This window comes from Aplidium turbinatum, chromosome 2, assembly GCF_918807975.1.
Source record: "Aplidium turbinatum chromosome 2, kaAplTurb1.1, whole genome shotgun sequence".
NCBI lineage: Eukaryota > Metazoa > Chordata > Ascidiacea > Aplousobranchia > Polyclinidae > Aplidium > Aplidium turbinatum.
This window is the reverse complement of record NC_137473.1, coordinates 39,721,676-39,793,764: the sequence shown is the minus strand read 5'-3', so window position 1 is coordinate 39,793,764 and position 72,089 is coordinate 39,721,676. Positions and strand designations below refer to the sequence as shown.

General features: G+C 37.4%; 2 protein-coding genes across 2 annotated transcripts; one reads left to right on the top strand and one right to left on the bottom strand.

Moving 5' to 3' along the window:
* The first annotated feature begins 21,902 nt into the window (after positions 1-21,902).
* Positions 21,903-53,604, top strand: LOC145764625 (phosphatidylinositol 3,4,5-trisphosphate 5-phosphatase 2A-like). Its single transcript, XM_082576264.1, has 31 exons — positions 21,903-22,039; positions 22,503-22,566; positions 23,085-23,223; positions 23,403-23,580; positions 24,217-24,375; positions 25,419-25,568; positions 28,461-28,551; positions 30,189-30,293; positions 31,810-31,902; positions 32,336-32,450; positions 33,615-33,812; positions 33,926-34,122; positions 34,839-34,938; positions 35,133-35,247; positions 36,730-36,849; positions 37,200-37,318; positions 37,781-37,951; positions 38,347-38,451; positions 39,343-39,441; positions 40,108-40,290; positions 40,695-40,815; positions 41,412-41,487; positions 42,063-42,157; positions 42,317-42,405; positions 42,625-42,757; positions 43,319-43,389; positions 43,966-44,144; positions 45,940-46,020; positions 46,350-46,458; positions 46,620-46,725; positions 49,292-53,604. The coding sequence occupies exons 1-31, from the start codon at positions 21,903-21,905 to the stop codon at positions 49,383-49,385; spliced, it is 3,792 nt and encodes a 1,263-aa protein (XP_082432390.1). The 3' UTR covers positions 49,386-53,604.
* A 5,862-nt stretch (positions 53,605-59,466) lies between these two features.
* Positions 59,467-70,885, bottom strand: LOC145765304 (uncharacterized). Its single transcript, XM_082577106.1, has 4 exons — positions 70,649-70,885; positions 69,868-69,909; positions 60,817-61,055; positions 59,467-60,166 (listed from the first exon to the last, which is right to left on the bottom strand). Exons 1-4 carry the CDS (start codon positions 70,839-70,841, stop codon positions 59,963-59,965), a joined length of 678 nt encoding a protein of 225 aa, XP_082433232.1. The 5' UTR covers positions 70,842-70,885; the 3' UTR covers positions 59,467-59,962.
* Between the last annotated feature and the right edge of the window lie 1,204 nt (positions 70,886-72,089).

Below are 72,089 nucleotides of genomic sequence, written 5' to 3'. Positions count from 1 at the left end.
GGTCCAATGCTTGTCATTAGCTCTGCTGTCCCACATGCAAAGATAACATGGAAACTTTGTGTACCGTATCCTTTTTGCTGACCAAGTAAGAAACCAACCATTTTCAGGTCAACACATAATATCCAGTTGTGCTGATGATATTTCAGCAAGTCAATGACTAGCTTAATATCATCATATGATTCTTTTAAGACAGTTGAATGACCAACTGGAACTCCTCCATGTGCATTACCATTGTGCAAAAGAACACACTTCAAAAGCTGTCACAGCTTCGTCTGGAACTGTCTATAAATAAGCGCCATTCCCTTGAATCATATGAAGAAACTTCTAGTTGGACGAGAAGGCCTGGAATATCATTGAAGTAAATTAACAGCTTTTCCTCTGAAAAAAAATACATAAACATTTCATCTCGTTTCCTGAAAAACGAAACCTTTGTGGAACGGTCCAATACGTGTTTTTCACTGAGCCTTGATGCTAAAAGCTCAGCAGCTTGCTTGGATAAGTCTCGTACCAAGTCATTTAGTTCTCACTGGTTAAGTTTCTGAATGGTTTCAGAATTAGAGCCTTCTGAGTCTGCATCTGCTTCCTTAGGATACTCGCATTCCATACTACCGTGGTAAATCTCAGAGTCTGTTTCTTCATCATCGCAGGATGCAAAACCATTAAATACTGGAGGTGGAAACGTTTCAGAGTGAAGGGCAGGTCGAATAGCGGAAGGAATATTTGGATAAGAAATATTTTGTCTGATTAACACCAAGGGCATTGGCAGGAAAAACAAACAAAAGTAACAATCAGTGCAGTGGTCCTTCGGTTCACGCCACACCATAGGGACACCAAAAGGAAGTCCGTTACGTTTTTTCTTTGTCCAATCTCTAACCAAGCATTTCTTCGCAATTATGGCAGACAATATGTGGAGCCCATTTCTTCTCTTGATCTCCCAGAGGAACTTGAAAATAAGCTTTGTAGGCCCGCTTCACGAATGGCGTTATATTTCGTCTCTGACGAGGGAATGAGTAGGCCTATATGCCACAAATATAACAAAAAGAATCAACTTTTTATTTGGCATTTGTAAAACCAATCATCGTATCGCTGTAAATCGAGTTTGACTGCCGTGGTAACCAGATCTAAATAGTTGGAATTTTGTTGTAAATTTCAGACCAAATGCTGCACGCCTCAAAATATCCACTGGTGTATTGCATAAAAACTAGAGCTTGCAGAAAAAATCTGATTGCAGATTTGGAATCAGTGGCTAAAACTCATTCAGAATCGATCAAAAAATCTCTTGTAACAAAAAAAAAAATTTTTTTTTGTTGACCGGTGTTATCGATCACATTTTCTTACATTTACTCAAAAAATATAATTTCTTTGAAACAGAGAAAAATTTCTTAATAATTTGGAAATGCGAGAACCCTGGTCACAAATATCCCATGACCATAGTACAACATTTTTAAATTGTCTAAATGTGTGGTGAAATAGTGAATCAACAAAATTGAAAACTCCATGTCTTCCCAGTGATTAAAAGCTCAGTGTTACCAGATATCGTAAAATAATTTTCACGCAAGGGATTTTTTCCCAGCAACAAATTTTTTTTATTTATTTATTTGTATCAGACAAGGTTGTCCATATTAAAGCCAAAACACAAAAACAAGACGTAAGAAGTTACTTGGATGACATGTGCAACATATCATTGTAGTGCTTAAAATATGTCGTTTTATAGAAAGCGTCTGAGGACATTAATGCTATGATAAGAGAATTGAGAGATTTGTAACAACGTTGCACAAAGGCATAAACTGTTTTCCGCAATAGAGCATCAAAAGTTGTAACATTTGCATTAACTTGACATTCACGTGCACTAGTAAAGCGAAGCATATTGTGTAGAATTCGAAATGAGTCATTATAGGCAATTCTAATCCGATTGATCGAAGAACGGCAATAATGGTGCCATAGTTCAGAAATATATGCCATAGTTCAGCGATAATTGGTCAGAAATAAAAAACATCTGAACTGAACTAGTTGACAAGCATAAAGAGATCTACAGTAAGAGCGAAACAGCACATTTTTTACTCTTCGTGATCATTTGCTATATTTATTTTTTAATTTGTTTACAGTGCAATAAAAAGATTTAACATGTAGCGGTATATGTCCTTGTCATCTGATAATGAGGACGTGATATAGGTACACACCTAAATACTTGATATTTTCAACAAACTCGATCAGTTCTTGGTCAACAATAATCCTTGGGAAAGCAGACAGATCGAAATGTTTGGGCTTAAATAACATCCCAAAGGATTTTCTACAGTTAAACGTAATGTCATGTTGCTTTGCAAAGTCTTGTTGTTGTGTTCTTGGACTAGATCGTCATGCTATTGTCTGTTTGTTTATCTATTTTTTCTAACGTAATATGTCAATTTTTTTTTCACTTCTATTATGATTTAACGTGTAAAGCATATGGTAACCCTAATTTCTCATATTACTGTGACATGCCACTACTACATCCCAGCTAGCGATGCCTGTCATTTTTACATTAATTCAACGTTTGCTAACGTTGGATCGGTGTGGAGGTGATGAGTTTAGCTGACTGGGGTATAAAATTATCGTTTTATCAACGCAACTTTGCATCAAAGCACGCTTGATATCTTCAAAACATATCTTCTCTGGGTATAATTGAATTTCCGCAAGATGATGATGTTGTTTTTGCTAGTTTGTTTTATTTGTTTTCGTCATTGATTCGTATCGCCAAGTTGTATCTATTTTGTGATTCGTGCAAGGCCTAGTGCGTTAATTGCGCTTGAAATGGCTTTGCCCGTGGTAGGATTTCTTTGTGGGGTTTTCTTTGCCTGCCTTGCTCTTCTTTGCTATGAGCTAAACGCATCAAGACGTACTGTTCCGCTCACGACCATCAGCACTCTTGATAACGCACCATGGCCGATCTTCATACCAACTGTCCATACAAATCTTAAATATATCAGCTAGCCTAAAGCTATTTAGGCTAATAAAGCTATAGCCTAAATAAACATTGTTTATTTATTTTTTATTTTTGTAAGTTTCTTTTTATTTTATTTTCCCTTTATATCTTACATTTTTCTGAAGGTGTTGCAACCGTGCCAAATTTCTCAACTCAATAACTTACTTCGGTCACAAGCACGTTTTAACGTTCGCGTTTTGTCGCTTCTACCTTTTTCTCGACCTTTGCTATGTTGACGTGTATTGTTTTTGATATGATGGTCAGAAATAAAAAACAACTGAACTGAACTGTCTTATCAGATTTCAATCAATTCAAGTAAACCAACAAGGCTGGGACAAAAGCAGCAAAGGTCATCCGCAAATATAATGTGATTTAGCAATGCAGTCCTTACATAGCAACCCGCTTTAGACATGTTAAGCTTTTTGGATAGATCATCATCATAGAGGGCAAAGAGGTATGGACTCAAAACCCCACCTTGCCTCACCCCATTTGAAACATGGAAAAGGCTGAGAGAGGTGGCCACCCCATTTTACACGAATAGTTTGATGACTGTACCAATACTGTAACAAACGGACAAATTGCATAGGCATTCTTCTTTTAATCATTTTTTTAAACAATGTGTGATGATTAATTTGATCAAAAGCATTAGAGGCATCAAAAACATGAAAAAGACAGGTGTATCACGCGACGTATATAAAACTAATAATGTATTTTTAAAATCTTAAAAGGTTATCTCTACAAAACATGAAAACCTTTAGTTCAGTTTTAAGCCTGTTTCACCGCCAATCTTTGGAATAAAATTTAATTAAATAAAAAAAACTTCTCACGGACTGTAGCCCATTTGTCCTTCTAAATGCTGATTTTAACATGTTTCTGGTGTAATATTAATTTTTTCTATGTTTTATTTTCGGAACTTCAAATTTCACAAATTCCAATTTTGTTCTCAATGACAATAAACTTTTCATCAACTGATGGGGGGTGGGATGATGAGCAGCCTCACGCGGCCCCTCCTGTTCGTAGTCCAATTCAATTACAAATAGAAAGGCGAAACGAAACTCATCAACAAGGCAGAAAAAAGGACTATGTTCCCAACAAAAACAACCATTTTCAGAGCATATGGTAGTGTAGCGGACGCTGTAGTCAACACGCACGCTCATATACAGCCGTCAGAGAGGCGGCGACATTCCTGGGCATAACTGGCGAGGAATGATCGGACACGAAGTCGTCTCCTCTCCTGCCGTGTTTATCGACTGATCTTCACTGAGTAACGCTTGATCACAAGTAGAGTTTTTCACGACTGCGAATTGTTTATTAACTTGACTTCTACCTTCCGAAGAACAGAATCCAAACACACCAAAAATGAAAACACCGAACGACCAATAAATCCACCACCAAAACTTAGTTCAGTTCAGCATACTGTCGTTCTACATTACTAACTTAATTCAAAGGAAACAACTTTAACTTCGGAATTGAAGAACTTCGTTTTCACTTCCATTTACGTTTGCATCTGAATTTCACATTAGCATTTCATCTGTTACATCAGGAATCATAGTTTCATAGTTACATCAGGAATCATAGTTTCAGTTTCTTAAAAAGAACTCTGGTTTTGATTGGAAAGGCGCAGCCACAAGCATTGCAAACTCTACACGCGACCGTATAACGCAACACAACGGTAGGGGAAGGTCTAGTTAGTTGAGCCAGAAATCGATTTTTCTGCAATAAAAATTTAACGACAAACTTTACCAAAAATCCGAATCCATCATGATAAATTGCAGTCTTACGCGGTTCTTGTGAACATGTTTGTGTTTGCGACTGACCCCGATTTATATCATTTATCGACATTTTAAAATTGAAATTTAGCCGGCTCAAATGATACCCTAAATTTCACGGTTGAGCCACCCGTTGTTCACGGTTGATCCACCATTATTTCACTTCCAAAAGATATCCCAAAACAGAGCTCAATCTGCATTAAACACAATAAACTCTTCCCTTGAACATCTTGCAAATAAACAATCAAAAAAAGTTTAAACTGTCTATTGTGTCTAGTGTCTTAAAATGAAAGAACAGTGAACACTGTACGAACAGAAATTTATATTTCTGAAAACACTGAGAATCATTGAATAGGAAACTTTGCACGAAGGTGCTGTTACCTTTCTGAAACGATTTTGCGAGGTTTGTAAAGAAAACGAACATTAGCAACCAGTGGCGTTGCTATCGAGAAAAATATAAGGGGGGGAGTGCTAAAAAAATTACCCTCAAACTGGTGCATTACAGAAAAAACTACTCTTATGGAAGTTTAAGGGGGCAGTGGACCGCCCCCGGTTAAGACACCAGTTCTACGCATCAATTACAGTACGGTACAACAAAATTAGGGCAGTACGTAAGGACCATCGGCTCATAAACTACATTCCTTATGATAAAGGCATGGCTCAACCGTGAACATTGCAAGTGACTCAACTGTTAACATCGCCGCCATTTTCAAAATTCATGAAAAATTGCCAAGAACCAACTTGCTAATCAAGCAACGAGAACTACTAAAACAAAGAGTAAGTTACCCTCACCTATCCCAGTATTTCCATTAAGACAACGATGAAACATCGTAGGAAAAAATAGCACATTTCTTATTTTTCTCAAAACTACTTTTACCTACCATTTTACATTTAACTGCTTCACAATTTTTCTGGTTGTAGAAAATCCCTAAAACTACATGTGCTGATGGACTTCAAGTTTTTCCATATTTTTGTTATGAAACGGTTGACTAATCATGCACGACGTTGCGATAAAACCGGATGGATCAACCGTTACCCGGCTCAACTAACCAAACCTTCCCCTATATCTAGGTGGCGATGAAGTAGGCTACAGTAGGAATGCGATTTAGGCATAATGCAAAAATTGATTACAACTACAAGACTGCATTCCGAGAGCACGCGGTATTTGTTAATTGGAAGAGAAGGTTCCAGAATCCGACTTGACATCAGTGAAGTGAAGCGCGTTAGGTCAGAGAAAACTCTCGATCGCCACAGTAGTCCCAACTGGGACAATGGCCGGAGAGACGAGGTTTCAGCAGCAAAGGTGAGTTTAACCGATGGGGAGCCCTGTGCAAAAAGTTTTTCGCGTCGAGGGAGGGAAAAGCTTAACAAGGTACGGTAACTTGAAAGTCACGCACACCGTTGCGAATGGTAGGCACTTTAACGTAGGACAGGTTTCCTCGTGAATCAGCTGTTTGCAGTCATGTGACTCACGCCATTATGATTGTAACCTTATAAACTCAATTGATTACAGTCTTTAAGATCCTTCTTGCACTCAGTTCAGTTGCAGAAGAAAAAAGAACATTAGCAGAGGGTGGGAATCGAACCCACGCAATCGAAATGACTATTCCCTTGCCCTAACCCTAACCCATTAGGCCACGCTGCTGTGGCGATACATTCACTTAATTTTCTTTGTATCAAAAATGTTTGGAGAAGATCGGATCGAGAAGATCGGAGAAGATCGGAATATCACGTGCTGAGTCACATGACTAAAATCAGCTGATTCGCACGGAAAACTGTCCTATGTTAAAGAGTCTACCGTTGCGAATGCTTTTACGCCAAACTCAGTTGCCACCTTGTGACTAAAAATTAATCTTGAAAGAAAAAGGAGCCATTTTGCAGAAACTTCAAAGGTGGAGAAAAAATAATAGGCACCAACACAAAATCACATTTTCCACGTCGGGGGCCTTTCAAACGGGAGACCCGGGGCAATTGCACCCTCTGTCCCCTCTAAATCCGGGCCTGTTCAGCAGGGTTCTTTCCGAATCCTCCAGCTGAACTCCAGCCTCCAGCTGAACAGAGGTTTCTTTTAAAAGTAGCCTACCAATTCATCCAAAATGTTATTGATGTAGGCCTACAAATTGTTTAAATTTGTTCCACATGTTCGCAGCTGCACATCAAACATTTGATGAAATTGTCATAGAACTTCAAACTTATTGACGATAGGCTACGTTTGACTTTGTTGATGCATTGTCAACAAACTACCAACAGCGAGCAAATCCTTGCTGGTAACATACGATTGAATAAATTTCGTTTTTATGATTGAGCTGGTGAAGCGGAGTTGTTGGAGCGTTCCATCTCAAAATAAAAAAAAAATCTTTCAATTTTATAGTTTTTACAATTCGTGCTTGCGAGTAGCCTACTCTTAACAGCTTTTTGTAACTTTAATTTCATTTTCCATTGATTCCATTAAGTTCATCAACTGAATGTCCATTGTGTGTGCGTCGTATCCAGGCTTTCGCCCGTGGTTGAAAACTTAGATTAAGTGGACGGGAAGGCAAGGAAGCCAATCTTCGTGTGGATTTTCAGGCATGCCTCTAGGTGTCCTGCCAAATATACACTTACACAGCCATATGCTCTTAAACGGTGTCGAACCGGCGCCCTTTCGGGTGTCGATCCAGGGTTCTCACCACTCGACTTTGTAGCCATTGTCCCTTGAACAGTTTTTTCACTGTATAAAAAGTTAGTGGAATGTATCTCGTTTAGAGCTGTGCAGTAGCCTACACTACACATAATGGAGAAAAGCATAGGCTACATTGTTGAGACTGCTTAACTTGGACACAAGGACAGCTTTTTTTAGAATTTCCTATTTGGTTGGACCTCAATTGAAAATGACATGAGCTTGCTGTCGATCAATTACTCCAAAAATGATATTGACATGACATCTGGATAACAATGCACACCATGAGCTCCAACTAGATTAAGGCATCTACGTATAAGCAGAAAGTAGGCAGAAAGGTTTAACCCACTTTCTATTATCTTCTTTGAATACGTTCTACATTTCCAGACATATTGCATTCATTATCACATGCCTGGCCGATGGCCAACGCAGCTTTTGAAGTCAAGGTTCAGTTGGTTAAGCAAAAATAATAGGCTAAACGCCTAGCCAAAGCAGCATCAGTTTTCATATTAAAACAACAAAAGCCGTTTAGTGATATAGAAATCAGTACGGTAGGCATAACAGCATAACGATTTTACGTTTTAAAGAAGTTTAACATAGCCTATACCTCAATAGGAAAATGATTTATCCTTGATCAGAAACATTTTAAGTAGCATCTGCAATGATCGAAAATTATTAGGAAGTAGCCTATGCATTGTATTGAAAAATTCTCTTATTTTTAAGCTGGTACACATTCCGAATTTTAGTAGTAAAAATGGGTCCCCCTCAAAAGCGAAAAAACGAAAAGCTATTCGTTTTTTCTTTACAATGTTACGCTATAGGTGAGAAAGTTGCCCGATTTTCCCACTCTTTCGGAGCCCTTGCGAATGGTCGTCTACGGCCAAAACAAAATATTTTCCCGGAGATGTCGGCGTACCCTCTTCACCTAAGCGTAGGCCTAGTGGTTGGGTATTAGCTGAAGTCTTACAACTAGTCAGATAGTTTCACCAACCGCTAGACTGTTTTTCTTTTTTCAATATAGTTATAGTTTTCGACTTTTTATTCTCAATCTGTTCCACCTGTTATGAGCTATTTCAAACACATGGTCAAAGTTTTGTGGATATTTTTATGGCATAAATTTATTCTAAATCTGAAGTGCATCATGTAGAAATAGATATTATGTCCCATATATCCGGTTATTTGCTAGCATTCAGTCAGGGTTGGAAGTCTTTAGTCAAAAAGCAATCACTATTTGCACTAATCGATAATGCCCAAAAAAGCAATGACTTTCCGCTATCGATATTTAAAAAAAGCAATAAATAACAATTACTAAAAATTGACGGGCCAAAAAACAAGCAACTCGCAAACTAAAAAAAAAACACGTAAACTCAAAAAAAACAAGCCCAAACTTGCGGGAAAACCGCAAGGTTGGAAACATTGTTAACGACTCTCACTGGCGGTAGGCACTTTAACAAGCAGATTTCTAATAAACCACGAACCAATCAGAAGCTACGTTATCCGTCCAATTGTGACCATTCCAGCATTCAGCCAGAGAATTAATTATTACTTTGAACTTTGTTTGATAATTACAGAAGAAAAAAGAGCTATAGCAGAAGTGGGAATTAAACCCACGTCAATGTAATGACTACCACCGCCCCAACCCAATGCGCCAAGTCAGCCGATGGTAAAGCGACGATTTAATTTACCTGCAATTTGCATTTTTCCTTTATTCTTCCTAAATGCAACCTTGATGACGTCATGAACAGCGTAGCTTCTGATTGGTTCGTGGTTTATTAGAAATCTGCTTGTTAAAGTGCCTACTCTCACTGGCATGGTTTTTTCTGATCTGTGTTGCCGCGAAATTTTCCTTAATCCTTTAAAGTTCGAAAACTGGAAGGGGACTAGGTCGGATAGTAAACAACTAGTCGTTACTTCCAACCCTGCATTCAGTTCATCACAAAACAAATGTGAAACAAGAAAGTGGCAAACTCGGGAACGTCCCAAGCGTTGATGGCATTTTATCAGCCTCTTTTTCATCCAAAGAGCTACCGATATATCCAGGGTTGGAAGTAACGACTAGTTGTCACTATTCGATAGCGTTATTCGTTGCTTTATGCATATCGAATGCTTATACCCATTCCTTTTAAAAATGAATATCGAACGCGCGTTATTCACTGCTTTTTTATGCAAGCAACAAAATCATTATTCGTTTTTCACTAATCGATATTTACGAGAACTGCTGAGTCATTTTTTGTTGTTCACTTACTTCTTCGTCAAAACAAATTTACGAGATTTAGTTTTCGGATTACTATCCGACCTAGTCCCCTTCCGGTTTTCGAACTTTAAAGGATGAAGGACATTTTTGCGGCAACACAGTTCAGAAAAACCATGCCAGCAAGAGCGGAAAAACCTAGAACATCACACAACTCAGGCGAAAGAAAAAATTGAAAAAAGAAAACTAATCGGGAAGAAATAATGGTTTGCGAAAATGAGAGAACTGAAAGTAGTTACTTTTAGCGCCAAAAAACTCTCTTTCGCAAACCATCATTTTTTCCCGATTAGTTTTATTTTTTCAATTTTCTCTTTCGCCTTAGTTGTGTGATGTTCTAGTCGTTACCAACAAGAGTCGTTAACAGTGTTTCCAACCTTGCGGTTTTCCCGCAAATTATATCTCTATAACAAAGTTTGCCTAATTTTAACCGTACCTGTTACTGGCGTAGACCCTATGGTCTCGCCCTCTGCTAATTCAGCAATTTCACATAGAAGCAGTGACTCTAGAAACCTGAGATTTCTTGACTTTTACTTTTTTTTCTTGCCCCAACTTTTAATCCCAATTATGTTGGTATCGGATAATTGTGAAGTTCACAATAAACCTTTTGTCACAGCCAGTTATGAAATGCAAGAAATTTGATGATATTCAATAGCTTGATTGACAGTTTACTATTAGCGTGCTGTTTCATTTTGTGTTTGTTAGTCATAACGCGCCAGTACTAAAATTCAATTTCGCACCCAAGCAGCAAAATCCGTCATTTTTACATTGATTCAACGTCGATTTTGCTGTCTGGGTAGGGAGTTGGTTTCTGACCAAGCTCTGATGCGATATGAGTCATTCTTTGCTGACAGACAATAATTAGGAAGGTAATTTGTTATTTGCGCAAATTGCTTTGTAGTGCAAAAAGTGCATGGAATACTGTTTGCAAAGAAACGGAAAAACAAAATTGATAAAATTCTGTGTTCAATGCAAAAAGACTTTCAAAATAAAATGTGAACTGAGAAATTTGACCTAGAAATGGCGAAAATAGGTCAAAAAACGAGTTATTATCGCCTTTTCTACCTAAAATACACAATCACGAAGATACTTTGCGAAATAAATTGAGTGAAGTGATAGATAAGGCTTTTGACCAACGGCATACATTTTCCCGTTGTTATTTGATATAAGCCGACGGAGTAATTAGCAATAAGAGAGACGTAGACCTGATGGTCTCGGCCAGTAACTCTTGCCGCCAAAAGGAAGCAGTAACAGATACGGTTAAACGAAACTGCATTAAAAGAGCGAGTTTTGCCAATACCAAACATGATTGATTGATTGAATCTTTATCCTCGGACTGGGAAAGCTTATTGCAGAGCTTAATCCTGGCAGTTTCGCATACTTGTAGAGGCTTTGGATCACTGACGCAGGCCCGGTCACCGAGATTGACAGAGTGAAGTTTCCGATTGTTGAAGTCTTGTTGCCGGGGAACTATTCCATCCATTAGATGCCGCTGAATGGAGAGCAGTCCTTAACGTGCGTTGCTCAAGCGCACACCCCGAGAGTCGAACCAGCGCCGCTTGATCTTGAAGTTTCTTCGTTCCAGAAGTGACGCGCTAACCAATTGAGCTATCGGGGCGGATATTCAAATATTCAAATATCAAATATTCAAATATTCAAATATCTCAGCCAGAAGTTAGCAACAAGAAAACATAGAGACTTAGCTTCAGGCTATTACCGAAAAATGCTCAAGAAAACAAGATCTTATCCTTTTGTTATGCCACCGGACAGCGCCATTTATACCCACATTTTTGTTGAAAATGCTCAGAATGCATCAAATTCAAATTAATTTTTCAAAATTTTCTGGGGGAGGCCCTCCAGACCTCCCGCCGCTGTGTGTCGTCTTTGGCGAAAACGCTGTCGGGCTTCGGCCATCAACCCCCCTTTCAAAATTCCTGGCTACGCTACTGCTCATCTGCATCCCATCCCCTACAGGATTCTTGATTGGCTCATTAGGCTATGACCGGACAAAGCCTCTTTGCCGATAGGTTAGGTAACGACTAGAACATTGTTCCAGACAATTGCTTACCAAATCAAACGTCATATAAAAACCTTTCAGGCCTACTGAATCTTAGCGTATTACGTCATGGAATTTTTCCTAACAATGAGCCAAGATTGCACCATCGTTCGTAAGACTTGTATCACACCTGTTGAGAATTACTTCACAATGTATCACTATGACGTCACAGTAACTGCGTACGTGAGTTTGAGATATTGCAATGTATTCTGGTCATTCGTAAAATGGTTGCTTGAAAGTTGGTAGCATATTTAACTGTTTGCTTAGTGCTTGTCCGAAAATTCCGTCTTTATCTAAGTAGTTTGTATCGTAGTGACAAGTTTTAGTGGTGTACGGTGTTGCACTCCAATTTCGACAGCCAGGTGTCTATAATTTTACAGAAATACAATTTTGAATAGACGTTTTCAAAGGAGTGTTTCTTTCGGTCATTACATACAGACGAACGGATACGGGAATCTTATGTTACAATTTTCCCACGAAGAGATTATGGTTTACCGCTGTGACCAAACATCACACGCCCAGGGCAAAAGAGAAAATTGAATTGAGTCCTGTCTTTGTCATAAGTTACCATGGAGGGTGGGGGGACAGGACAGGTTATACCTGGGACTGGTATATAAGTCCCCCCCACCCCCCTTGGTAACTCATGACAAAAACAGGACTCAATTCAATTTTCTCTTTCGCCCTGGGCGTGTGATGTTCTAGTCTTTTCCGATAGGTTAAGCCAGACCCAGGGGCGGGCAACTTCTCCACTCGAAGGGGTCTGATATAGGAAAATGAAGTAGCCTATTTGGTGGGCCGGATTCCTGAATCGATACATCAATCGCGTTTTTATACAAGGAATAAATCGTACGGTATTTAAATTAATGTAAACTTTAAGTTTAAAACATAGAGACCAAAAGCCGTATTTAATGAATTTATTAACGTAATTTACTCCAGTAGCTGCAGAAGTCAATGAGACATCTGTGGTCGATCAAAATCATCAGCATGTCGGAAGTAGAAATCCTCAGCAAGCACTGCACGTCAACATCACATTAGTTTGCTACACAACTATGTCTTGTTAATGTAGCCTACATGATCGAAAATGCTTGCTCGCAAATGTATGTAGACCTGAACAGTAGGCTATAAGTAGATTTATGGCCATCTTTCTCAGATCAGTAAACTTGGACTCATTCAGTGCTGATAGGCTACATAAAATTTGTCAATGCTTTCAGACTGGATTTTTTGATAGGCTACATAAATTTTGTCAATGCTTTCAGACGAATTCTGGAGTCACACTGCAGATCAATCAATTACAGCTGTAAAGCATCTGGCACCTTATCAGAGTCAGTTGTAAAGGGTGATGACAAAAAATCAAACTCAGCAGAAAGTTTCAGAAAGTCCACAAAACGACGACCAAATTCATGGTCTGGTGCAGATATCACAATGGTGTACTTCTCAGCTGTCATCATCTGGGGTACGGTTGGTTAGTTGCTTTTGAATCTTTATCCTCGGATTGACAAAGCCTTGCTAGGTTATTCCTGGTAGTTTTGCATAGCCTAGGCTACTTGTAGATGCAGGGCCGGCTACCAAGATTGGCAGAGTGAAGTTTTCCGATTGTTGAAGTATATTGTTGTCAGGGAATTATTCTATTCACTAGGTGCCGCTGAATGGAGAGCAGTCCTGAAATGCGTTGCTCAAGCGCACATCCCGAGAGTTGAACCAACGCCGCGTGATCTTGAGCCGGGCGCGTACCAAAGAGCTAACGGGGCGGACGGGTAGCATAGTTTTGAGTGTTGGAAAGTGTGCTGTGATTAGAGATGTAAAAAAACGTTTTTTTTGTTTTAAAAAAAAACGAGCTTGTTTTTTATCCTTTTTTTTGTTTTTTATTCGTTTTTTTACGTATATTGACATTGAATGTCACAATATGTAGCAATTAGGGTAAACTCATTGCAATAACACAACAGGTTATTCATCTGAGGACTCTGATCTTGCATAACTACTTCGTAGCGGACACATAGACTCTTACTACATCAGATTTTTGTTAGTTTCATCAAATTTGTTCTTGTTCCCAAATAAAATAAGTTTTTATCTTTGATGTTTGTTTTGTATCTTTCTCCTGCATTGTGGGAATATGGGTAAACTTTATACTTGTCAGGAAAAGTATTATGAAGCATTTATTGACTATGTGAACACTGAGCAGTGCTGAAAAACTCCACTTTAAAGGGAAAACTTTCAATCCCTCTTTTGGCACGCGTGTGACGTCACGATATTGAAAATGATGCTTTCAGTCTCTTTATGTCTCTAAAATAAATTTTGCATAATTTGAAACGAAACTGCATTAAAACTAAAAGAGCGAGCTTTGCCAATACCAAACATTCAAATATCTCAGCCAGGAATTAGCAAGAAGAAAACATAGAGAATTAGCTTTATTTACGAAAAATGCCGAAGAAAACATGATCTTATTCATTTGCTATGCCACTGGACAGCACTATTTTACAGGAATATTCATACCCACATTTTAAATGAAAATGCTCTCAGAATGCACCAAATTCAAAGTAATTTTTCAAAATTTTCTGGGGGAGGCCCCTCCAGACCCCCCACTTAGGCGTCGTCTTAGGCGAACACGCCGACGGGCTTCGCCTTCTCCCCTTTCAAAATTCCTGGCTACGCCACTGCAGAGCCATCTTGCTTTTGCCAAAATTTTGTCAACCCATTGAGTGTGTACAAGAAAAACCAGTAGGCCTACCGGTATACTAACAACGTAGGCTAACTTCCATAAAAGGAAAAAGAAATTAACTCATTAACTCAATGTTTGTCAGGTCTACTGCCACAACACATGCCTGCTGAGAATGAAGAAGAAAATGAAACAACGTAGGGCTATGCAAAAAACATATGCTGCCAAGCACAAATACTTAAGACTTTCAGCACACCTATAAAACTATTTTTACTTGTTTAATGTTTTTTAAGAGCACTATAATGAAACTAAGCAGCAAATTGTAAAAAATTTTCCAGAAAAATATTCCAGAAAAATATGAAAAAAAACAACAAAAACAAAATACCCGTAAACACGTTTTTAAAAAAAAATCGGGTCGTTTTTTTTGCATTTATCTCTAGTTGTGACATTCTGAATGAGCAGCTGAGAAAACAGTTTTAGCTTCATCCTAAATGCCTTCACTGTGGAGTTCATTTCGTGACAAAAAGTGCCCTTCCCTTGAAGTCTGGTAATCAATTCATTCACATGTTCAAACAGATTGTAGCAATCTAGTAACACGCCAAACATGTTTTCTTTCCTAACAAATGAACCATTAACCCATACGTCATTTTCAAAACATTTAAGATCAACTAAAAACCCCAGATCTGAAAGCCATTCGGAATTTCTGAGTTGAAGTTGTTCTGTTTCTTTTCCTTTTATTTCTAAAAACAGTAGGCTACCGGGAGTAGCCTACTAAAAATACTACAGATTAACTAACAGTCACTATTATTTGAGGATTGCGGCAGGTGTGGCCGCGGGCCACATTATCATGTAAAACCGGAAACTGCCTATGGGCTGCTCAAAATCTCAAAAGCTCTCGAAGAAGCTTTCCCAGTCCAAGGATAAAGGTTCAATCAATTTCAGCACAAATCATCTTAAAATGGCCTGACAGCACTGCTTCTTAACCAAAGTTGCCAGATGTTTTTAAAACTTTCAGCACAATTGGGTGTGTCAGTACGGGTGTGGCAGACTTGATGACCAGTTCGGTCCTTCTGCCTTTCCCATCTTCATCAGCAAACAACCTAACTCACATTTTAATCTTGTATTGTTTTTTGTTTTTTTCACATGTGCTGATGATTCAAAATAAAAGAACTTCTTCTTCAATTGCCACTGAAAAGTAGCGCAATTGTCACAAGTGATGAAACAAGCCAAAAATATGACAAATTTGCGTAAAATATAATCAAAATTAAATGTAAAAATGGAACGAAACCAACCGCAAAAAACCGCGACTGCCAAAGTTTTCTTACGATTCCACAACAAAATTAGCCCAATTCCGTTGAAAAACCGCGAAACTGGCAACTCCGTTCTTAAGTTCTCAGAGTTGCCAGATGGCCTTTTTTTAGGCCAAATTCCAGAAAACTGGCCTTTTTAAATTGCAGTTGGCCTAAAAAAATTGATGCAAATAAGGCCAGAAAATCTGGCCTTATTTGGCCCTTTTTATGGCTGCAAGTTTTGACCGGTTTAAAAAGTATTATTTTAAGGAAATTCAATTTCAATTGTAATATAAAAGTATCACTTAGAGGCTGACCTATATTTGTTTTAATTTTAATTAGTGAGTAGAGACATAGGTAGAGAGTAGAGAATGTGTTAGCGGTGGACAGGGCGGTTCTATTAAGTTGCACCTGCCGTAAACCGTAAAGTATACACTTGCCTTGTTTGTTAATATGATGTGTTTGCATTCCATTTGTGCAATCTTGTCGTATTTTGTTTGCTGCTAAATAATTTCAAAACCGAGTATTAGTTTTAGTTCTTATGACATCTTAAACGTATTGATTTCGTACTGGGTTGGTCTGTGAATAAGTTTATTATAAAAGCCTGACGACAACACATTTCACTGATTGTTGAACACTCTACGTTTACTTCTGATCCGGTTTGCAATACGCAAAATGCTACAGAACGACAGGGAATCTTTGCATTCGTTTATTTTTGATTTTTTAGATTTGTGGTTTTAAACTTCTATACATCAAATAAGTTTTGATGTGAGTGAAGGCTATATTTTATATTGTTATTGCAAAATTGAATTTTATACCATCTTTAGTTGATACAAACAGTGTTTTATTTTAATAATTCTTCTGTAGTCGTGTATAGGATAGCACTGAAGATAGTTTCCAATCCTGTAGTTGTAGACATCCCTGGTACATATACTCAATAAGACAAATTCATGCTTATTGCTTAGCTAGATGTTCCGAATAGCACTGTTCATGAATTGAAGTAATAATGGTTTCTAGTTTATCTGTTACTACAGTAATTTTTCATTAATCAAATTATGCAAACGAACCGGTCATTATGCTCTGACAGTGCTAAATTATTATCTGTCGTATTTGATCGTAAAATGGCATTTTCAAAAAATTATTTCAATTAAGTTGTTAGCGTTTATTTAGCCTCAGAAGTAAATAAAAATTTGGCCTTTTTTGGTCTTATTTTATAATGGATTTGGCCTTACTATAACTTGAGTATCTGGCAACCCTGAGCTAGACCCATCCTAGTGTCATGTCAGACAGTGCTAAAAGAACAGTTGCAAGCATGCTGATGCCGATAGAAATGCAGTTTTTGAATTAATTTGATAATAAAAAGACCAGCTAATTGTGTGAACTCTTTGACTGCCCATTGCCCAATCCATCAACCACCACATGGAACGCTTGGATTGAAGGCCCTGGATGACGACACTGTCGAGTGGCTGATGACTTCATGCCCAAACATATAGTCCGGAACAAGACAGCTCATACGACGAAAAAGAAGAAGCTATTGCAAGGATTACAGAAGTCAAAACCCAATAATTGTGTTCTAAAACTCAACTGCTATCAAACGGTTATGAGTAAGAATAAAAACATTTACACACAGACACAACTGAAGAATGTCTTGTTGAAGCAGTTCTATGTGAAAAATAAATTGAAGATAGACTTACAAATTCTTTGTAATTCTTTACTACCGACGTACGACAGTTTAAACTGACGGTAGGAGTAGGAGGGTACCAGCACAGTACAGGTTGAACACGATTTCTTTGTTGAGTATGCTTGTATTATTGCATTGTGATATCATAAAGTGGATGTAATTTTGATTATTTATGAACATTTTAGTAGTTGTAATTGAAAGCAGGTGCAAATACAAAATTAACGCATTGCCAACTACGGTACCATTTGCAATAGACAACTTAAATTGAACTGAGTTTGTTTTAATTATACGCTAGGCTTAACCTATCATTTAAACGATCTTTTGGTGAAAATATTAAGCTAGCGTTACCATACTTTTTTCGGACTCGGAGTGTCTAGGGAGCTGACTATATTTAGCCCCCATCTCTATGGAGATGCCTCAACGCGGTGTAAAGGTGAACCCAGGCTGAAAACTAGGCTCACTCCTAGAAACTCCTGGGGCTAATAGACACACATAAAAGTCCCCAACGGCAATTTTTGGCGGAAGAGGGCAGTGTCTGACGGACAGGCATCCTGTAAGACTGGCCTTGATGAACAGAGCACCCGGTAGCCCGTTGCAACCAGTTCCCCTGAGGCTGCACATTTCAATATAATTGGACCGCAGTGGACATGGAGCTGGCCAAGAGTGTGTGCGTAGCCCTCGCTCGCATAGACACGACCACCTTAAACAATCATTCAAGTGAATGGCCTCTGTCTCAATTTGGACGACGACCATACTTTTTGTTAATAATAACTTTTGTTTATTTAAATCTAAACTATTGATATTTTTGTGTGTTGGCATTGAATATGAACATTTTTGTCTGATACAAATAAGTAATAATAATTTGGAAATGGCTATTTTTCCTCACTTAATGCCATGGTTACAATCAGGTGTTGCCAGAGTTAGGATTAAACTTAGAAAGGGTTGAGGTAAGGGTTAGAGTTAGGAATAAGATCAGGGTTTTGATCTTTCCCCAAGACTAAAAAAAATTTCTAAAATACAAGTTTTTATATTCAATAGCTTTAAACTTTTCTCAAATTATGGCAGAATTCCTTATCTAGCAACACTATTGTGACTATTATTACACTATATATCATAAATATAGCCTTAGCCAATAATAATTTGTTGCAAAAGAGAGTTTGTATTCTAACATAGAACATTTAAAGTACCGTAACTCGATCTTGCATTGTTTTACCTGTACCCTTTTTCTCCTAGATAGATTTCTTCTAGAATGTTTATTGGCTGCTGTAAAAAAAAGATGTACGATAAATCAAACACAATGTAGAGTAAAACTGTTGAAAAGATCACAATTAAAAGAAAAGATAAAAATAATAGCATCACAGCAACGGGAGACTGCGAAGTGACCATTTAAGGCCTTCAAGTCAAGCAGCCTCTCTTACTCATCAATGATAATTATAATTGGCTAATTGAGACAAATAAATAACAGTGAAGCTGTCCAAGATGAAAAGAAATTAAAAATTTAAGTAGGCCAACGTAGCCTAGATATTACAATTACAAGTCTGACTAGTAATTTAGTATTTGCCTAATATGTGTCCAAAATTTTCTTTTTGTATGTATTGTATATTATATATATTACATTGTTTTAAAAATTGTGAAGGAGAATTTACGAAGTTTAACTGGTTTATCATTTCAAATTTTTGGGCCGGAGTATTTTATAGTGCGTTGTAGTTTAGTTTTGTGTATCGATAGTAATAGTATAATCTAGGTTAGTCGAGTTTTGAGTGGTTAGATTGTGAATTTTGTTGCATTTTTTAAAGTAGTTTTGGAAAATGTCGGATAATAAATTAAAACTGGACATAAATTTAGCAATTTCAAAGCTGTACAGATCTTTTAACTTTAGGATGTCAAGTTGTTTATAAAAGGGTGTGACATGGTCTGCACGACTACACATTGTATTTTAATAATAATTGATTAAAGCTCAATCCAAAACAGACAATTTTCTGATAGTTTGTTGAATTTCCTAAGTTGAATTGCATTTTAATTTTTTAGACTGAAAATTGGCAACTTTTAAAAGATTGCTCAGAATTCTTGCCTCCTGAAATTAGTGTACTTCAGCAAAAAAATGGCGCCTATATATACAAACGCAGCAGCATTTAACTGACCTGGCTATCTTTAATACGGTATTGTACACATAGAGATCACATGAAAACTCTTGACCTCACCGAGGATGTAGATAAAATTGTTTCTAAAAGTTATACTAGTCGCAACAAGTTAGGATCGAGGATGTGACTTCATTTTACAGTGGTAGGATTGTGTGAAATTAAAATTGACAACAATATTTAGACAAATAACAAACGCTGTGCACTTCTTTCATTGTTTTTGTTGTGCACTTCTTTGGGGAGGAAGACAAGCACCTTCACGTGGTCCCCCCCGTCAGTAACATACGAAATTATACAAAATACGTATGCGAAACGAAGCTTGTCAAACAAGAGCTAATGAGACTGTTCAGCGCAGAGTGGGTAGGAAAATGCCCTTTTCAGGGCACGGCAGTGCTCGCACTGTCGAAAAGTACCGACGACCCACCATACTGCAGCTGAACACCGAGGGCATCACGGCCAGCAAGCTCAACATCATCGAGCACCTGGCCACCAAGCATCAAGCCCTCATCATCCCCTTTCCTGCTGCTTGCGTCACCTGCGCATCCCAAGAATCTGGAGAAGAGCCCTAGTGGTTGCAGTCCCAAAGCCAAAGAAGCCCCCAGGGGATCCGAAGAGCTACCGCCCCATCTCTCTGCTCTGTATCCCCTTCAAGATACTCGAAAGACTTATCTACGCCCGTGTCGAACCAATAATAGACCCTCAGCTCTCTCGGGAACAAGCCGGCTTTTGCCACGGAGGATCAACCGTAGACCAGGTCACTCTGATGACCCAAGACATCGAGGACAGCTTCTCTACAAAAAAGAAGGCTGGCGCCGTGTTTGTCGATCTCACGGCTGCCTACGACACTGTATGGCACAACGGCCTTACCTGCAAACTACTCCGTCTCCTTCCTGACAGGCACATGGTCCATATGATTATGGAACTTGTGCAAAACCGCAGCTTTCCACCGGTAGCGGCCGACGAAGTAGACTACGTTGACTCAGGAACGGCGTCCCACAGGGCTCTGTCCTGGCTCACCTCCTCTTTAACACTTACATCAATGACCTGCCTGACACCATCTCCAGGAAGTATGCTTACGCAGACGATCTGGCTCTCCTGCATCCGGCCGGAGATTGGCAGTCAATGGAGAGGAACCTAAGCCAGGACATGTCAACTATATCAACATATCTCCAGAAATGGAAGCTACAGCTCAGCAAGGCAAAGACAGTGTCGGCGGCCTTCCACCTAAACAACAAGGAAGCAAAACGTGAGATCAACATTACCACCGATGACGAACACCTCCCCTACTGCGCCGAACCCACCTACCTCGGCGTAACCCTGGACAGGTCACTCACGTACCGACGACACCTGGAGTCACTGCGCAAAAAACTATCTGCGCGCGTTGCACTTTTGAGGCGGCTGGCGGGTTCCGGCTGGGGAGCTGATGCGAAAGCCCTTCGCACAGCTACCTTGGCCCTCGTCCATTCTACCGCTGAGTACTGCGCACCAGTGTGGTGCCGCAGCTCTCACACCCGCCACATTGACACCGCCATCAATGACGCACTACGCACTGTGACTGGATGCCTGCGTCCCACTCCAACGGACTGCCTTCCCAAGTTCCCATCCTTGCAGGCATCCAACCTGCTGAGCTTCGCCGTAAAGGAGGCATGATTTCCCTTGCTCGTCGCGCACTGGACCCCGACCATCTCCTCCACAGTACATTCCAGCGCCTACCTGGAGGACAGCAGCGACTGAAATCAAGACGCCCATTTGTGCCCGCCGCACGACAGCTTCTGAACAACGTTGAAGATCTTGGAATAAGTGCGGCACACTGGATGAACTACACATGGAACATGGAGTGGCAAAACAACACCTCCCGACTCCGTGATTTAGTGCCCGACGTCGATCCCCACCCTTCGGGATTGCCCCTCGCAAGACTTGCGTGAGTCCGGCTTAACCGCCTGCGAACCGGCGTCGGTCGCTTTCGTTCAGACATGTGCAAATGGGGCCTGGCTCCCTCACCGGGATGCGAGTGTGGCGCCACAGACCAGACAGTAGATGATGTCGTCCATGACTGCCCAATCCATCAACCACCACATGGAGCGCTTGGACTGAAGGCCCTGGATGACGAGACTGTCGAGTGGCTGATGACATCATGCCCAAACATATAGTCCAGAAGAACAGCTCATACGAAGAAGAAGAAGATTGTTTTTGTTTATTGTTTGGTAGCGATATTGTTGCTTCTTTAACAATCATAGTTATTTATTCTAATTCATTTGAGCCAAATTGTTCTACTCCCTTTCAATTGCTTTAGGATAGTTAATCCACATTTACTCATTTCTAGTTCTATTTCAATAATGATATTTATCGTTAAAAAATCTTTGCTTTTTAAGTGACATTAATAAGTTTATTTTTCTATGTCAGAAGTCTCAATATCTAGTGAATGTGAATTATTAGAATTGTTGGTAATGTCTGACGAGAAATGGCATCTTGGACGTGTCAGTCGACAAAAAGCTGAGGAATTACTAATGATTGCTGGCATTGATGGAAGTTTTGTAATACGATCAAGTGAAACTATCGCTGGGGCTTATGCTTTAAGTGTATTGTAAGTTCTTGATATAAAGTGGTTATAGCTAATTATGTACAATTGCATATAACCATTTGCAGAATCACTCACATACTGTATGTACTTTTATGGTTAATATTTGTTAAGCATAAATTTAATTATTAAAAATTTACCGTACTTAAAAACATTCTATTTTTAATTTCACTTTTTTCATCAAAATAGACATTTTCTATTCAATTACCGTAAGTGTATTATAGGTTACAGTTTTTTGATATATATGTATATATAAATATATGCAATAAACTGAATTATTAACCTGGCAAGGTTTGTATGTTTTTAGATTGATGAATGATGATCTTCAATATTCTTTATGCAATGCAACAAATTATGCGATTACCCATGAAATAGCCATTAGTCTATTCAAACCATTTCAAAAAATTGTGTTGAATCAAATAGCAGTTTATACTGTTATCAGATATGTAACTAGATGTTGTTTTGACAGATTCAACAAAACAGTTCACACATACAGAGTGCTTCCAACTGAAAATGGATTGCTTGCTGTTCAGGTGTGACAGTGCTGGGCTGTATAGGTTATAAAATGGATACAAAATCTTACACTGATTTACATTACCTGAGCAGTTGAGCACACATGTTAAGTTGTTTATAAATTTAGTTTTTGTCATACAGTTGAGCTAGTAAATAGTTTGTTGGACTTCGCACTGGCAATAGCAATCCAAGTCAAGTTTGCCACAGTATTGTTCTGTTTGTTAAACGTGAAAATACTGAAACAGCATTTTTTTTTATAATTGATGTGGCATCTGCATTCTAGTATTTGATACTAAAAATTACCTAAACAAAGCTTGAAGTCGTTTGGTTTAAACTAGAGTTTTTTCTGCACAATTGACTCTTTTATCTTGATTTTCTTGTCAACATAATTTCATTATGCTATGTTTTATACATTATTATCAACCCAATAAAAAGGTTTCTATTTATTTATGTATTGGCTTGTTTGCTCATTTGACTTTAACTCATTTACAGAAAAAATTACTTTAAAGATCTGACTTACCTGTGTACTGTGTTTCAGACTCAGAAAGGAGTACAGCAACGAAAGTTTGCAGCCTTGGGGGATTTGGTGAGAGAGTATCGAAACCCCCAAAATGGTCTTATCTGTGCTCTCACTAATCCTGTTGGAGCCGATATTGCCTTGGCACCAAAGCCATTTGGTATGTCATAAAATATCATCCTGTCAATTTGGGTAATTGGGTATAGACATTAAAATTCTTGTTTTTTTTCTGTTTTTTTGTTTGTAAAGAAACTTGTGTTGGGTTATTTTTTTGAATATTATACCTTACTTTCTGCTAGATATATTATGAATTAATAATTATGGAAATATTTTTTACAGAGCCACCTCCTACTCTTCGAAATGAAGCCTTGCCTCCTCCTCCTCCAGTGTCCAGAAGTCAACCATCATCTTCACGACTACCTCACACACCTACTGGTATCAAGGTAATGGAGACATTACCGAGCGTGTCAGTTGAAAAGCCAAGAGAAACCAGAGATCTTCCTCCTGTGCCAATAAGGTAAATAAACATGTTTTCAGTTCGAAGCTGAATAGTTACGTTAGAAGACGTAATGGCATGACAAATTGTGACCTTTCTAGGCAATTGAAAATTTTTTAATGATATCTTTGTGCAGTGCATATTGCTTAGCAAGTGACAAACGTTTTGCATGTTTTTTGTTCTTGGAAAAATATACCAATTGAATGCATTTATACGAAAAATATTGTAGAAGATATTTCGGAAATAGTTCTTAAACTATAAATCTGTTTGTAGGGGTATAATGTAATACTTTATGCGTACAGTTTAGACTAAAATGTAAAGATTTTGAAGGCTTTAAAACCAATGTGCAAAACTGCAGCCGAGTAACAATCACTCAATCAGTCGCTATCCTGCTCTGTTTTTGCTGATACGTTATTACAAAAACATGTTAAAGTTTTCAAAAGTTATGCAAAAGTAAAACAGCAAGTTGGTTGCCGATTTGTATCGTATCTTGATCGTGATCTATCTCGATCGTATCTTGTGGAAGTAAAAACGACTTTAAAATATTACAATAAAAAACAATTTATCTTTTTGCACTGTTTTATTAATTTTCAATGAGGAATAGATGACAAAAGTTGTTGGCGGTTTTCTAAAGCCCTTTTCTGCTGTCGTCTTTAGGGACGCCCCTGTGAGACAGACCGCAAGATCTGCAACAACAACCACTCCAAAGCCGATGTCTTCCACCACTATGCCAATCACCACCGGTGACGCTACACAGAAGGATGCCAATGTTAAGTCCAAGTTGCTGTCAAGGCTGGGAGACATCCAAGTTGCTTGGTAAGTTTTAGTTTTGAATTTATATTACTTTTGTGTATTTCTTGAAACCCAGTGGCGATTACAGTAAAGAACTCAAGGTCCGCAGCAAAACGTGTACCTACTGAATACTGATATGGGCGGCTTGATCACTATTCCGCGTTTTTTCTTTTGTTTTAGGTAAGATGTACAGAGCTTTATGTTCACTTTTCTTTGTTCCTTGAAACGTTAAAGTTTTTTCTGCTGGCGTAGACTGAACGAAATTTGGTCGAATGTGTCACTGGTGCTGGAAATTCTAGCAAACTCTGAAATGGCTTCGTTTTGCATGTTCTTTCGTCGTGATGACAAAATTCAATATGTTTCTATATTCGGCTACGTGACAGAAATGGCCGCAGTGATTACATAGTTAGGCTATTCTTTATATTACAAGTGACTTTTTTCCTTGTGAAAGCAGTAGTTTAAATGGTCTTGTATGCTGGTATCATTTAGGTAATATATATCGGCTTTTTATAGCGATATGGTGGATGATACACTGTGCACGTAACACAGATATGTATAAGGTGAAAAGATAACGTATACTATTGTACAATGTACATTGTGCCAAAACACTTCGTTTTGCTTTTGCTGTCACGAAATAAAACATTTCTGCCCTTTTTTGAAGCACTTGAACAACCCGTATGTCTTACAGAGGTGCAATGTACTTATTATATAGTTTATTTCAAGCATACTGTTCCGGCATGTGATGATATGGTCAATTCGAAGCTAAATTTGTAGTTTAATTCATTTTACTCCTAATATCTCGCATCTTCAAATGCACGAAACACATCGTTGGCTACATTTTCATCTCAACGCTATTTCTTATCCCACTATAAAGTGCTAAACGTTTTTAAAAATCTTATTAATTTGAGTTAATAAAGTTTTTTTGCTTTGAAATATCGTTACAACTCTTATATATACCTTCTTATCACTTTACGTTGAAAAGCTGTGCGATAATGGGAGCTTAGTTTTGTTCCTGTATTTCTTGATTAAAACACAATACAACGCAATTTGTGCCGGTTTTTGCTCAGGCCCAACATGGATTTGAACTTTCTGGAGATTGTCAAGCAATACACAACTGAGGGAGGACTCGACACAGATATTTCATCTCTTCGTCGTGGTGGGGGACAGTGTGCCCAGCTGCAAACCCTTCTTGCAAGAGAAGCTGTTGCATTTCAAAGGTATGTTGACAGGCTGAAACAATATTTAAATCTGTTTAATTGAAACGTACAGATGTAAAAGTCATGTGGGTTTTTAAAACTTTATCAATGGGAGACACTTTTAGGCAGTAGGCACTGTTTGTTAAAGTCATAATCGGCCTTAATCAAGGGAACGTTATTGCGTATCATATGCGTCATAAAGATGCTAATTGTTTTCTAAGTAGCCAATTATGAGCTGGAGGAGAAACGTTGTAAGTTAGGCTATTAAAGCAATACATTTCACAGCGGCCTTTATGATGTTTGTAAAGTTCTCTGTCATTTCTCTTCAAATCGTTCAACGACTCATATTTCAAGGCACTTTTGTTTAACATTTTCTGCCACGGATATCCCAACTGCCAAAATTGGTCAATTGTACATTGATTCAACGTATGCAGACGTGAAAACAATGTAGAAAGGGTTAATTTTACTATTTGACTAGTAATATTTTACGTGTATGTAGAGTAGACATACATATTAACGATATCATTTTAGCTCGTTAACTACCAGTGCGTTAGTCATTTCATGACGCATACTTGCACAGTGCACACTCGCAGTCACTTGCATTCAATCACACATTTAGTGTAATATCCTGGTTACTTGAATGCATGAGTTGCCCATGAGCGAAGCAGGATATGAAATGATCGAAATTTTATGTCGAGTCAATACAAACAGTTACGCTTCGCCTTATACAGTATATTGCATGTAACTATATCTGCGCGTAAGTTTGAAATGGCGCAGTTTCCTATCGCCTCATTGTGCAATTGCAGCTCTCCCCTTTACATGGCATTGTTTTTGTTCGCGCAAATTATTTTTGCCATATCCAGGCATCCTCGCCGAGTTTTTCAGCCATTGTTTTCATTGACTGTCCGTCAGAGAGCACTTTCCACTTTTGTCACACATTTCAATGATCGCTTGCCGCATTGTTGTACAATGTACGTGGCATTTGAAAGCCACTCACCAAATTTGAGGCTTATCGACGTTGGTTTAGCCTACCGACTTTTGGACTGAAAATTGGCACTTGCTGCCATTTTATGAGACTACAATGAAAGAACAATATTACTGTATCATCTACGCCAGTGGTTCCCAATATGGGTCGCGACCCAAAGTTAGGTCGCTTTTTTTTCAAACAAGAAAACTATTCAGTATACAGTAAAGTAACTGTTTGTATATTGTAATAAAGTAAAATCCTACAAGTAAAGCTGCGTTGATAGCTCATTTTGAAAGTAGGCAACCTCTCTTTCTTACTTCATGTTGCATTTGGCCGACCTAAAACGTTATCAAGACGTAATGTTGCCAAGCTATTTTTTTTCTTGATACTGCCAAAGTAATATATTAGGTTATGCTTAAGTCGCAAAATTTTTTAAACTTCATTTTTTTTAAAAATTGAGTCAGTTTGAAAAAATTTGAGAACCACTGATTTACGCTCTTGGCTCAATGCTAATCTGCGCGCGTTCACTGTGCTGCAACAATATCTATGACTGCTATAATATTTTTTTAGTTATCTCTTTCCGTTCCTTCGTTTCAGGTTGTTTTGTTGTGAGATAGCCTACAGTCAGTGGCTTATGCAGGGGAAGGAGGGCATAGGACTTTGCCTCCCGTTTTAAAGAAAATTATCAGTAATTTAACGAAGTTCAGTAGGCTAATGTAACGAATTTAACATTCTAAAAAATGAAGATCGAGCTTTTCTTAAAGTTGAAGAAGATTGTGAGAGGCTTCACATTGATGAAATCTTCTCATACACAGGTGATGGAAAAAACATGTAACGTGCCTTCCAAGAATATTAGGAAAGTATTTTTATTTTTTTCCAAAAACTAACTTTCACGTAACAAATTGCTATCACATGATTGGTTGGGACACTGAACTGAAAACTGGATCTCTATTTTTGACATTCCTCAGTGATGAAGAAGTATAAGACATCCTTGAACAACCTCTACGCGTTCCGAAGTAGCCAAGTGCCAAACCATATTCATTCAGTGGAAAGGGGAATGAGATCATGATTAAAGCTTGTACAGAGGTGGCAGGTTACATGGTTACAAGGCAAGGGGTGGGTACTTGAGACCGGAATGGCCCGTTTCGGCGAGTCCGATTCCTATTTGGTGATTTTTTCATTTTTTTTTAAATTATCGGGTACCGTAGCCTAATTATCATTGCCGTTTTAGGGTTAGGGGTTAGAGGTTAGGAACTCACCGAATCGGACTCACCAAATAGTAGCAGACCCACTTGAGACAGCAGCTTAGCAGCAGAAGGATTATGCTTACATGTGGAATCAAAAAGCATTTCAGCTTCAGTTAACAATAAAAATCATTGGTTCTAAGGCATCGCATTGAGTAAAATTTCTTTGAATACTGAAACGTCGGTTAGTGTTTACATAGATTAACACTTTTTGTTATACAAAGTGTAGGGCGTAGGCCCATAGCTTTTATAGGCAAAATTAGCTAAAAATTGATATGAAAAGTCTGCAGGGAAGATGGGTTCATTTTAACGCAACGTTTAGCCTGAACGTTTATTTTACCCATAGCAACAATGCGGTAAGCGATCATAGTAAAATTAAAAATTTATATCTTATCATTGCCGCATTCTGTCCTTACTGCAATTTTATTGAAGTAAAAGGGAACAGTTGACCGCAAAGATATCACAACATCTTGTATTTTCTCTATCACGATGATTTTCAGTCTGATTGTTATTATTCAAAAGTGTTTTCGTATTATTCAGTTGCAATGGGGTCACGATATTTTGATTGACTTTAGTTTACAAGTCTGCTACCAGTAGAATAACGCCTGAAGACTTTCTAAAAACCAAGTGATTGGTGTGTGAATTTTTGATGTCGGCAAGTTTCACTTTTTGCTTGCTTGCTGACGCTGACAATGCATTTAGTGAGCTGGAGCACTTTTTGATGAAGATTGACGTTCTTCGACAGCTATTTGACGTGGGTTCCAAGCCTCGCAATTCCCGTGCATACAACTGGGTAAGCAATATATTAAATATAGGGAAGTGATGTGGTTAATCAAAAATGTGGTTACAACGAAATAAAGTTCTTCATATAAAATATAGCACTTTTTTAAAGAGTACGAACATTCCAATTGGCTTAAAGCGAAAAATCATGAACACACTGATATTGTTGACATTAACATAATGGAACAAAAACGTGGTCACTCACAAAACAGCAAGCAAGAAAACTGGCAGCAGCGCAAGGGAACATGGAAAGAATGACACTAAACAACATAAATAGAAAAAAATGAATAAATAGAAAAAAAATATTGAAAAGACAAGATTAGAAATGAAGTTATCAGAAACAAAACACACAAAGATGTCATTGAAACAACAACAAATCTGAAGTGGCAATGGGCAGGACATGTAGCAAGAATGACAGACAGCAGATGGGCCAAAATAATCACAGAATGGACAGTGGACACCAAGATATACGAAAAGAACTAGAGGGTGACCTAAAAGAAGATGGCGGCATGACATTGAAGAAAACATTGGCATCAGAACAGCGAAAGACACAATGGTGTGGAAATATATATGGAGGCCTTCTGCCATCAGTGGCATGACTGGCTGATAATGATGAAACCATGTAATCGCACACTGGTCATTTTTTTAAGTTGTTTGCTAGGATAATTTTGCAAGATTCTTATTCATGCCAGTGTTGTTAAAGTACATCGATAGCAGGTACAAAATTGAGCGTTTAACCACATTCGTATATAGTTCTGATAGCTTGTCCACTCTTTAAGCAATCGCTTTATTAGAGGTGCACTACTCCTGGTCTTTCACGTACAGTCGTACACCTTCGATTTGGTAAAGCACATGGTCCCCCATTGGTGCCATTATAATTATTGATTGAGCGTTTGCTCCACCAACTACTAATTTGCTGTACAAAGCTGAACAACGCGCTCAATAAAACGTATTCTTTCCGTTGAGGTTCACTGCACATTGCAAACTGAGGTTAACTTAGTGTGGTCCACTCAAGATAAAACCTTCTGGTCAAGTTAGTCACAGTTTCTTTTCAGCCAACGGGAGCAGCTTTTTTACGTGGTTGTAAGGTTGCTAAACGACGTTGAAGCGACGTGAAAAGGACGGATAGCAGTTTTCGTTGAAGTAGTTTCCTATCCAAGCGCACCCAGTCATTGTGTTGTCCGAACTTGTGCTCCATATGTTGCTGTTTCTGTTGCAGTCGTTCGAAGCTGTTTTAGAAAGTTCTTTTGTTCGCTGATGACCAATCATAACAATATTTGAGGATTTTTGTGTTTTTTATTCAACCATCAAATCAATCCTTTTATTTTTCTTCGATAAAATATTCATTGTTAATATCATCACTATAATCATGTGGTTTTATTTTGATTCGATGAAAGTTTTAATATGACTCAGTTTTCTCTTATTTAAGTTTCCGATGATCTATATAAGATACCGGATGAAGTATTATGGTTTATATAACATACCAACAACCAACGTTATTTTGCTTAATTGTGATGTTACTATATAACGCCGCAAAAGATGACAATGCCCTCATTATCGATCCACGGTTCTTATCTGCCAAAGTGTGACGACTAGCTCAGGAAGTAATTGAGCAGTTGTTTGAACAATTTTTGTCTTTCTTACGTTTAGCTGACGCAGGATGCCGACGTTGACCTTGACACTTTCCTCGGTCGGTTGAAGGATTGCCAAACAGTCGTCAAGTCGTTGAACATGCGAGCTTGTGTGAATTTGCAGGTAAGGAGGCGGTTACTTTCGTCATATTGCACGATAAAACGTTTGCGACTTTCTGACTTTATGATAAAGCAAGACGGACGGTTATAACTTTTGGATTGTTAAAAGTGCTGAAAATTTAAAGTAAACTCAAAAGGCTGTTTTTCGGAGTGTTATTGCTCAACAAGTTAAAGTTGAAAACGTTTAACCGTTCAAAACATTAGCTCATCTAAACATAAAACACGTCGTGGTCGTACGGTATTTTTTTTGGAGCGATGTTATATCTTTCAGCAATTTTTTTTTGTCGTTTTGATGCTGGATGTTCACTGGTAGTGTCAGGCTGACAGATTTGTTGCAAAACTAGAGGAAATGAAGATTTAGGCAAGTTCTATTTTGGCGTTGGATGCTTTTAGGTTCACTTAAATTTGTTCTTCCTGGCACAAGTCAGTTTCTAAAGCTTAAATTTAAATAAACCATTGTGTAAAAAATTCCTCTAAAGTGTGCTGACGTCAAATCTATATGAGTTTTTAGCGACAAAGATGTCTTTTCCTAAATAGAGAAGTGACGCAAAGTTACGGTTTAATTGCTACCTAAACTATGAAAAAGTGTCATGCCCAAGCAATTTCGTCCTGTCCTCAAACACTGAAGTTCGGATGCGGAAGGACACAGCTTCCAAACAGGGACTCATTGTGCGAGCAGTGTGGCCAGCCTTTTTCCTTCATTCAGTTTTCATTGTAAAAAGTAAAAAAAACAGTCAGAAACAAAGAGCAGCGTCAAAAGCATTTCGAATTCCTCGATGTATCTTCACTGTACTTTCATTGAACTTCTTCATATAAAATTCTTGAATGCGTTCACTAATCACCTTTATTTTGCAATTAAAATTCAGAGATGATAAAATTTTACAAAACTTTCTGTAAAATTTATACCCTTACTTTAAAGAAGTGCTAGTGAAAGATACAAGCATGGCCAATTGGCCATGATACAAGTGATCATAAATGCTGTTAATGACTTGCCAGTTAAAGTTTGCTGGTAAGTGGATAGTTCATTGGTCAACGGTATTTACTTGTAGATCGGATCTTATGTAATTTCTTTTAACAAAAGATCCTGTCATATCACCAAATAAACGAGTCACCACTGCATTTTTCAACTTTTTCATGTTAAAGCCAGTTTGCAAGTAAATCTTTACCTTACTCAGCCAGCGCAAATCGTTTTTTCTTTATTAATTCTATGTTTACAGATAGACGTTTCATGTGATCCTTCTCTTTTATTCTTTCTTTTACTTGAGATTGATTTACTAAAAGTTGTTTGTAGTTGTAACCACTTTTTTCTTGGTCACAGACCTGGCGATGTGACGATCTCTCAGCGTTTGAACTTCATTCAACCAATGCGCAATAGGCTGTTGGCTGTTAAGACAACTTGTTTGCTCACCAAGCAGTGTCATAGGTGCCAGATGAGCACTTGAACGACATTTGAATGCACAATGCACAATTGCACATGCTTGAATGGGATTGTGGGTTATCTGACCCGTTTGGTTTTCTAGGAATTGCTTGGTCTCTCGGGTGCAGTCACGGCACGAAATGGAACAAAGAAACGATCGAGAACAATAGAACACATTACGGAAAGGACGTTCGAGGTAGGTCAACTAGTTTGTTGAACAATTGCGATTGGAAGGGCTTCTCCAGTCAACGTTTGATGCATTGCTTCTTTGTATTTAACCATGAGTCACTCGATTGCAAGTCGTATGTTTTGTTGCTTATTTGGAATGTGTTGTTGTGCATAAGTAGTCTATCCATTCATAAAACGATGCGCAATTCAACAGTTATTATTAAACAATTACAAAGCAAACATCGCAACATCATATGTGATTCTCGAAAGGTTGTTGGTTCTATCCTTATGAGGAGCATGCGTTTTTTGTTTCGGCGTAAATCTCATGGCATGTTCGAAAGCCAACACAGACATCGAGCTCATAACAATAAACTTTCCTCAAACCTTCAATCTTGGCCTAAAGAAAATATAAATCCATCTTCTAAATGGAACCACTTTGAATCAAAGCGTTTTTGCTTCAGGTCAAGCAGGATGGTGCGTTGAAGTACAGTAAGCATAAACTTAAAGTGGACATCAACAACGGCAAGTTGTCCATCGTGAAAGCGGACGGTGTTATTGAATATCACCATGGAAAAGGTACGAGTGATGTTATGGCGTTATTGCATTTCACTTTTCTGGTTGGCAGTTTTGAGATCAGTACCCAGTTAGCTTCCTTCGCATCTTTTCAACGACGTCTGACGTCTTTTTCAAATAATGAAAAACGGGCAACTTGTGCTCGCTGGATATCACCTCCAACGCGCGATATTTGGCTATCCAATGGAAGATAATGTGACAAAAACGTCGCTATTCAAATATGGGGCTGCATGTGGTGGGTTGAGAAAATGTGTGTTTTCATCTCCTTGTAACTTTGGCTATTCTTCAACTGTTTTTATAAACCACAAACTATCTTGCTGCTGAGTCTTGTTTCTACTTCATCGTCAGTTAGCACTTTCCTGTTGTTTAAAACTTCTCGTCATCATCCATATATCTTCAGTATAGGAGCTTAGTCGTAAAATAAGCATTGCTTGTTTTATGGCACTGGTCGACCTTTGTGTTAAAGTGGCCATTGTGAAAAGCTGTGTAATCATTAACTTGGGTCGTTTTTTATTTAGCTATAATTTATTTTTGACATTTGTCCACAGACGTGGTTGCCACCGCACTTTATCGGCCAGAACCACGAAAGCGAAACCGATTTTTTCTGTTTCGTTTACTTTCTTGTTAATTAAAGTGTAAATTGTTCAGCATTGTTCAAATATTTTTGTGCTCAATACTGAATTGGAATGCTGCACATCTGTTTCAGACCTCTGCTGTGCACATTTGTTTTTATTTGCTCGATTCTTTTTTTTGACATTTTGTCACCGCAATCATTGTATAAATCCAGCTTGAATCCTAGAGCTTTTTTAATCCAGAATTTGCTGAACATTCAAATGACTTGGTTATGACTGTCTTTGAAATAGATTTGATGTCAGAATATCTTGCATTATTTTTGTATTTTTATTGCGATTTTTGTTGTTGAATTTCGCATGACTTTTTCTGAAAAGTCAGCAGCGATCACCACGGTCTTCAGCCATTAGCATTTTATTCGAAAAAAATGAATAATATAATTGAATATTGGCAATCTTCCTTGTCAAGAATATCAGCAACAATGCAACATACATCAGTTTTAACATTTTAAAAGTAGCGATTGCCGCGTTACTTCTGGCCGCAATGGTGACTGAAGTTATTATAATTAACATATAATTTATTATTTTGCATTTGTAGTGTTGCAACTTATTAAAAGCAACAAGTCAAAAAGCAAACTCAGCATTGTGTTTGAGGGAGCCAAGAAGCGAGACTACACGTTTGAGCAAAGCGCGCACAGGGAAGCTTTCTGCCAACTGATGCAGTATGTCCGCAACAAGCACAGCACTTCCACGGAGCCTGATTGCGTCTCTATCTTCTGTGGCTCCTGGAACATGGGTGAGTCATCACTAGTATGGTATCTCTTACGCTTTCTCTCTCTGTCACACTTTCTCCATTTGAAATTTTGCTCCTTTTCTTGCTGACCAAACTGTATTCACATAAATTTCCAGGAGATGCAATTCCTCCACCTGACATCAGTTCGTGGTTCCTATGCATCGGTTCGGGAAAATGTCTGGACAGGGGCATCCAAACGGTACCCCACGACATATATGTTGTTGGAACGCAGGAGACCGGTCTCCCCGAGAAAGACTGGCTTCATAGAGTTGTTGACACCATCCAGGAAATCACTGGAGTCACTTTTCATGTGGTGAGCTGTCTGTCATGTATCTGAAAGTCTTTTTCATCCAATTGTATATTCTTTAGATTCTTGAGATACTGTGGTGTTTACTGCAAAGCTCCCTTCTATCATTTTTGCTTACTTTCTATCGTGAGTTACTGTTTTTGATAAAGTTAATGAAACTGTGCAGCGTGCGATCTAGGATCCGCTATTGTTGAAAGTATATAATAAATGCTTTTATTGACTTTCAACATCATGATTCCTGTTATTTTTATATCCAATTTCTATCGAGACATATTGAAAAGCATGTTCTTAGAGTCTATAGTTTCGCTGCTGCTTGTTGCTAATATTTTTTGTACAGTTACGTCATTTGTTAATAGGGCGTTAGATTATTTTTACTTTAATTTGTCTTTAACCTGTAATACTTTTATGTTGAATATCTATCCCTTCCTCATACAACTCAGAGCAAACGTATCACCCCAGTTACCATACAGAAACGTACCACTGCTGAGTAGCCAACGATTTGTCGAATCAAATATAGTGTACGCAGATCTACTTTTCTTTTGCACGGCGAAAAACAATTCGGCATGCAGTATGTTCCTCAAATCTTCTTTAAGGATGAAGTTACCATTAATGACAGTCTCTACTTTGATTCTTGCTTGGGATAACGAAAATCCAAAGCGAAATGCTTCATTTGACCAAAGTTTCGAGCTCTGTCTTAAAAATTGATGTTTGTATTTTTCCAGGTGGCTATGGATGCACTTTGGCACATCAAAATATTAATCGTTGTCAAGGAAGAACATAAGAACCGTATTAGCCATGTTGAAACTTCCAGCGTTAAAACAGGTCACTCGTCATGTTTTTTTTGATTCGATGATGAAATAGTTTTCCAGCCAAGTTTGTCGAATCGACGTTTGCTGCTCATCTGCAATTCTGCATCCTCAAACGTTGAATCGCCGTTACTTGAATTTTTTAAATCATTTTTTAACATTGTTGCTTTTAACGTGGGTTTCAACGTTGATTCTCTCATTTTGTTCCAGGAATAGCAAACACACTCGGCAACAAGGGAGCAGTGGGGGTATCCTTCCAGTTTGGCGGGACTTCTTTTTGTTTCATCAACGCTCATCTCACCTCCGGAGCTGAGAAGTGTTTGAGGTGAGTGGATTAGGAAGCTGTGCCGAGATGGCTCAATTGGCTCATGTGCACGATGGATACTCACATGAAATGTTAAAAAGTTGCCTTTTGCTGCACAAACAAATGTGAAGAATTCTAGTGGTTTTTACTTTGGGTTATCCTGTATGATATAGTTTTCAGAGCGCTGATGAATTGCAGAGAATGATGTCAGCCGCTTTGAAACTATCCGTTTAGAGCAGTGTTCCCAGACTTTTTTTTTACTAGCACCCCGCAGACAACGAACAGAGTATCAAAAGCTCCCTTCGACAAAAAATAAAACCAAAGTTATTTTCTATTTATCACAACTTAACTCTTTCGCGCCCAGCGATTTTGCACGGTTTGACTGCAAAACCCAGGCATTTTTGCTGTTTTTTCTCTAACTTTAACGAGTTGACACGCGTGACACCGATTGTGTATTTCGACGTGGAATATCTCATTGGAAAGATAATTTCAAGTTCTGACTATAAATGTTAGAACCTATTTTCCTAATACAACATATTTGAAGATCCAGTATTTTCAAAATGTGTATTTTTTTAACTTTTTTTTTTTGGTAAAAATTTTGTGAAAATGAAGCATCTTACAAAAAAAATACTCCCACCTTTTCTGTAGAAGCTAAAAAGATTTTTTTTTTCAGTGGACTTCCTAATGATATGAAGTGTCAAGGAAAAATCAAACATGCCTTGTTCCTTTAGTACATACTTTTCTTTTAACTGTTGTTGGCTAAAGTAACCACACTTTGTCAAATTTGAGCAATTTTTTTTTTTTGAAAAACACGAGAATATCAATAAAATAAGCATTTTACAAGGGACCAGTAAATTTATAAATATTCTGCTACAAAGACAAAGTCTTATATCACGCATCAAACAGCATCATTTTAAAATGATGCTGGGCGTTTCGCATTAAACCTCAAATCATTTTAAAATGATGCTGGGCGTTTCGCATTAAACCGCAAATCATTTTAAAATGATGCTGGGCGCGAAAGAGTTAAAGTCCAACTCTAATGAGACGGATGAGGTTGGTGCAATGTCATCAGCCTCTTGATATCGTGTTTCAGTTTGGATAGAAACTGCGAAGCGACGTTGCCAACATAATTGCCACAATATCTGCCACAGAAATCTTATAGTCACCGTCTTCTTTTGTGTTTCTTTGAAGTGAAACATGACGAAAATGCTTTGCAATCCTCTTCTTGTAACTGCCCCAATTTACTCTCAGTGCCCCCCAATCGCCCACTTTATAGTCAACGCCCCCTTTATGGTCGCAAACGCCCCCAGGGGCGCTAGTGCCCACTTTTGGCACCACTGGTTTAGAGCAACATGTGTTTATTTTGTTTCAAGGCTACCAAGGTCAACACTATCACAATTTTTAAATTAATTATTGCAACCTGCTATGTCATCTGCGACCATATGTTTCTAAATGTCTTGCTCTCTCTTTGATGTGTATTACATGTTGTTTTCACTTTAACAGGCGTAATCAGAACTACCATGATATAGTCCGTTCTCTCAATCTCGGTGAAGATAGATTTAGACTGTTTGATCTTACAAATAGATTTGATCATCTTTACTTCTTAGGAGATCTCAACTACAGGTAAGATTAGTTTATTTTATGGAAAATTAGTCAGTCTTTGACTTGTTTCCCTGTTTGCGCGTCATCTTATATATGATAATGTTGTAACTTACATAATGAAGTTGTATTTCAAAGTTTAAAACTTTGGTAAAGTGTTGTTGCCTTGTCAAGTTTTTTTGTATCGCCAATCCAGCCGGGTATCGAACCAGGATCGCATGGTTGGAAGTCACTCACCGTATCCACTCCGCCATTCAGTTGTTGCGGCCCTGTTGGCATGGTCATTGGTCAACTTTAGGTTGTGTGATTCTGGCAATGTTTCTGTCATTTTGGGCGCTTTCTAATGTCATTTTAGTAGCTTTTCATCTTTGAAGGTTGGAAATGGACGTACAAGAAATATTGCAACACATCAAGAAAAAAGAACTGGCCATCCTTAATAAAGTAGATCAACTAAGACGGGAAAAGGATTTCAACAAAGTTTTCTCAGGATTCAGTGGGTTCTCTCATATGCATATACTCACCTAGCAAATCAGTTTTTTGTTACATTTATTCTACATCAGCAAACGTTGAATCAATTGAAATTTGATTTGCTGATTGGGAAAATATGTTATTGATATCATAGTATAGAATCCTTCCTTCAAATTTTCTACTGCTCTTTTATAAATCACGCTTTGTTGATCCGTATGGAAATTGTTTCCATGTGATCTGTAACCGCATTAAATGTCCTTAAAGATTGAATTTATTGATTTTGATTAGCAAGTGCTCAAAATACAAATTTTTACTGAAGAGATTTCTACTTCATATCAAAACACTGCTTGGGCACAGAAACTGATTAAATGTTTTAAGAAATGCCAATACCTCTTTTTCTAACAGTTTGGCTCACAAATGTAGACGCAGACTTCGTTAAACATAAGCCTTTTGTTATCCTACCCTAATTGATGCCATCAAATCACAGACGAAGATGAGATCCAATTCCCTCCCACCTACCGTTATGAACGGGGTACAAGGGAGTCTTACTCCCATCTCAAGGTGAAGAAGACTGGGGTGAGAATCAACGTCCCCTCCTGGTGTGATCGCGTCTTGTGGAGATCTTACCCCGAAACCCACAATGTCTGCCACGCTTATGGTTAGCACCGTATAGATAGTATAGTAAGCTATATGTATTAGTGTATATTTTCATTGCGTCGTCTTATTCATGCTCGTTGTGCGTTTAGTGCGTTGCTCTTAGTATTGCACTGTGCAGACAGTTTTAGAGCAGTCGTAAGTATGCGACTGAAGTTTCCATTGCCAGCATGTTACTATGTTGCTTCATTTTAGGACTTAAATGTTATCGATGACGAAACTTACAAGTTATTGAGTTATTACATGGTGCAAGTCGTGAATATTGAATATGTCTGCATTGTAAGTTGAGTAGAGCATTATCTTATAACGCGTTGTTCAAAGAATATAATAATTCAATGTTGTTTTGTGTCGTCAAGCTATTCACAATGACAGACATTGTTGCGTTTTATTCTTGCATAGGCTGCACTGATGACATCATGACTAGCGACCACTCCCCGTTGTTCTCGAATTTTAACGTCGGCGTCAGAGGACAGTATGTCTCCAAGGAAGGTTTGTCAAAACTATGTGATTCAAACAAAATTTCAGGGCGATACTTCATTCACCAAGGACTTCCGTGGCCTGCCGCTCTGTCAATTGTGTTATTGTTATTCTCATTGTATATCATCATCATCCAAATTCGGTTTTATCTCTATTAGCGCCTGGCCAATTCTTCCTTACATTGATTATCTTGTTAAACTATGCGCTATCTTACGCGTCTCGACTGGATGGCTTAAACTTGTAAGACATTTTACTGCCTTCCAGAAAATACGTTAAGTAAAGGCTAGTTCCACCGTCTATAACGGTTGTTAGCGTCAAAACGGGTATTCGGCTGGAAAACTCACGCTGCAAAAGTTTTTTATGATGCAAATAATTTTAATGATGCTCCTTGTCACAAATATTCTTGGCAGTTTTTTCACGTTTAGATTGGTTGAATCTTTATCCTCGTACTGGGAAAGGCTCTTTGAGATCATAATCCTGACAGTTTCGCATACTTGTAGAGGCTTTGGATGACTGACGCAAGCCCGTCACCGAGATTGACAGAGTGAAGTTTCCGATTGTTGAAGTGTTGTTGGTGGGAAATTATTCCATCCATTAGATGCCGCTGAATGAGGAGCAGTCTTTAACGTGCGTTGCTCAAGCGTACACCCTGAGAGTCGAACCAGCGCCGCTTTATCTTGAAGCTTCTTCGTTCACGAAGTTACGCACTAACCAACTGAGCTATCGGGGCGGAATTCTAGTACAGTTTTTTTTATAAGGTTGTACCAGTGAACCGTATTTATTTATCCTCAGCAAATGCATGGTTTTAAACCATTGAAAACATCCACAGCATTACGATCTTTAATTCGCAATCTTTCATAGCTGCTGTTAAAGATTTAATAATTTTACCCACAGAGCTATCAAGCACAAAAAACAAAGCGTTCCAGGCGTCCATCAATTTCCACGCGGTTGAGGTCATCCTGAAAGCGCCTGGAAAAAATTCTTTCTATTTGCAAATCCACTCAGTATGCTTGACAAGTAAGTGTCCTTCTGCGGCACAAACTTCTGCATGGATTCGTGGAATAAACTCACAAGAACGAATGTCACCAGTTTACATATTAGCATGTTTGTTAATGACAACCATTACGAATTAAACTATTTTCTACGTAACTTTTCTTGAATTTGTATGCATTTGCGCTACAGCGTACAGTGCTTTTCGTAGACATGATCTGTGTTCTTCTGCCTTCAACTCTGCCTTTTGCTTAGTTTTAGAAACACGCCAACACTCAGTTGTTGTATTATTAGTTTACATCTTCACTTTATAGCTGCTGACCGAGAATTTTTCATGAGTTGATATTGAGATTTTGTAAAGTTATTAGTGTTATAATGCAGTATCTTATATATTCCAAACCATGTCTTTGCATAGTTGAATTTTAAGTGAATTAAAGCCTGGCCCTGATGTTATTCCCCAAGGGCTCATATTAATCAGTTCACTCACCAGATAAAAACATTTAACAGCATGCTTGATGATGGACACAAAATCAGACAGCAAATCAGTCGCTTTTTACACTGATTTAACGTCTGTCGACGTTGCAAAAAACGACTGATTTGCTGTCTGGGAACATTGGCCGCAGCTGCATGGCTGGATAACGTGCTGCTAAAACACCAACAACCTTAACGCGTAGCTTTGATTCAACTTCTCAGATAGCGTGAAGAGTAACAAAAACACCAAGGCAGTGACGAGTGACGTTGGCTACAATTGCGTGAGGATCATATGGAACGCAGACAACCTTCCCAAATTGCAACCGATCATATCCGACCGGGAATACCTGGTAGACCAGCACATTCTTGTGGCTGTGCGGGCAGAGGACGATAACGAAGTACAAGGCAAGTTATTTTTCCCGGTTTGAATTTTAGCTCGATTGTACTTAGATGGTTACAAATGTTATCAACGTTTGTTGTTATGAAGTGCATGAAAGTTGCAATAAGCTAGCGACATTGCGATATAATTATGATGTCAATTAACGCAAATTATTAAAAGCACTATACTTGGGAAGCGATTATAAATAAATCATGAAATGATATTTTGTGAAGTTGAGCTTTGAAACTGTAATCTAAAAGTTAAATGAATCAAGGGATTTGTTTCTATTTGAAACGGAAAGCGGAAACATTTACTGGACTGAGAAGGTGGATTGTGTTGCGGAAAACTAACGTTGTTTCTCGTAGATGTTATAACTTAATATCCATTCTCGTTTGGATCGAAACGATTTCTAATCACGTTGCTTTTTCAGGCGAATGCGTTATCGCTCTTCGGTCCATGATAGGGACTTCCCCTCAGACATTCGAGGACAGACTTACCAGACGAGGAGAGGATACTGGCCAGATGCGAGTTCAGATGCTCGTCAAAGCGAGGTACGGAATTGGTCAGTTTAAGATTTAAGAATGCAATGCATATAAAAGATTTGCAATTGAATTATTACCAATAAAAAACCTGTCCAGCCTGTTTTACTTCAGCAAGATCTTTGAAAGGTTTTTAATCCAATCGAACTACTTGAGATGGCACAAGAATCTGTTATGCGAATAGAGAAAACTGACCGTGTGGATTTATTAGCTTAATAGTGGATTGATAAGTTTTGTTTTTGTATAATTGTATATTGTTCATTGTATTGAGCACTTACACTGTTGCAGTGATGGTCAACGTTACATTAAGGAAGTAAATATTTCCAAGTTTGCCCAAGAACATTTCAAGTCTATGAAAAAAAATCCAGTTTTGTTTCTTTGTCAAGAAAAACGTTAACTTAGAATTAGGTTATGAGTAAATTTTCTTATCGTTCGAAACTAAGTATGAAGAAGTTCTACTTGGCCATCAGCACAGGGGATAATACATCGACCGTGTACAGAAGAACATGCGCAATTGTGCATTTCATATTTTCTTTTGCATTCCAATATCATTGTCTCATAATTTAGAAATCACCTTTATATCGTTCTGTCACTTTTTTATTCTCCAGAGAAACGGAAGCTCCCAAGGAGAAGACTTATGATTTCATTCGAAGAGATGATGAAGTGATGAAGCGTGCACATCGGGTAGGTAACCAATAACCATGTAGAATTAAAAGGTCTTCTGAGTTGTTTTTTTTATTGTTCATCCTTTTATTGATTTCTCTTTAAACTAATTTTAAAATTTGAAACGTAACTTCTTTCGACAAATTCAGTTGATTCTCGATTTCATCAAGACCTTTGGCGTGATTTGTCATGTTCTAGCTCAATTTCACCTCTTCTGTCTGATGACTCTAAACACGTAGTTAGTAATAGACGTTTTACCCACTCAACCCACCAAGACGTTTGTGATGACTTACCGTTATTCTTAAAAAATCTTGGCTTGCAAAAACTCGAAGACTTTATCTTGAAACAAAGTTTTCCAATGGAGTAGCATATTGGCCCTTTTCAATCTCGAAAGCAAAGAATGTTATTGTTTTGTTTTTTTATATCCGTTTGTTTTCGCTGAAAGTGATCGATGAGGAATGACGTGCTTAAAACTGCAAAATCGGCTACTTCGCACTGTAGTGGTCATGCATTTTATACTTATTACTTATTAGTTTTCAAATGATTGCTTTTTGACATCAAATTTACAAAATATATATGATATTGGATATTTCAAGATTGAGGAAGTGACCTACTCCGACATGAACGAAGTCAACCAATCAGCTGCCTCCACGTCATCAAAACCAGTGCAGCATATCCGACCTCCGGTGGTGTAAGTTTAGTATTTTGAGTAAACTGTCTGCAGACTGAATCGATCCATTTTGCTAGTTGAGAGTAATGTATCACCTTTGAAAGTCCCAAAATGATTTTGTTTCACAATGACGTCACGTTGTTACTGTGTATCTGTTATTTTTGCGACAAATTATTACAGCACTCCAAACCGCCCTGCACCCAACCCCCCGAAGAGCAAAACCTTTACCCCGGAAGTTGCAGTGTATGGTGGGGCGGATGGACAAAATGGTGAGCGACCTATTGAGCTTATATAAATGCTTTCGCTGTAAATCCAGATAATCCTTTTATTTTTATAAAACAATTGATAGTTGAATATTGATGGATCGTATGTAATGTGCACACTCTTTCGTAAAACGCATCTGCTTTTCTTTGTGTAAGTTTACTTCTATTTCTATTTTTTGCCTATGCCACGTTCATTTTTGTAATACCTTGTTTTTTTTCCTTCAGTTACTGAAGATGAGTACGCGAATCCTGATGACGTCAAATCCATCACTACAGTGCCGCCTGGTGTTCAAAACGTATTTGGGGCGTCCTCCAGTGGCCAAAAATTATCTCCTAGAAGCTCCATGTTGTTTGAAAGGTAGTCCTGCTTTATACACTCGCTTTGTGGCCTGCAATGTAATCAAAGCTGAACCAAGCACTTTGAAGTCTAATTTTGTAAAGACTATCTGTCAACAACCATACTAACATCCACAAGACTGGATGTTGATTGACAATAATAACTTTATAAATTGCCAAAAAATTTTGTTATCCAGCTAAAGTTGAAAAAAGAACATGCTGAATACTTTTTCTATAAAGCTTTATGCAATTAAGGGATGTGGTACAAGCCGATATTCACTGAAAATAATTCATTGAGGGAGTATTCAGCCAGCTTTACCCCGGCAGTTACACATATTGATGAAGGTTTTGACTGTCAGACGCAAGCCCGGCCATCGTGATAATAGAGTTTGCAGTTGTAATATCTTCAGCTTTAAAATCTCTTTAAGGTTATCATCTGATTCAAATACACATTTTTAACCTTGCCGTTGCAACTTAGCTCGAAGGTGGGTTGTTTCTTTTAATCTGAATCTTGAAAACACCCAATGCGGAATGGAAAATCGCAAGAATGCAACTTAACTTATGGCGATGATGTTTTCCACAGCTCGCATGAAATCAAGACCTTCAATAAGATGGGGGAGGGGTTAGAGAAGACCGGCAAGCCATCCTCTCATTGTAAGTATTCAATCATGTATTTTTGTGTTTCTTCTTTGTACGCATTGTCGCAATTGACTGGAATGTTGACTTGTGATCCGAAATGATGTCAGTTTAGAAGCGAGTGCTAAAATAGCTGGTTTGAGGTCTGGCTGGGGCATAAGTTTGCGAGATAGTGCTATTCCCATGAGTCCAATTATTTCTCTCTTCACAACGGAATGGCTGAGCCACGTCCAATGAACTCTTTTCCAGAATATAGCTCCTCGAAACACAATTGTACGTATTGTTTATGCAATTGTTTGCAACCTTTACTAATTCTGCAAATTTCACTATCAGGTTCAAATCGATTTGTTATAATAGAAATCACCATCACGGCGTGATATAAAATTACGTAAGAATATTTGTTAAACTTTTTTCGGTGCAATATACCCATGGTAAATATAGATGCAGAATCTCTTTTTGATCGCTCGAGAAGTTCTTTCTACTGGCTGGAATGTATTTTTCCGTTTAAATGTTGACTCACAATACTTTGACTTTTCGTTAGCATTAGTCAGCATTCTGATCAGCTGCAGTTTTGCAAGTCATTGTTTCTTTCAGCTCGTCCATTGCCCACACCTAGAACCAGCCCTGCTACGAGCCTTACAAACACCCCCCCAGCAACCATGGTGTCGGGATCTCCCCTGAAAGCATCTCATCTGCTTCCGCCATCTGCAGGCATATTGGATGCTGCTTTGAAGGAATTCGCCGAAGCCGAAACTATGTTTAACCAACGTAGGGTGAGTGATTTCTGCTTGCTCTTGTAAGATTTTCGTTGTTACTGAGAACATGACTCAGGCAACCTAATGGCTCTTAGTGATGAACCAGCTCACACCAATCAATGGACCAAATATATATTTTAGGTCGTTCATTGCATGTTTTTTTGTACTTATAGCTTCAGATTTCTTTAATTCGTTTTTGCTTTTGGAAGCAAATGTCTCGAACAGCTTCAATCCGTGATGCTTTGCCCTCGTCCTGATGTTTTATCTTATGGCACATGGATGACTGGTGCCCATTTTATTTTTAACGTTTCGTCAGTCAGCGTAACCGCTTTCATCAGGAAGTGAAAACAAGTGGTAGCATAATCATTAATCATCATCACGTTGATATGGAAAAACCACACGTAGTACAACAATCGGTGCTTTTTACGTTGATTCAATGTCTGCAGATATTATCTAAATTTGTTAGTCGTAATTTTTTTTCTGGAGCATTTATGGAGAGTCACTGTGTTGGAGTGATTGTTTTCACAGAAATAAAACACGTTTTTCTGTGACGTTACGTTGCCTGATCCAACAATTTTGTACGAGAGCAAATAGTCATTTGTGTTTTTTTTTTCTTTTATCCTAAATCAGAGATCTCTATAACTCAAAGATGGAGCACACAACTCACTGTTAGTGAAAAAGGCAGGATATTGCAAATCGGCCATTTGTACAACTGAAAGCACGTTGATAAATATGATGTAGTTGCAGAAACACAATTGATGCTAAGAAAAGAACATTGTCATTGCTTCGTCCGTAAAGACCTTTTTAGACACAGTCAAAGTTTACATTTATCAAAGTGAATTTTGATTCATTTGAAAAAGTACCATGCGGGCAAATCGAGTGAAATTTTTCAGATAGTGAGTTTAAAAGAAAATCAGGATTACGAAAATTTCCATCCAAGTCAAATTCCAAAGGAGTGACGTAGAGCCACGTACTAAAACTTTTTGTGACTTCCAGAGCGCCCGGATATTTTGCTTTATTTGACTTTGTACCCACAACAAAATTGAAATCAACAATCAAGACAAAGGACCTCTGCGTCGAAATGACATTTTGTTTACAAAGAAACTCTCCAAATACGTTTGTTTTGTACAGCTGTAGTTCGCAGGTTTTAACTCTTGCTACAATCGGCTGCCGAGAAACATGAAGTAAAATGTGGTTTCTTCATTTCAAAATTAGTTTATCATCGAAACAAATACGTTTTGTTATGCGCTGAAGACGAAAATATGACGCGCGGAAGTCTCAAAATGCTGAAAGTGCCTTAAAATTGGGAAAGGTTAACTTTTCGCTATTTTGGTCATTCATTTAGTTACTGTTGTAATTTCTACGCAACTCAGAGATGTTCTAAGGCTGCAAGCAGCTAATGCATTTCATTGCGCCGATTTTTCAAACTCAATTTTTAGGTGAGATAGTTTTGCACGATAACAAAGCTGTACTTGATTTAGTTTTTTACTCTTAGTGACAGTGTTAAAGGGTTTACGAGAGCCTTCTGTTTAATTTGCAGAACAGTTAATTATGGTGTGCGACTGTGCGTTTGTTGTTGTCAGTCACAAAACAATCAAGAGGAAACAATAGAACGTAACGAATATGACGCGAAGCTCTTTTTTGAACAGTTTTGTGCTATCAAAACTCGTCTTGGCGTTTGATGGAACTCCTTGTTATTTAACTTACCGGTAACTGTCATTGTTGCGTATTCTTGCAACATTAAAGTATTGGTAAAAATGACGGCATCGGTACATATTAGTTACATGAATGTAATTTGTTCTGTTGTGAACAGGTTTCCCCTCCAGCAAACCCAGGTTATGTTAACCAGGAGGACATGCTATACGACACACCGAGCTCTTTAAGCGCCAACCCGGTAAGTTGTTCTAGTAACCAATTCATTCATTCGCCTTTGCGATATACAGTATATGCAGATGTTTTGGTTAAGTTCATATGATAACATACAATAACTTCTTGAGAGCATACCTTGTTATAGTTATTGTACGAGAAACTCAAAGAGAAAGCCAGTGTGGATTCTTAGTGAGCTGTGGCCTTTCTAATGAGGCCTAACCAGGAGAGATTACTAAAACCAGTCCCTTGTAGATTAATTCAACGTCTTCTTGGAGGTTGAGTTAACAAAAAAAAGCTTGATTTCGTTGGCCTGGATTGCACTTGCAGACATTGATGTTAAGTTGCGATTCGTAGGTGCGACCTGCAAGTGGCACCGAAGTTGGAGCGCCACCAACTACGACAGCGGGAGCCAGTTCCAAGCTTTCATCATCGTTAGGTGGCGCCAGATTGAAGCAAACTGAAGGTATGCTGCACATTTAAAATAATCTGAAACTATTTATCTTCATCACAACTGAAACTGTCCGTTTTCATTCATAAGTACGTTAAACAGGAAACGTATATTTTATAATATTGCACATCATTTGTTCATTTCCTTGCACATCATCACATCATTTCCTTTTCCAGCCAGAGCAACTCCTTCAACGGTTGATGAGTTTCTCTCAAGCATCAACTTGGTTCAGTACAGCTCGTCTCTTCATGAGAATGGATGGGATAGCATCGAGTTTCTGAGGTGATTTACAGTCTTTGTCAGATAGTTCTGCTTTCAGTAGAACTGTTATTGCTCGGCTCGAAACCTGCTTAATTTCAACGATTGGTTATTGGTGAAAGATATTGATCAATTTAACGTAGTTTTATATATTTTTTAGTTTGTGTTTTCTGTCCTTGTTGGGTGAAGTAGAGTCAAGAATTTAGAGAGTAACGATGTGTGATTGTACATCGTAAATGATTCGATACTCGTATAGATGTGTGAATGGTAGCGAATACGTTTTTGTTGCATAAACTGTATCTAACAAAGGACCGATGCAACTGACTTTGGTTACCTTTTAATTAAACATATCTTTCCGGTCTCGATTGATTGCTTGATTCTTATCCTTGGCATTTTCGTGTACCTGCATAGGCTTTGAATGATTAATGCAGGCCCCATCACCAGAGTGGCAATTTAGAGCTTCCGCTTTTTGCTGTGTCGCCGAAATTGCGCACACCGACATTTGAACTGAGATTTTGGTCTTTCCGCGTTTGTTTACACAGCCGAGTGTTTTTTCATTAAATTTTTAAGCAAAATACGAGTTTAAAACACCTCAATAGGCTTTGCAGTATACAATGGTTTTCTTCTTACCTGACTTAACCACTTTTCAGGGCCAAGAAGTGGAATTAGTCAAAACAACTTTTTTTGACCTAATAAACTTGACATTTCTACTTTACATTTTGCAGATTTTGACCGAGCAATGAATTTTGACCTTTTTGACTCGATAACTTTGAAATCTCTCAGGCTGTAAAAGTTTCATAAGCATTAAACAAGACAGCAAAATGTCGACTTCATTGACTTTTAGCAGCTCTTATTACTATATTTGAATGACTTTGTCTCATAATGGCTTTGTAGGTCAAATTTAGTTCAACAGCTGAGCAAAAAAGTGCTAATTTTACATCGTGCCACTAGAACCTATTCCTTGGAGAGAACGTACTTCGGCTATTTTTAGCGTTTTGTTAAGGGCCACATAATTATGTTTTTTTTTCTATATTATTCTTGTGCATTGTCGGCACAACACATAGCTGTGTGGTACATTTCTTTACACAACTATAAACAAACATCCTCTGGATTGTCTGCATACTTCTCTGGCACATTTACAAACAATCATGTATCTTGCAGCTTTTTGGGTTGCCGTTTCTAGGAAGCTCCGTTATCATTATTTGTTTGATATTATTGCAATCTGGTTGCCTTGCTTGTTGTTGCCATGTTGCTTTATAATGGATCGATAAAGCTGATTAAGTCAGTTTCGTGCGCACATTGTGGCAATTTTTAAAGGAAACCCGGAAGAGTTTCGTTGCATTTACCGCAACACCACGATGTGCATCGTATGTGGGGTTTCAATGCGATTGAATCCGTGTTTTTGTTTAATTTTCTATCAAGAGCAACTCAAATTTAAGTGTGTCATTTCCACATGCATTTTTTTTTTACGAAATTTAACTTGGATTAACTGCAAGTGGTAATGCGTCGCCTTTTAGGCTTCATCAGTGCGCAACTGCGCATACTTACAGAATAGACGTTAACCACTTTGCTTAAAAGAATTTGCAAATTTTCGTCTTATTTGTTTATATTTGTTGTCAGTCTACCGATGAGTTGATATCTCGCTCTCAATGTAAGCTGCAAGATCAAAGCCACTGCAAGCGCAGTTTCCATGAACTAGCACGTTTATGTTGTGAGTGGGTTTGCAAACCATTCATCTTAAAGTGCACTCGGTATGAGTTCAAGTCATTACTTTTTAAAGGAACGATTTTCCTAGCGTCTGCACAAGGCTGACTACTTACTATAAAACAGCGAGCATTGCGTTTCGCTAACCATACCGGTGTAGTCTCTACGGTAGCCATCAAGACTTTTCCAAAAAGATATGCTTCTCTTCAGTGGTGTGTTGCAAGAATTGACAGCGATACCCACGTGTTTCACTCACAAGGCTGGGCTCATCGATATCTCATCGCTGATTTGAAGCATAACTTTGAATAATTTCTCCAATTTCTAAGATTTTTCTGTACTGATGATATTCAGCTTCTTGTCGCATTAATCAAAATTTATATATTTTTTAATAAATCAACGTATGCAGAGTTGCAGACGTTGATTTAATGAAATAATACTACGATCATGTAAAAGAACAATTAGATCATTTGTGATTGTTAAGGATCAGTGTGGAGAATAGACCCACCTACAAGTATTGAACCTTTTGTCTAACCCGGACGTGTGCAGTTTTGGTCGTCTGCGGTTAAATATACTTAACCGGGTTTGATCTTGTGCCACACCTTCATTTTACACATGAATTGTCTGCCTGTGCCTGGTATAAAGTTAATTAGACGTTACTTTGTTACGTACGTAAAGATGTATGATATTAGCCTAATCCCGGTGATCAGCTATTCTGATCAGTTACGAAAAACAATTTTATGATTTGTTTCTCTCCCTCTGCGCAATTTCAAACTTTAAAAATAAATTTAACTGAAGTTATGCGAAGTTTTGTCAACTCGGTGAATATATAATAGTCTTTCAGAATTACCTTATTACTTAATTAGACTAATTTCTTGGTCAATTGCAGCGACATGACGGAAGAAGATTTGGTGGAATCGGGCGTCACTAACCCTGACCATCGTCGCATCATACTTGAGAAGGTACAATCCATGTGCTTGTAGACCGCTCCCAGGGTTTCCCCACCGAGATTTCCTTCCTTTCATTTTATATTCAAATTTTCTTGCGTACAAGTTGATAGTGCCAGTGATGTTGACACCTGTAGCCGCAATGGTCTGCACTGTGACGCAAGCAACCGTTTGGAAAAGCTCGTTTCTATTGCTCGCAGTGACAGCCACAGAGATTAACATGGTGGCTGCTGACCAAAAACAGTGATTTGCTGGAACCTGCACGGATTGACTGTGGCAACCAGGAAGGCACTAGCCTGTATTGTTTTTGAAATCACTTTTGCCATATGTATTCCATGCGGTGTTTGAGAAGTTAGGATACTGTATGTGTTTGTGGAGTGCCCCAAATTTTCATATATATGAATTGTCCATCGAACCTTATACCACTCGGCCTAGAGTTCATCGCTTCACCAAATAGCGAACACTTGCCATTTGATGTGATACGCTGCTGTCAAATGTAGTTGTTTTATTGCAGTAAGTAATATTGAATCAACTGATACTCGTTGCTGTAAACCCATTGTACTGCTGCTTTCTTATGCATGTGTTTTCCGCTGTTGTGTGGGTCGTCTTTGTAGCAACTTTAATTTCATTGTTTGCATTTTTGCAACGTTCATACTTTTGAGTGTATTTATTTTGTCACCTGTAATTCTTGTTAACATTGTGCTCTGTAAACCTTGAGGTAATATCATGAATAAAGAACCTACTTGGCTGGATTCGAACCAAAAGACAAGTTAGACTTGAGGCAAAAAGGTTAACCACCACAATTCAAAGCAGTCTACTGCCTGATCAAAACGGCCATTTGTCTCTGCTACCACAGGCACTGTCAAGTGTCAATACCTTGCTTTGGTAAGAATGTTTAAAAATGCATTGAATTAATCAAACAATTATTTGATATTTTTGTTTTTTTATGTTACATGGATGGTTACTCATTTCGCCTGTCGCATATTAGCAAGTCATCTTGCATGAATCCAGCACTTAAAAGTGATAATTTTATATTCTTATATCGGTCCACGTATGTATTAAAGCTGTGTCTTCCTGTCTATGTTCTTGTATGCGTATGTTCTATGCTAAAATTACGGAGATTTTACACCAAAGTAACAAAAACTTCTCTTTGTACGAAATTGTAAGTTATGAAATAGTGTTCGCACGACGGTCACACACCTCGTGATGTGGATCGTTCAGCTAGCACACCACAAGGGCTTACTTGAGAACCAAAAAGTTTCTTTTCAAAATGAAGTTTTTGCTGCTAGGTGTAAACTCCTCTTCAAATTTCTGCAATGCGCTGTTTCAATCAAATGACTTTTTCTATGTATGTTCATGTAAAATCTTTTAATTGATGCTTCAATATCTGATCGTGCAACCCTAAAAGGGGATTCCAGCACCAGGGTCAACCCTGATGCGATCATGTACTAAAGTGAAAATCTTTAATTACGTTCAAGTTATTTTCTATTTCTTGAATTTGTTCACTGGACAATGGACAATTGGACATGCTTTAGTGCCTCAGTCAGGTTAGAAAGTTTCTTTATTGCCATCCACTCCACAACCTTTCCTTTCTTTTCGTAGCTGTATTATTTTGAAGTAATCACGTTGTCTCTGGTCAGATACGGAGCTGTATGTGATGAACTTTGACGAAACTGTGAGGTCTAGTGGATGCATTGATTTTGTCAAAACCAACCTTTTTGCTCCCATGAAAAACTATGTTTAAAGTTCTGTTGTTATGAACGTGCGTTGCGTCATTTTTACTGTTAACTCAAATCCAGACAACGTTTGAGGTAATTTTTGCGCCGGAGGCCATGTATTTGTTCATCAACTGATATTCTTTACATGGCCTAAACCTGTTGTGGTAAATTATATTAGTAAATTCTAAATTGGTGTAAAACCAATAAATTCTGATTAGCTGTCTAAAAGCAAATCTGTCTAAACGCTGAAAGTAGTTGAAATCTTATATAAAATAAAATTTAAACTCTAAAATTAGAATGCGAAATAAGGCTTTTACGTTGCGATGCAAAAATCCCAATTTCTAAATTATATTTCTTAGTATTAATTGTTCTTTCTTTGTATTGGTTACAAAGAAACGTCATTTTTTTCTAAAAATTCTTAAACTTTGTGATTCAGTCTGCTGGAATTTTTAGTGACCACATCGACTTATTTGTTTTAATTAATTTCACTTTTTTTTTGCTCCGCCTCCAGCACATGAGTAGGTCGTCTCATGATTATGTAATTCACAAGCGTTAAACAAAAATAATAAAAATGATTTATTTAAGTACTTGCCACCACAATAATATTGTACTGTAAACGACTCATTTTATTTGTAACGCTATCGATATCATACCAGAAAGGCTACGTTAATTTTGGTGGTACGGTTAAGCATATAATTTTCAGATTAGCCTTCTGACTAAAGCAACGATTTATGTTCTCATACAAAATATAAATTTCTGTGTTTCCTCTTTACTGCGAAAGATTTTGCCATGTTATAGATAAATTTCTTTATAGTGGCACTATGCTAATGGTCATGTCTGCACAGTGAGGTTTAGCGTTTGGTATGTTGGTTTGCAATTATGTTAGTCACGTGCTTAATTTATGATAGTGGAACAAACGAGGTGCAGGCGTGAACGCGCTGTGACGTGTTTCTTGGAGACTGACCAGTGACCAGGTCCTGGCGAAGCGAGTATGGTCGATCGATCGTCAGTGGAAATTTACTGACTGCGAAACCGGTGGTGGCACCGCCAAAAGCTATTTGCATATCTGTCACTTTTGAGAAAATCTTTCAAGGCCTGCGCAGCAGTGAATTAATCTATTTACACAAGATACTGAAAAAGTCAACTTGTGTCCGATGCAATCTTTGTTTTCAATACGTTGCGCCTGCATGCTTCCTGATTTAATGAACTGGCGGCCTTGTTAGGGCTTTTCTCACATATTTTGACCTAAATAATCATGTGGATTGTTTATAGTGACATTTGCACGGTGATAACGCATCTTTTTCACCCACCAAGTTACAGTCAAAACTTTCTTAGAACTCCATGTTTCCAGCTTCCATTTTGCTTGATAAGAAAACCGCTGTCCCACACCTTAAACACTTTGACAAGGAAAAGGTAACGCTCCTCCATGGCTTCAGCTTACTAAACCACAAGGGACTCTTTGTCCTAACTTCCAACGTAGAGTGCTGCCTATCTGCGTACAATCTGTGGTCCATATCTGATTCAGACGCTGGAGAGTTTCTCTGTCAAGAAGGAAGTTGTCTATACAAACGATGACGCCATAGTGGTAAAGTTGCGAGTTCAATTTCATCCTTCCATTTCATCCTACTTTTTTTTATTTTTCAACACCGCTATCCAATTGTTTGATGCGCAATAGATACAGGTACGTGCGATACCTAGCCTCAGCTTAGCAGATCAGCATCTCGTTCTTGGAGAAGCTGGCTCTTGTCTTCCTCCAATTGATTTTCATTGTTGTCACAGCACAAAATGAAACACAGTGTCTTCGAAATTTTGAGGTAATCGTCCATAACGTACAAACATTTTAGTATATAGCTTGTTTCAGAGTTAAATAAGTGATAAATCATATTTTTGCATATAACAGCTAAATACATAGCCTACCTCCTCCTTATTGAGCAAGGATTGTCGTGTTTTATTTTTAATACCAAACACATTTTCCGATACAACTTGGCGTCATTATCAGACAGCACTGCACGCATTTCTGTTTACAGGTACTTCAAACGTATGTTGAATAACCTACAGTATATATGTAAGTTTTCTGAAATTTTTGGCAGCTTTAATGTTGTAACGTCATGCAGTATATATTATATAATCGTCGTCATCTAATGGAACCCCATCACACAATTGCAAATTGTTGTAATTTTTCTAATGCAAGAGTTCTAAAACTGTTCTTTCAAAACAAACAAAAAGTTTCCAAAAATATTTTAGTATGTATAACAAAAGTATTTGGAAGTTTAAAACCGATTTTAGTGTTTCAGTATGCACGCACTATGAACCGCGAAGTATTTGTAGTTTTGGAATATTCACCGTTCTCATCTACGTATGTGTCTATGAGGTAAAATTGACAGTTTGAAGAAGCTTTATTTTCAGCTTTTTTTGAAATCTTCAATTGATTTTTTTCATCTTCATGCATGAGTGATTATCTTATTGTTCAATTTATGCAGCGAATTAAATTATGCGAAATCACCGATTGTAATAAAAATGAGTTTTTTTTTAAGTTACACCTATTTCTTGCTTTTTCGTGGAAGCAGCTGTTGCAAATCATTGGAATTTCAGGATGGTAGCTCTACATATAAATAAAACTGCCATCATGTATTTTTTTTAAAGATTTACACAATAACAGGCTAATGCGTTTTTATTTAGCGCTGTAGGCCTATCCACCCCAGACTTTCTTTTCTCTCAGCGCTTTACAAAGCAGTAGGCTGCACAGTTTTTGCGAATCTAAGTAGGTCTAAATTGTTATAATTGTCCGCATCGTTAGCTCAGTGGTTACGCGCCAGGCTCAAGATCACGCAGCGCAAGTTGACTCTCGGGGTGTGCGCTTGAGAAACGAATTTTCAGGACTGCTCTCCATTCAGCGGCACCTAGTGAATGGAATAATTCCCGGCAACAACACTTCAACAATCGAAAAAACTTCACCCTGTCAATCTCGGTAACCGGACCTGTGTCAAGAGCCTCTACAAGTATGCGAAACTACCAGGAATAACCAATCAAGGCTTTGTCAGTCCGAGGATAAAGATTCAAAACCAACCAACCATGGACACCAGTCGATAAGATTGGCAACGCATGTTAAAGGTAATATTAATTGATACCATTACAGCTTTTTGGAAAGTCTGATCATGTGGCCAAGTTAGCCATACTTGAAAATTAAAAAAACTTATTAAATCTGGCAACTCTGCGATCGAAATCGGTCAATTAAAATTGGAGGAAGACTGGCATATTTTTTGTCCAATTACAACCTTGTTGAATAGTTGCGTGTGGTTGTGCGCATAGCCGTTAGAGAGGAAAACATTTTGGGGGTGCGAATAAAATTTGCCTAAATTTTGTCTCGGCAGATATGCTTTTAAAAGCGCAATAATTTGCCTAAATAACTGGAGAGTGTTGCCCAAATTTGAGACTTTTTGTTGCGGGGGTCCGACTGCTCTCCCATCTTTTACGGCTGTGCTTTGTGCGAGACAGATCCTTTAAAATGAATCACTTATGGTTGGAAAACGAGGTGGACTCAAAACAAGGATGTAAAAGGCAACCTTTTTGCACATAAAAAAAATTATGGCTTTGAGAGAAAGTGAAAGCAGAAAGGTCACTGACTAAAACGGCAAAATTATTGTTATCAAGCATTGGCAGCGGGAAGGAAGATTTGTAAATAATAATCTAGTTGCTTGTTGACCAATGACCATGGCCGAAGGAGAGAACAACATCATGTGCAGCAACGATTGAAACAAATAGAATGAAAGGGCAGATAACAGCTTGTAATGGCTTGGCTGTAGCCTTTGAAATGCAAAAAAAAGTCGAAGATGTACGGTAACTTTACATGAAAATGCTTGATAAAATCAAGGAGTTCATATTTCAATATTTTGACGACATCAAACATGATAACTAAAAAGCTAAACTAAAAGCATTGTCTCCATTTTCTCTTTTTTCGAAGAAGAGATTTGTTTGCAAGATTCCTACTTACCTTAGCTATTCATGAAGGCTACTTTTCTCTTTTGGTGAGCATGACTGTGCTTTTTCTACTAAATACCTTTTTCATGTTGAATTTCCAGAAAACAAAATTTGTATGATAATCTTATGTAAATTGAGAAGAAATACCAACTTGCATTGGCTTGAATAAACCTGCTTTTGTGCTGCAAGACATTCTTGAACGGTTTGAACTTTCATTTGTGATGTGGTGTTGTGCATATCTGTAGAAGTTTCTCTCGGAAACAAATCAACCTTTTGTAACTAACGGTAGGTAGTATTGTAGGCTAATATTGTTTTAAATTGTAGCAATTTTATCCTGTTTTTTTTTGCATGTCACAAAAAACTATTTTTCGTTGTTTGGAACCAGCTAGAATAAAATAGGCCTACTTATTAGCTTAAAAATTCGGCTTTTTAGACTTTTTATAATGTTCAAATAGTTACAATCGCAATGTTTGTGATCTTTACTCTTCAAATTGTGAGTTGTCCGAAACTTGCATTCATCGCTTTTATTTTCAGCGCTGTTCACAAGAAGTTGACAATCATCCCAAAACACACACTTTTAGCTGTGATGTGTTTTCGACGATGTATGCAGTAGAAAATTTAGAAAAAAATAACACCAAACGGCTAAGTCCATTTGCGGGGTTTTACTTCGGTAGACCACAAACCTAAGTTGTTTCTGACAGAACACAAGGGTCGACTTGCCTTGGCTGCAACTCAACATCGAAGCGGCCTAGGCCTACCCTCTGTTGCAGTTCAGAGTGAGCAAATAATTTAAGAAAGAATGAACAATGTAGCATTGAGGTTTGAAAAAACAAACATATGTGTTGGTTAAGTTGGTTCCTCAACACTTTAACATGGTTTGGTTGGTTTTTGTGGTTCAAAAATATTTTTGTTCAAAACACATAGCCAACTTCGTATTTTATAAAATTTGTAAAATTAAAACTATAGATTCCTCTAGGTTAGGGTTGAAAGTTTCGAGTTTATAATCACTTTTTGATGACAACGAAAGATTTCCATTGTTTATTCCTGACGAAGTTTTGGGTAGACCTGACTTCATTGTTAGTTAAAGGAAAGTGAATACGGTACATGGTTTCAATGAAGGAAGACTTTTGACACAATATAATCCTATGTTTTTTTGCAGTTGAAGATCGAAACACTGCAATTGTTTTTGCTTTGCTACCTTTTGCAATGATTTTGCAGCACATCAAGTATAAATTTTTATTTTTCATGATTTTTAAGTGCAAAATTTTGAAATTTCTTTTCGAGTTGTCTCTACATTCTTTTACAAATGCAAGATGTTGGCCTACATTGCCTAACAGCCTACCTCCTGTAGCATTGCAAAAAAATTAATTTAATTGTCGAGTTAGTGCAGTTGAGTGAACAGCGGTTTTAGGCTCCCGTACTCATTAACGGACACGTGACCAAAGCTCTGTTTCTTAAATTCGTTGATAATTAAAAAAAAACTTTGGCCCGACTCGGTCATTGGCAATGTGGTTGAACCAGAGAGCAAAAAAGATTTAAAATAATGGAAATACAGTAATGTTTATTTTTTCCTCGTTTTTTTGGTGGCATGTTAGGCTAACAAGTGTCCTCATAAATCTGATAGTCTACCGGCTAGCCGAAGATTCGCTACCTTGTCTTCCCGTCCACTTAGCCAAACCTTCACAGGTTATCCCATGCAGTACAAAAATTGGACAAGTCTTGAAGAATATTCAAAGACCAAGATAATCTTTTATAAAGTTTTGATCTTATTCTACAAACAATAGAGACTATGCAGCGTTTATAAACTAAAGCTGTTTGAAAAAGAACAGCTTCTATTTGGACTTTGTAAAAAATTTTAATCAAAAGTGTTTGTTTAGCTTTATTTCGAAAACTAACAATTTTGCTTTTGTGTGGTTTCACTGAAAGAGAACTTATTGTTTTAGTTTAAAGGCATACTAAATGAAATTTTCAAACGGGAATTAAGCATTAAAATGCGTAAACTGAACATTCAAGAATACATTTCAAAAAAAATTACCGAAAAAAATTTGTTTTTAATGTCGCTGGCAAGGCCCAAAGTCCAATGTTTCATTTATTTTCATTTTTTTCAAAATGACCAAAAGTGCAAACACAGCTCGAGAATACGTCACAAAAGACAGCAATAACAAAAGCCACGTTACCACATCTGATGTTTTAACATCAGATCTGAGGTTTTGAGCACACTGTCTGATGTTTTGACGTTGAAATCTGATGTTTTGATGTACATACATACATAGCCTACAGTTAAATCGCCGGCAGTAACAACTGTTGCGTGATCAGCTGATTGCTCAACTTTTGTTACGTAGACTGTACAGTCGCACGCTTCGCTGCTCAGGCCCATTCTGGTTTTGAAAGCTCTGACAAAAGCACGCGCGCAATGATGATCAGGCCGCAATGGAGCAAAATTTTATTGAAAATCGTTTTATGGTAGCAAGTTAAACACATAGAACGTGGAAAATCGCCAAGTCAGGTTTTTCCTTTAAATATCCCTTTAATAGAGTCCGGTTTTTGTTCGTTTGTATTGACTCAAGCTGCTTCAAATAAATATATTGCACGTGGGTGTTTGGAACATTCGGCGAAAATAAATTTAACCTTTGAGGATTAATATCATAAAAATTTATCCATCAAAATGGCTTCATCAGTTTATCTAATGGAAACTAGGCCTAAATAAGGCAAACGGTTGTTCGTGAAAGATAGACGAATAATAGATGGACAGAGAAGACAATTTTCGTCATACAAGATTGAAGTAGTCTAGTTTTCATAATTATAAAATATTTCCAAATACAGTCACAATCATCATCTTATTCGGTGTTTGTATTTGTTTTAAGTTTGATTGCGTCTTCTTCGTCGACGGGCCTATCATAGGCGTAGCCAGGGGGGGGGGGGCGAAAGGGGCCATGGCCCCGCCAAATTTTTAAATTTTGGATTCCGAAGTTGAGCCCTTTGTTGAAAATATAATAAAATTTGTAGAAATTTATAACGTTTTTCAAGACATTTGGCTATTAACACCCCCAAGGACTTGTTTTAGACACACAGAAAGACACCAGTACATTTTGCAAATCGTAAATCGCGCAAAATTTACGCAATTTACGTTTCTTTTATCTAATTTGTGGAGCAATTTCAGAATGGCTTACTCTGTTGGGTTTTTGTGTAGTTATTGAGTTTTTGTGTAGCTGAGTTTTTGGTGTTCTCTAATTTTAGACGCAGTTTTTGCCCGTTCGTGTGTAAGAGCTACCTTTAATAAGTTAATAGCTGTTTATCTGCTAATAAATTTCGTACAAATATTACCCTAAAAGTGTTTCCAGAAAGCGCCATAATCCATTATTGGAGTGTAAATTTGCAAAAATCTTCCGGGGGAGCATGCCCCCGGACCCCCCCAGAATACGCGTGCCTTCGGCACGCTCTACCCTCCCACCACTGCACATCAGGTGGCGATGGCTTAATCAAACACTTCGTCGTTCTCATCATTTCACCAAATATTTGGCCCCCCAAACATACGCCACTGAGGCCTACTCTTCACTTCACAAGTTTTCCTTTTTTTAAATTTTATTCTATATTTTTTAATCTACAATAATGTTTGTTATTTTAAATTTCTTTTATCTGGTTTACTTACTTTTTGTCTGCCATAACTGATTTGAATACAATGTGGCGTCGCGGTAAACAACATAACCTACATCAATGCTCTAAGTGCGTTACATCCCTACGTTGCTTTTTTTTTAAATGTCGTCATCGTAAAGGGCTGGTGTTAAATTGGCTCTGCCGCTGTTCGCTCACTCTGAGTTGGCTCTTGTCAGCATTCGCGCCCAAACATAGCCTTAATAAAACAGACCTATATTTCATCCCTAAGCAATTTTTAACGTGTTACCTGGTGACTTTCCTCCAGTAAGCTATAACCTGGGTAGTTACACTCTACTTAGAATTGAGTAAAGCATATCTAAAATCTTTTGTTTGATATCTGATAGTAGTATAGCGTAACAATGAAGTCCAGTTGGTGAGTTTGGAACGGGGCGAAAATGATTTTAGAAGGTCAGACACTTAAAAAATACAACACACATTTTTTGGTAGTAGGCCTAATACGTTTGCATCCAACTTTGTTTTATAAGCATTTGTAGAGACTTAGAGAGACTCTTCATTTTGATGGAAAATACAACCCCGACAACTTTACTTATCTTTTTCCTTCCTTGAGATGTTTTTCGTTTTTTAAATTTTTTTTATTTTTTATTTTAGTAGCCTACTAGAGAAATCTGCAGCCTATATCTCGTTGGTACCGGGCTCAAAAGTACCTCTCAAAGAGCCTGTTAGTGTCATTTGGCTAAAGTAATTTTTCTATCTCGAAACGACATTTTGATACCCTAGTACCAAATAACTTAGTTTACACGTTCTGGTCGGTAAGATTTATTTTATATTAAAATTGACGTTGTAAAAACATTGAAATTGCAAACAAGTAACAATCTTACATTGCTCATAAAACTTATGGCTTAGCTTTTTCGTTACGACATTAGACTACAAAATAATACAACTAAAGAAATAAATAGAAAAACACAGCAATAGTCAAAAAAGCGAAAACAACAAAATGTAAATGCCACAATGGGCAAGTGATCGTCAAAACCAATTCCACCAATACAATCGGTAAAACAAAATTCGACTTTGCAGCCATAGAACAACGATTGCATTGAAAGCTACGATAGGCCATCACAAACTTTGATTTTTTTCCTGCTTATAAGCAGTGGTCAAGTTTTAAATTTATTTAAATGATACCATGTTGAAACATAGAAATAAGCTATCTACGTTGATCGTTTGAGAGTAGGAATGAAAAGAAGGCGACATATCACACTTTTCAGCGGGAAAGCCTTGTAGGCCATGATGCTAGAAATGTAGTTGCTACTTGCAAGAAGGTACGCGTTGGTTCTTTTTACACAGAGGATACATTTTCATGGAAGCAGCGGCGTTAAACATCCCCCGGACCTGAGAGGCCGTGGCCACAGCTAGCCCGACACGATTTCGCCCCGTAACATTGATTGGATGGTGCGAGCTCCACGACGAAAAGTCGCTGGTAGTGTTATCATCCAACACCATGCGACCGTTCTAAAACAAAGAAATTGTATGGATAAGGAAGTAAAACATAAATAAAATGCATTCAGACTTTATTATAAGCTGCTTCTGCTGTCTTCACGTGGCCGCTCAGCCTTAGGCTAACATACGACCGCAGAGGCAGGGACGTAGCCACAGGGGGCCTGGGGGGCAATTGCTCCTTACCCAAATTTTATCTTGCTTTATCCCCCCAAAAAAAATCATATTTCAATACTATTATATTTAGTCGCCATCTCCGCCTGAAGCAGACTGCGCACACCGGTCATTTGCCTCCATGAATCACGATTTTAAACTAGCTCGCCCAGTGTCACTAAACTGAGTTTTGTCCATGCCTGGATGTTGTCATGCCATATTAGGCTACAACGTTTTAAAACTAGGCTACTAATAATTCATGTCGGATGACGTTTGCCCTCCAACAGTTTCTTATATTCCTCTAAAAAAAAATTCTGGCTTCGTCACTGTTCCGAGGTAAAAGCCAGTGTTAAGTTTGTAAATGCATAAGGTTTGTAGCGCAGGTCAGTCGCCGGCGTGTCTTATTCTAACAAGTTTTATTTGCTCTAAATCAAAATATTTTTTCTTCTTCTAAAAACGTAATTCAAAATAATTGTTTTTGTAAGCTTTACAATAGAAACACATATTATTACCTCATACGCAGCACCTGTCCACATTAAAACCAGATTTCTTGATTCATTTATTACGTCGTTGGAGCTTCTTTCAACAAACCTATAGAGGTGGTCATAGAGTCCTTTGCTGTCTATGCACACAAGACGGCCTTGATTCTCGTTGCAAGACCTTTGTGCGTTTTCGTAAGTAACCAAACTGCTGTAGCCGTTTCCATCAAGTAGGAAATAACAATTCCCTTGGTACGTCATCCCCGGGCAGTCTGAAAATATAAACTCTTAAAATTTCTTTTTCTCGCAGTTACTATAGAGCTTCGTAAAAAAGTTAGTATAAAAAATAATGCACAAAAAATTAGTTGAAAATCAACAAAAGATTTCTTTAAAATTCGGCCAACTACAGTAAAGGAAATACTTTAATCACCGAAGAACACTACGATAGGCCTACATCGTCGATATAGTTTAAGCTCAGCGTAATTTCCATACATACAATTTCACTTGATTTAAATTTGTAGAATAAAGCAGTTGGAATGTAGCTATTGAAGCTAGAACGAAAAACAATGATACAAAAAAACATGAAATGCAATGCAGTGTTCAATGGTACAGTAATACTCGATGGCTGAAAAACATTTCGCATGAAAGTTATTTTCCACCTTGATTTATTCATACATCATCAATACACTCGGTGATTACGCCTTTTCTCCGCTAAGCCTGACTTAATTGAAAGCGTTAACTTGTAGAAAGTTGAAATGCAAGAATTTTAATCGCTGACTCAGTCGGCTCAATTTAGAGATTTCTTGTTGGAGAATGATTGGACCTCGCCTTCTGAAGAAGCTTAGCAACGTAGATAATAGCTATCTTGGCAGCGGAAAGAACTTCATCATAAAATACACTCTGTCAGTAAAGAAGGCTGTAATTAAAGAAGCTGCTTAGCCAGCACCTGCTTAGCCACACTAATAGTCTAAAGAGAGTTGTAATAATTAATTAAACCTTACAAAAAACGTTATTGCATTTGATGTTGTGTCCTGTCGTTTACGTGTCGATATTTTTCAAGTTAACACTACGACAATATTCTTTACAAAAGTTTACCTGACATTCAGGTTTTGCTCAAACAAAGTTGACTCCATTGATAAAAGTACTTTTGACTTATTAAAATGTCAAATATTGTTCAGCGGAAGTGCTGAAGGCTAAATGCCATTTAGACAAAGCGCAGATCAGCAAAGCATTTTTTGTGAGCACACGATCTTTTAGTTCAGAAGGCCAGTTTTCAAAACTATTTTTTCCTCGAGTTTTGAGTTTGAGTTTTCCTCGATTGTACTAATAACAATTTTAATTCTTTCAATACTTTCTAATTTTTAATTATATGCCTTGTTATTATGTTATTCTTATTTTTAATGGTTAAATCTTTCAGCAGCCTATCACAAATATTTTTAAACAATTTGGCTTGAATTTAATTATCTTTTATATACAGCATGTGAGCTGTAGACTGTTTACACTTTCAGAATACAAATAACCGCACTGGCACTGATTTAGTGGTCTTACTTTGTATTTAGTTAGAAAATGTCAATAATAATATTTTTTACATAATTTTAAAGCATCGTTTCTTCAAAGTGATGTTATGAAGACGTATCTATATTTGCGATACATGGCCAAAAAGCCATCTTTGATGTACCAAAGAAAAATCCTAACGAAAAACCGCAACTATAGGTGTGGTGCATTGTAGTGGCTGGTGTACGTTTTTATCATTCACTTTGCTGCTCGGACCAATACAAGCTATTTTCAACTGCTGTAAAATCAAAACTAAAAGAGTTTTAACCAAAAAAGTGACATCGAATATATGTTTGATGCCATTCGTTGTTAACGTAATCATACATCGCAGACAATTGTGGTGATGAATATATTTACATACGCTACCTAACCTCGACCTGCATTGCTATTTCCATCAAAAGTTTACATTAAACCATCATTACAGAGGGTTTCGTACGTGTTCAAACTACTAGAAGAAAACCTATTGTGCAAGGATACTTGAACATGAACTTTGGAGATGTGCGTACTCGCAAAGTTGAGACTAAATAGTAGCAGCTTTTCTACCGATGATCAATTTGATTTGCCGCACTGAAAAACCTACATTTACATGGTTTGAAGTAAAAAAACGTTTTCCCTTCAATTAATCTTACAACAAAAGGTTTTATAAAAATTTAATAATATTTTCTGTTTAGATTCTGCAATCAAATCGCTTTATTAAAAATGGCATGAATATTAACGAGAATTGTAGTTGCTTTATAATAATAGGCCTCACTTAGTTTTGTTTCTGCATTAAAGTAAAATAAATTATCAAATTTATAACTTAAATTCTAATTCCAACGCAACTATACAGTATGCAACTGACCTAATGCCATTTTCATTCTCTTGCATAAAAAATTGTTTAAAATGTGGTTAACCCTTTTTCGTACAACTGTGTCTCCGAAATTCTGAATGAACTTTAATGAAGCTTGCCACACATCTCAGTTAACTGATCGACATCACAGCGCTGTTCTGGGAATTGCCATAACCACAATAGAGCCTAACTTAGATGAAATTGTAAAGGAAGCTGTTCAACTGCACTGTTTAGTGTTTACATGGAAAATAATATTAAATTTCAACTGTACTTAATATTGTTTGTTTGATTATTGTGTCACTTTTTGTTTTCAAAGTTATAAAATTTGTGTTTTTGCGTTTATCCCGCACGTTTGCCAAATTAAAAAAAAAATTGGCCGCATCGTAAATACTTTGCCCACCCCTGCACTATAAGTAACATGAGGGCTTTAATTCTTCTGTTTCTAAACAGATAAATTTTGGTTTTGAGATAAGTAGTCCCTTGGTTAGTTTATTTTTGTTCTTTAGCAGCTTAGATTGTTTTGACAATTGCATTTTTTTGCAATTTTACATTTCATTTGCGATGTTGCCACATTGTAACAACGATTTTCACTGCTTTGCACGACATGAAATATAAGCCATGCCAAATTGTTTTGCATGATCCACTATAAAATAATCCTGCCCGAAACAGAGATGTGGGTACCAGCCGTGCCTTTAAGTCGGTTGGTTACACTGCTTACACAGCATGATACTATCCATGAGGTGTAAACGTGTTTCTACCGAGTTTTCAATTATACGTGCCATTGAATATACACAAAGGGGCAAATTACTATTCACTGCTTATTAATTCATTAAACTATTTACGGTCTAAAGTTGCACATTTGCAATATAATTCTGTGAGACAACCACGTAAAAACGATCAGATTATATTACATAAAAAATGGCCGTTTTTGTCAAGAATTACCTTCCAACGTGAAAGGACAAAAAACTTTCTACAAAACACAAACGTTTTATTTGGTAATAAACAACAAGAATAGCTACAGATTAACCAACGGAAATAACCCACTAATATACTTAAACCTTTTATTATCGACTAACAGCAGTCTTGCTACTTTGAAAACCGTCGTGTGTAATTTTGAAAAAGTACATATGACGTCGCTAACATTATGACGTGTCTCATCAAGCAAGATCTTATTGGTTTCGCAAGGACGAAATAATATTTTATATCAGGACAAATAAGTAAACAAAATTGTAAAATTGCTAAGTTAATTAAAAAATTAAAGTTTATCAAATGTTAATGCAGAAGAATCGGTAGTGAAAATAGTGGAAGGTCCTTTTGAAAGAAAAAAAAGAAAGAAAAGAAATGATAAACGCGGTTGAGTGCCTTATATGTTGCAGATGATACTTTTTTGACGAGCGATATTGTCCAACTTAAATCTTATTGATAAATCACGTAAAAACAATTACTTTTGCATGCAACTTAACTTGAGTTATTATCTCATTAAATGTTTGTAATGTATAGATCTTTTTGCAGCACGATTGTTTGAAAAGTTTCAAACTGCTTCGGATTTTAAGAGACGCAATTCTGCCGGTGGATCTTTGGCGTGTTGGTTCAATTATTACTTTTATATATTTATCTACTGTTATTGCTATTTTTGTTATTATTGAGAAGATTTTTAAATCTGTTGCAAGCAATTTTTTGCTTCAGTAATTTATTAGCATTCAATTTTTATTTTTGTTTAACAATTTTATTTTGTTTAATTTTTAACTTTTCTTTTTCTTTATTTTACTTTTTTTACCACGTTTTCTTATCGATAAATTTTTCAACATCAAACAAAAAATTGCCACTTTATTTGCTAATCCTGTTCAATGATATAAATAAATCTATGCTTATATTTACGAAACCATAAATAAGGTACATAGCTGTTTAAAGTCAAAACTTTTTTAAAATTATTATTGATCATGAAAACAGGGTGATTAAACCAAGTGCAGACAAATATTTATTAAAATAATTTTACATCCAAAGAGGAAAAAATTTACACATAGGCCTATAAATCAAATTACAAACAAAAGTATAAATAAACAAAATGTACTTTTATTTTTCAATATATCCTCCCTTTGCCTTCACCAAACTCTTTAGTCTGTTGTGTATTTGACTGCATGAGGCACGTAGCCACCAGTTCTTTGGACAAACAAAAAGTTATTTACTGTCCAAAAAGTTTTTCATCAGAATGATCGTATTTATGCAAAGAATAAAGAAGATATTCCACTGAATAAAAGGCTGATGTTCTTGACACAGAAACTATAGCCTCTGTGATGGTTTGGGGCGGGGTAACTTCACCTGGTGAAAAAACTCCCCTTTTCTTCATTGAAGAGGGAGTAAAAGTTAATCAACATGTTTATTTGAAAATGTTGAACGAGAAATTGATTCCTTGGATCAATGCAACATTTGGAGAAGACGGAATAGCCTAACTCGAACAAGATGGCCTACGTCCCACCCAGCGAATCTTGTCCAGGACTAGTGTAAGGATAAGATGGCAGGTTTTGGCCAAAGGTATTATGGCCTCCATCCTTTCCTGATTTAAACCCAATGGACTTCGCAATGTGAAGTATCTCGAAGAGTGGAGTGAAGCTTGTTCTTCAAATCATTCAAGCGTTACAGCTCTGATGCAAAAATTTCGCACTTGGGAAAAAATATCATCAGTCACCATCATACGTGCCTCACGCAGTCAAGTGCACAACAGACTAAGGCGTTTGGTGAAGACAAAGAGAGGGTATATTTAAAAAGAAGATTACATTTTGTTCATTTATACTTTTCTTTGTATTTTTCTTTATATGTGTAAATGTTTTCCTGTTTTGATGTACTGTTATTTCAGTAAATATTTGTCTACACTTGGTTTGATCACCCCGTATAACAACAGTGTCATTCAAAACACACATATATATAGGCTATGTGAAGAGTGGTTTTAACTAGCAAAGGTTTATTTTTCATTATTTTCCTTCGCTTGAGCTTTTCATTGTGTCCATTCGCAACAAGGATAGCAATTCTTGTACACGGGGATCACTAAAGTAGATAAATGAGCCCAAACCCCTCAACTTTTAAGCGTGCGTCGCTTTAACCCTATCTTAATACGAGCTGTTTTCGTACTCGGAAAGCACGTCACGGGCTAGCTTAGCCCCCTGCTAATTAATCGCTAATAACGGGAGCTATGAAAATCACAGAGCCAAAATATTTCACAAGATAATAGCCAGGGGCGCCGGAACGATTTGTGACTGGGGGGCAAGATTACGAAAAAAGGGCACTTTTGTTTACTAAAAGGCTATTTTTTTTCAAGTTTAAGATAAGATATAGCGATAACGCAAATCTATCAGCTCACTATGTATTGAGTAATGATAGCCTACAAGTGTCCGGTATACAAAGAAGGGCATCATGCTATGTTATAAGGATGTAACCTACTGTCAAGCCTTAAAGCAGCCTATGGCCATGGCCGCGAAGTAGCTTGAATGACCGCCGGTTCTACCTCCTCAATCGGCCGGTCTCTTCTAGCCAATTATTTAATTTCGCAATAGAATAATCGTGGATTAACTGTCGAAAATATGTAGTATCAAAGAGTGACGCAAAATTAGGTCAGCGCGTCATAATCGCCACTGTTGTATTGTGCGAGAATATTTGTTATTGATGGAATATATCCGTCTGCGATCACCAGCGCTGTAAGTCTTGTTTGTAATTCCCGATGTTTATTTTAACAAAGTCTTAAGCCGAAGTGCTAATTTACATCGGCTGGCAATATTGTCGTTTTTATGTCGATTCGATGTTGCCGGACATTGAATCCTTGTTAAAAAGGAGAACTAGATTAGTTGACATCCGAGGGGAAAACATTTTTTGATCATATTTTGCAAAAATTATGCTTCTTTTAATGTCCTTCACATCATTGAAATACTTATTTTATTACCTTGCCGTCATCGTCAACACATGTCAAACGTTGCTTTTCGTTGCTAAAAAGAATTCCAGGGGAGTGGCGAACTTCTTTAAAATCAGCCACATTGGAGACACTCGTGCGAGTGTCGTTAGGTGGTCCCGCAGAATTGGATTACAATCCCGATAAAGCAGTTATTGCGTGGTGCAACGATTCTATTGTAGGACGTCGCCCAGGCCCAGACTTCAACAACGCTAAGTGATCATTTTAGCATTGTTGCAAGTTTAATTCTATTTACTTGTGCTATCGTTATTTTTATTTTGTATTTTGACCTCCAAGCACGCAGATTTGGCCTCCCAGATGGAGCTCCCGGTAGGCCACGATGGCTGCCGAAAAAAAACGAGTTTTAAGGGCTGGAGCCTAGCCTACTGTGTTGCAAAATTTTGTGCCATAAATATTATTTGGAGGCAAAAATGAAAGATTATGATTAGGCTAAAAGCGAATAGCAGAAATTGTTATATTGCAAAATGTGCAGTAGCTTACATGACCTTAAAAGGGCACCATTGCCCCCCCTGCCCCTCCATCTGCAGAAAAATTGAGGGCAGGGGGGCATCCGCCCCCCCTGCCCCTTCGCTTCCGGCGCCCCTGATAATAGCCATGTGTATTGTGCGTATAGAAATAAAATTTTTACCCAACAAATTTATTGAAAGAAAGTTTTTGAGATGAAAAGACGTGAGAAAGTCGGTGTTTATTCTACTTTCCCAAAAATAGCTTCAAAATTGAAATTTTTAATTATAACATAAAGTAATGTTAAACTAAACAAAAATTACATTTGCTCATAAATATAAGACATGTTTGGGCGTTTTTAAATTTTAAAGTAATTACACTAACATTTATATTGCATTTACATTAAATTATATATATTTGACATTGCACGAAAATGTCTAGCCACCTGAGACGAAATGCTTATTTTAAAGGACAGGAAGGTAGAAAAATGACCAGTTTAGGTTTAGAAAATTCGCAAAGAACAAAAACTAAAAGTCAAGAAATTTCACATTGCTATTGTATTTCCTTCTGTGAAATATTTCACTAGTAGAGTGGGGGGTCCTCATAAAACCCCGTGTCGCTACAGATAGGGTTAAGATAATTGAATCAAGCGTATCAAAGTTCCAAATTGAGCATCTATTATAAAGTGTGCATCGTATTGGTCAAGATCCCAACATGTGTGTGCTTTTTGCAATTTGCTTCAGTATCTACGGATTTTGAAAACCTTGAGTCATGTTGTTTTTGATAATTGAAAAAAGTTTTGCATTTTAAAACCACTGAAGATTGTTGCGCCGTTGACGTCGCTATAATAGCATCTGGACTGGAAGCCAAACGCTAAGCTTCATCTTACGCAGAAAACAGGGTTGCCATATTGGCGGTTTCAACACCAAGTTTTGTAAACTTGACCTCTTTTTTAATACATTTTCAGACTAAAATATGGTACGGTCGCAACACTTTAGGCTTATAACACTTTAGGCTTAACCATGCTGTTGACAAAAGCTGTCTAGAATGCAATATTATGAAAAGCATCAAGATTCAGGAAAAGTTGCCTTTTCAAACCTAATGTTTTTAAATGGACTACTGTGCATTGATAAAGCAGAGTTTTTTAAACTATTTACATTGCTGAAAAAAAATAAGAAAACGCCAAAAAATATATATCAAAAAGCAAAATTCAAAGTAACCTGCTAAGCGCATAAAAAACGATCAAATTTCTAGAACTTGGCGTTAAAACCGCCAGTATGGCAATTCTGTTTCCCGTGCAAAATGAAACCTAGCATTTGGCTTCCAGCCCAGATGCTATTATAGCAATGTCCACGCTTGTGCCTATAAGCAATGTTGTTATAATAAAGACGGCAATTGTACCTTCACAAGAAAGCTACACAAAACTTTAATCACTGGTGCTCATTAACAAGTTATTTAATTTTTAAGACGCACACGCAGCTTCCATGTACAAATCGTGGCTAAATCACAGAAAAGTTATCTAAAACAGGGATTATATAATCTTTTCACTAACTTGACTCTGACAAACCTTCTTCTCTAAGGGCATCATGCCTTATTTAGGCTAAACGATGCTGTATGAAGTGCTGACAGTGCGTGGTCTTCCAAAAAGATACTGACCGAAGTCTTCGCAATAGGTGAGCTTACCGCCCCACCCGGGACATATTTTTGTAACGCAATAAAACAAAGTTTTAAAAACTTAAATTTCCATAATATAAAGTGATTGACGACGCAAAAGTTGAAGAGAATGAAAAGATATTGTGGTATCATCGCAACACGGGAGCTTTTCCTTGTGTTCTAAGTCACAGTGGCCTTGAAAAATTTGTAAAATTTTGTAACATTTTTAAATCATTTACAAGGCAACATTTTTTTTTTTATTGTTGAAATATAATAACTTTTAGAATTAAGTCAGGTTTTGAATATCAATGAACAAAATTGGCACGATAGTCTAATTGATAACAATCAATTAATCAGGATAAAAAGACAATCAGAGAAGAAGAGAATAATCATTTTTCGAAAATCAGATTAGCCAAAATGAGGACAAAATCCTAAATACAGACACTGCAAATATGGTTCAGCAAATGCTTCAAAGACAATAAGCTGATTTTATGTTTTTATTTTCATTATTTAGTTTTTATCTAATTCTAAAACATAAAACTGAATGCAAATTCTTTTGCGACATTTGATAACCATTGGTTCAACATTCTTATTTCGAACTTTAATTATTCAAATCACAAGAATTATCGAAAATATACAAACTTACCGCTGTTGGAACTTCGTCTGGTCAGTGCGTCGTTCAATGCAACTATAAACAATAACAAAAAGGATTAATGAAATATCAAGATATTTAAACATCTTGGAACCAAAATTCAATTGGCAATAAGTTATATATTGTTACAACTACGCTTTCAAAGTTGTTGAACTTTTTTTTGAATTGTCATAATTTTTTTTTAAATAACCACTCAATATTAATCGAAAACTATCTTTAGTTCATGTAACAATTATTTTTTGATTGAGGCAAATTTTGAAAATTATTTTATACGAGTGGTTTTGTGAGATTTTGTGCAAGTAGCCTACTAGCGGAATTTTTACTTGTTCTTTCACCCCTTTCAACATTGATACGTATTTTATTGTTTAAAAAAAAAACTTTGGAAACTGGCTTGCGTAGAATTTTGATCTTAAATCAAAGCCTTGACAGTCAAAAACATCAACGCAAATATTCAGAGTAAAACGGCGCTGGTGCATTTTTGACAAGACGCAACTTCAAGCTCATTTCTCGTTCACTTCTCTGAGATTTACAGAAGTATAAATGAAACAACTGTAAACCAGTAACACTAATCACCACACTAGAAATAGAAGCCGGATAAAATAGACATAGAAACACAACGATCAAGCCAATTTGGTTTTAGACTTGGCAAATGCAGTTGAAACGTGCACTTCAAGAACAGTTATTTGCAGTGGCACCTCGTCTACAAACCACAACAGTTTTACTTTCAGCTAAAACCTGCAACTTTATCAGCCGAGCATGCGTGGATTGAGTTTACCTCGAAGAAGTTTAATTTGCGCTTTCAACTTTTCGTTCTCTGTGTTGTCACAAGGTCGACGTCGGTTGAAGTAACTTTTAATTGCCCTGCACACTTTCAAGCTATAGCCTGGTTCCATGCATCTGTCAGGAGGAGGCAACGATGCGGCAGCTTTGGCCAGCAAAAGAAAAAATAATAAATGCAAAGAAGACATAGTGCTGTTCTCTTAGTTATCTTTTCACCCGAGCGTCACTGTCACGTTTTCAGAAGTTCTACTTGAAGAGAGAACACACGTCTTTAAGTAGGCTCCGTTTTTACATCATTAAAACCTTTTTTTGATTTTTTTTTGCATATGCATTTGTTGAACAACCAGGGAACTTTAATCATTCTGAATCATATCAAACGTTTGCTTGAAGACTTTCCATAGAACATTGAAAATTACTTCACTTCAAACTAATTATTGCGTAACATTCAATACCGAAAATGTTTGCTTGCGGTTGGTTGATTAAAGTTTTAAACTTTCAACCTTGTTCCAAGCAACTGACAATCATTCTTTTTCAATTTTCACAAAATAAGTTGTTGACAAAAACTTTTAAAGTTAGATTTGTATCCATGTGATCTTTAAACAAAGTCCTGAATAACGATCAAAGAAAATGTTTTTAAACCGCAAATGCGAAACGCAAGTTGTTTGGCATTTAGTTTTATACTGTATAGAAGTAGATATGGAATTTTCATTTAATTAACAAAAACTGATAACAATGATTGATGTTCACAGTGTGCTTGCATAACACATAAATGCTCATATTGCAAACAATGAGCAACTTGATCTAACAAAAATTTATTAAAAGACACACGAGAATAAAAAGGATTCATTTTTTGCAAATGATGTTTTTTCCACCAAAAAATGAAGCGATGCAAAAGAATACGTAGTATTTCCCTCGCGTTCCAGGGCCCGTAGGAAGTTTCCTTCACCGAAAAAACACTGTAAAATACTGCATAATTTTCCATTATCGTATTGCCGTACTTGCATGCCATTAAACAGCTCAAAAAAAGCAAGTTTAACAATTGACCTTTGGCAAGATGGATGTTGAAATCTCAATTTGTCAAAAGTTTTATTGTTAGCATGGTTATAGCCTAAATTGTATCCATGAGCATCGTTAACAAGGAAGTCCAAAGGGCACTTTTGACCCGGGCCCGGGACTTCAACAGCCTGGAACCTTTATAAGGGGCCTGGAATTTGAAAAAAACTCCTCATATTGTAGTCGACCTATACAAAATGTAAAAATACGATTTGCAATAGCCTACGGACAAAACTAATATAAAAAAAAACCCACTTCGATAGGCCTATAGGTTACGAATTATTTATACAATAGTCTGAACAGTTAAATTAATTTCGTTAGATTATACAGTACCTACAAAATTATGAATATCTTCTGTTAACTTCAAAAATATAAATTGAGTA

What these genes read in the sequence shown, in the direction of transcription:
- LOC145764625 (XM_082576264.1), top strand. Translation starts at nt 21,903, where the DNA reads ATGTCTGACGAGAAATGGCATCTTGGACGTGTCAGTCGACAAAAAGCT. An exon ending in GGAGACATCCAAGTTGCTTG is followed by an intron (nt 24,376 to 25,418) that starts GTAAGTTTTAGT and finishes GTTTTTGCTCAG; the next exon opens with GCCCAACATGGATTTGAACT. An exon ending in CAAAGTTTTCTCAGGATTCA is followed by an intron (nt 37,319 to 37,780) that starts GTGGGTTCTCTC and finishes ATCAAATCACAG; the next exon opens with ACGAAGATGAGATCCAATTC.
- LOC145765304 (XM_082577106.1), bottom strand. Translation starts at nt 70,841, where the DNA reads ATGTCTTCTTTGCATTTATTATTTTTTCTTTTGCTGGCCAAAGCTGCC. An exon ending in GCAAATTAAACTTCTTCGAG is followed by an intron (nt 69,910 to 70,648) that starts GTAAACTCAATC and finishes TATTGTTTATAG; the next exon opens with TTGCATTGAACGACGCACTG. An exon ending in GGACAGGTGCTGCGTATGAG is followed by an intron (nt 60,167 to 60,816) that starts GTAATAATATGT and finishes TCTTTGTTTTAG; the next exon opens with AACGGTCGCATGGTGTTGGA.